This window comes from Pinus tabuliformis, chromosome 8 (assembly GCF_031772625.1).
Source record: "Pinus tabuliformis cultivar Carrire ecotype Pingquan chromosome 8, CPIR1, whole genome shotgun sequence".
Classification (NCBI taxonomy): domain Eukaryota; kingdom Viridiplantae; phylum Streptophyta; class Pinopsida; order Pinales; family Pinaceae; genus Pinus; species Pinus tabuliformis.
This window is the reverse complement of record NC_142294.1, coordinates 1,181,799,597-1,181,871,685: the sequence shown is the minus strand read 5'-3', so window position 1 is coordinate 1,181,871,685 and position 72,089 is coordinate 1,181,799,597. Positions and strand designations below refer to the sequence as shown.

The following is a 72,089-nucleotide window of genomic DNA, read 5'->3' as shown; positions in this document are numbered from 1 at the left end:
TTCAAAATCTCAGATCTACTTTCTTCAAGTATAAACTAATAAAATTAATGGTTTATGTTCAATGTATTTGGTTATCACCATGGAAATGGATATGAATTAAATATTAAGAGAACTTACCCCACAACAAACATAATTAAAATGAAGAGTGTGATTAGTGTAAGGTTGGTGGCCCTAAATTTTTTTAGGGCATCCTATCTCTTAAGGATATTTTAGCTCTTCTTCCCTATTTACTAGAAAATATCAAATGATATTAACTGCAATCACTCATTGTCTTGGATTCTCTTTGTTCTGACTTCTTGGGGTAAAAAAGCTCATGTAAAATGGGTTTAAGATATGTCCTTGGTAAGGTTATAGATGCTTGCTAGCAATAGTGGCTTCATCTATGACATATGGGATTCAAAATCATTATTTGAATAAGTTTATGAACACATAATTCATAAAAATGTGAGTCCATGATTTTAAGGGTCTTCTTAGTCTACTTCCCAAGTAGAAAACAACTAGAAAGCTTAAATATGAATCTACACCTAGTATGTTGGGATCCAAGCATCTAATTTTGGTTAAAAGGCACCCCTATCAAGGTTATGGACACTTGCTGGTAGCAGGGGAAGTGCATGTGCTATCAAAGTTACAATTACAAAACATCCCTGGTTAGTTAATCCATTTTGTCAACTTGTTGTTCATCGGTTCTCTAAAAGTGTATATGGATTTTATATGAAGTTTCTATTTACTGTTTTAATTTATAGACAAGTATCTTTGAAAAATTTAATATTAATTGTATTCAACCAAAACTAAAGCAAGCAACATTCATATTGTTGAGCATGCATTTTTCATATTACATCTAATGTTTATTCCCATTACTTAACTCATTTGAAAATAGAGATAACTAGTTCATCTAGCGAGTCACAAATTGTAGGCTACCTAACCAACTCCCCTCTCATTTTCAAATTGATATGGGCCCCTATTTTGATTTATTTGTTTTCTTTGAATTTTCATGATTGTCTTTCCACTAAAATTTTGTTAATGGTTTTAACTAAAGGTTTGATCTAGATTTTTATATGGATTTCCCCTCATTTCACATTGAGCATTTTTCTTCAAAGAAATGGAAAAAATATCTTAAGCCTTGTTGACTATGATTATTGATCTATTTTTTTCTTGTTCCATAAGGTTATGTATCCCTTTTGTTGAAATAATATTAACTTGACCAATGTGTTTTGAGTCACTTCATGGGGTCATAAATTTATTTAACCTAGTCAACATGTTCTCATTAAAGTATTTAATATGTTACCTATATATACTCTCATTTTTATTTTTGGCTTACATTCCATGCAAGCTATAATTGTTAATGGTTTCACATTCTACAAGTTAATGGATTATATGAAATTTTTGGGTCTCAAACTCTATCACAACAATGATTTGTTTGTTTTAGTAACGTTTATTTACCCGTGTGAAATGTGTCATTTTAAACTCGATGGTATTGACATTTGGATTTCATTAGTTTTATTGATATATGGGTATATTTATTTTGGAAAGGGTTACATTCTTACATTTGCAACATTATCATTTGCTAAGCTAAGTGCTACAAATCTTTGTTTCTTGTTGTACCAATAAATTGATGTTGACCCAACACTAGTGATAAATCTTGATGTGCTCTTCTTGTTCAATGGAGTCCCTAACCAATTTGCATCTGTGAAGCCTTGGAGCTTCACTCCACTATTCTCTTTGTACCATAAACCAAAATCTATTGCACCTCTAAGGTATCTCAGAACATGTTTTATTTATTTCCAATGAAACTTGGTATCTCCATAATTGATTGAATAAGATGAATAAATGCAAAAAAAATATTGGGCCTTGAATTCACCAAGGACATAGAGGATGCCACCAATTGTCTGTAGCTAGCAGCATCTACTGCCTCTCTTGTAGAAGCATCCTCTTTCTTCTAGATAGTAGCTACAGGAGTATCCATGTTCCTGTAATCCTGCATATGGAATCTATGAAGGATTTTAGAGGTGTACCTCCCTTGTCAAACAAATATTTCTCCATCTCCCTGCCACACCTCCAAACCTAGGAAGTACTACATCAAACCCATATCCTTCATCTTGAACTCTCTTGCAAGGTCCTTCTTACAAGACTAGATCAACCTCTTATCTTCTGTCAGTATCAAATCATCTACATATGGGACTAAGATGAGCAAACTGACATCTACCAAAATGTAGTAGATATTGGCATCTGCTTCACTCTTAGTGAAGTCCAATCCATTGAGATAGGAATCTATGCGAGTGTACCAAGAATGAGGTGCCTTCTAGAGACCATAAAGAGCTCTCCTGAGTCTACACATATGTTTTTCCCTATCAAATGTCTCAGATCCCTCAAGATGCTCTATGTAGATCTCTTCTTTGACCATTCCATTAGGGAAGGAAGTCTTAACATCCATTTGATGGATCTTCCACCCAAATCATCTTGCCAATGCAAGTATGATCTTGATAAATGAGTATCTCGCCACAGGAGAAAAATGTCTCTGCATAATCAACTCCCTCCACCTGTGAGAAGCCTTTGGCCACAAATTTGGCCTTGTACTTCTCAATGCTACCATAAGCTACATGTTTCACCTTATACACCCACCTCGAGCCTATAATATAGTTTTCCTCACATCTAAACACAACCTCTGAAGCATAATTATTCATCATGGAGCCATACTCCTCCACCATGGAATATGTAATGGGCCTCCTCTCATATCTACCCACTTTCATCGGCTTGCCTGCGGTAAACATGTGTTTAGGGGCTACTATGACATGAAGCAACCTCCTAGATGACCTTAAGGAAATGGAGCCATCATAACAAAACATTACTCACTTCCCTTAGGTTCTACAGGACCCCCAAGAACTAACCAACCATTCCAAGTGCCCAACCCCTGAGTTAACATTCTTTTTCAGTGAGCTAGACCCCTAGTCACTCCCATAAAAATGCGTCCAAGCAAATGTAACCCTCCAGTTGTTCACACAAGCCTGCTTCCAAATGAATGCAAACTTTTTCACTCATTTTTTGTCAGCAACCTCGAGATCTAAGCCACTTTTTCAGGGCTAGGATCCATACCTCTTCCTAGAACTTAATGAACCTCTCAGAAATGATAAATAACATAGAGACAATGCCTCTATTACAAAATGCACTCAAGGACCTTATCTAACCCGTTCTAACCATGAGAGTCATTTCATCAAACACATTGAAAACATGAAACCTATAGGTCACGAATGCATATCTAAATGTAGAGATATGAAACTTATCTAAGGTTTACCAAGAGGTACTAATGTGCTCTCACACTAGCTTCCATGATACCAATCAGGTCATGCATTCATTAACCTATCATTCATCAATTAAAAGACGATAAGAGCCATACTTAAATGTATCATAAGACTATGCTTATAACTATCATATAACTAGATAATCAACAATGTTAGAACAACCATTAAATCCAAATAATAACAAGAACATTTACTCATAAATACAAAAGAAACTTAGATATTATTAACCATATGTAAAAGCCAACCAAGTCAAGGACTTCCATGTACCACCTGACCATAAATTAGGCTAAACCAAATATTTCTTTCAGCTAATCACCCTTGTGCCATATTCAAAGCATGAATGTGTGATATGATGGGATAAACCAATCCATAAACAACCAAGGGAGTCTAGATGTTAAACTACCTCCACCCTCACACTATTGTGAACTCACCTAAACCAATCTCGAGATAACAAAACCAAACCGAGCATGGCTACCTTAAAACTCCTTCACCATCCTTTGAGGAATTTTCCTATCTCCACCCAACTATTGAGGGATTCCCAGATATAATTAACCATCTCCACCCCAAAACCTTAGGATTTTCATGAGACCACCTCACCCAAATCCTAAATCTTTCGGAAATCCAAATCTTAACCATAAATGAATCCCATCAGGCCATGGCTATCCACAAATCAAAAGGAAAGGCTAAAATAATTGTCGAAAGCTAGAAAAACCCATTCCAATGATAGCAACTAAACCAAATACACACATGCATATACCATGCATGTCAAAACTAGCTAGGAAATCATACATGCAACCTATTGCCTGTAAGTATTGCAACTAAGGCTACCTGATCCAACCTTTCCTTGCTTGATCTTTGCTTTCCTTGTCCTTCCTTTGCTTGCTTACTTTCCATCTCCTCTTGGTGCTCTTCTCCTCTCTGGAACCAATTCCAAAACTCAACTAACAAAAGGTTCATGAGAAAGCTGTGAACTAATCCTAATATACCTTTTTATTATTGGTGCTTCTAATTTCTTAAATTTTCCTCTATTTTCCTTCAATTTCCTCCTCACAGAAAACCTATGACCCTTCACCTTCCTTTTCTCATATTTTCCTTTATTTTCATAACTAAAATACTAATAATGTGTTTTTTCCTTTTCCAGTTTCCCCTTAACCATAATAACAACAAGTGATGCCCACTATCATACTTTTCCCAACATTCAACTTGGAATACATGTCCTATGATCTTGGTCTTATTTTTCCTTTATTAACTTTATTACATGAACTTTTAACTCGGGGCTATCACAGACCCTTCGCCCTTAGGGGAACATTTCCTGGGTGTTCAATGACACCTACAACTAGAAAAACAATTGAAAAACCAAAACATACTATCCATGGAACTTTATAACCCATGTTGTTGCAATATTTACAATGAACAACCTGCTCAAAAGTAAAAGCCATCATGACAAACATGAAAGCATGAAAACCATACCACTTATTGGATCTTTATAAGACAACTCATTCTGGTAATATCAACCATACATAAATATGTACATATACCAAAACTCCTTAGCCTCATCTAACAAACAATGAAGGATACATTGATCGCATTTGATCAACCATCTCCCATAGCTTCATCGGGAAAAAGGTGATTCCACTACACCTTAACTTGCTCAATTTCTTTGTTCATGGGAATGAGTTTTTTTTGATGCAATATGCATTAAGTTTGCAGATGGAATTCTCCTTCTGGATCCACCTACAATACAGACCAATTAATCACATTATCAACATCCTTTATATATATATATATATATATATAAGCAATGAAACATGGTAAACACCATGGACTTTCACCATAGAAGGAAGTGCTAGTCTGTAGGCCACTAATCCAATCCTCTCAAGGATCTCGAAAGGCCTAGAATAGTGATGTACCAACTTGGCACATGATCCAATCATTAATGAGCTCTTATTTGGCTTGATGTAGAAGTACACATGCTCTCCAAACTGAAACTCCTTAAATTATCTGTGCTGGTTTGCATAACTCTTGTGTTTGTCTTACATTTCCTTTAGGTTCTCCTTGATAACCTACATTTCCTATTCCATTTATCCCAACATGTCTAGTCCAATAAGTACCCTATTCACTGGATCACTCCAGCTGATGGGAGTATTACAACTTTGGCCATAGAATGCCTCAAACAGAATCATCCTTAGTGACACCTGATAATTATTGTTGTAAGAAAAATCAACTAGTGGAAGATACTCCTCCCACTTCCACTGCTAATGCATCACATGCATCCTCAGCACATCCTCTAGGATCCTATTGACCCACTCTATCTATCCATTTGTCTGTGGATGATAGGCTATGCTTAAGGCCAATTTTGTACCCAAACCTACAAATATCTCCTTTGAAAACATGGAAGTGAACTTAGCATCTTTGTCCTACACAATCTTCTTCAGAACACCATGCAGCCTCATTATCTCCCTGAAGAAGACATCTGCCACATCACTAGATGCATAAGTAGTTTTCACTCAAATGAGTTGACCCACCTTGTCCAATCTATCAACCACAACCATAATAGAATCATGTTGTCTAGATGTCCTAGACAAACCTGTAATGAAATCCATGAAAAAGACCTCACATTTTCACTCTAGAATTGGAATCGGTTGTAGAAATCCACCTAGATGCCTACACTTTGCTTTTACCTGTTGAAAATCTAAGCATCTAGCCACAAATTGTTCCAGTTCATTCTTTAAATTCACCCAATAGTAGAATTTTTTCACCATTGTCAATTTCTTCTGATATCCCGGGTGACCTTAGTGTGGATTGACATGAAACTCCCTAAAGATAAGCCTCTTGTGGTCATTCTTGTTCGACACATAGATCATGTCCCTAAATCTGATCAAACCATCCACTGTGAGATGATAGTCCACATATTTTTCACCTATACCCTACTGTTGTAACCTATGCCTAAGCTCCCTCTACCTGTCATCCTATTATCCTGCATATAATATCTAATCCTATAAATTTGTCCCAAAAGAACTCATAGCTATTATATGTTTCACCTACACTTTTCTGCTAAGAGCAGCCACAACACTATTTTCCTTCCCTTTAATGTACCTAATCTCGAAGTCAAACTCAGTGATCGTGGCCAACCATCTAACTTTCATGGTTCATCTTTATCAGTGATCGTGGCCACTGTGATCACTGATAAAGATGAACTTCTTTCCAAGAAGATTTTGTCTCCACATCTCCAATGCATGGATGCTTGTTTCCAATTCAAGATCATGTGTCACATAGTTATGCTCATGCTCATTGAGTTTCCTTGATTTTTAATATATCACCAATCCCTCCTACATAAGGACTCCACCAAGACCTCTCTTGCAAGAATATGTTCACACAAAAAATTATTTATATGGATCTACAATATTTAACAATAGAGCATTTGACAACAACTGCTTCAACTTCTCAAAACTTGCTACACATCCTTTTGTCCATTCAAATTTATTTTCTTTCCTCTGTAAGGATGTAATAGGATGTGTGATCCATGAGATGTTCCTGATGAACATCCTATACTAACCCACTAATCCCATGAATGATATGAATTCATCCACACTTCTAGGAGTTTCCCATTCCATGATAGCTTTTATCTTTTCCGAATCTACTACTATGACTTCCTTGGAAACCACATGCACCAAGTAATGTACCTTTGTCTAAAAGAAACTTCATTTGCTAATCTTGGCATACAACTGATTCTCTCTTAGAAATCTTAATACTGCTTCTACATGTTCAACATGTTGTTCCCCATTCTTAGAATATATCAATATATCATAAATGAATACAATAACAAAATTGTTGAGATAAGGAGGCAACACTATTCATGAAGCACATAAAAGTAGCTAGAGCATTAGTCAAACCAAAAGGAACTAAAATAAATTCATAATGCCCATACCTTATTCGGAAAGCAGTCTTGTAGATGTCCTCTTCTTTGATGCATCCCTGATGGTATTGTGATCTCAAATCAATCTTTGATAACACTGCTTCTCTCGTCAACTGGTCAAACAAATCATCAATCCTTGGTATTGGATACTTGTTCTTGATGGTTACCTTATTCAACTAGATGTAGTTAATACATAACCTAAGAGAACCATCCTTCTTCTTCACAAACAACGCTGGTACCCCCCAAGGATATACACTTGGCCTAATGTACCCCTTCTCAAGAATTTCCTTCAATTGCAACTTTAATTCCAATAACTCTAGAGTCGTCATCCTATAAGGTGCCTTTGATGATTTTGTTTCCCTTGGTACCAACTCAATAGAAAAGTCCACTTCCCTATGAGGAGGAAACTCTGGAATCTCTGCTAGAAACACATCCTAAAATTTCTATAATATTGGGTACCTCTTGAATATTTTTACATCTGGAACATCCTTACCCTTGTCACTGGGAATATGGACTGCAAATAGTACACATCCTTTTCTATGACTACACTTGGCTTGCATAACTGTAATCATCCTCACTGATGTAGGCTTCTTCTTTCCCTACAAGTTTCTCTTTTTCTCTTTATCATCCAGGCACTCAATAGCCTTTTCATAGAAATATACTTTGGTTCTGTGGAGGTACAACCAATCCACACCCAAAATCATAGTATATGATAGCAATATAAGAACATTTATATGGGTTGATGTAGGCATACCATCCAACTCAAATTCACAAGATCTTACCTAGTGATGAATTCTCTTCTTAGTATCTCTAGCCAACTACACCAATTGAGATTCTACATGCACTTATTTTCTCAAGCCACACTTATCCACTAGGTCAGGATTAACATAACTATAATTAGATCTAGGGTCAATCAAAATAGAAACAACTTAACAATAGAGCTTACCTTCCATGTCAATAATGGTTTCCTGGTGATTTACCTACTTGTTGTCCACAACTGCATAAATATGAGGAATTTTATGGCCCATGTCCCCAACTGTCTGTGCCACCCTAGCACTATAGATCTGAGGAATTCCACCCTAGTACAATGGACAATCATTCTTGCAATGATCTTTTCCACATGTCGAACACTATAATGGTCCTCTAGCATCACCTTTATTATGTTGCTCTCCAAGTTGTGACCCATGTCCCTTTTCAACTACATTCAACTTCTTGTAAGGAACAACATTTATTTCTCACCTACATCATGAGGTATTCTTTGGTTCAGTGGCCACTTCCCTTCAACTTTCTCATTCCCCTTCAAATCATGCTTAGGCTTAGTTTTACACTTTGACTGCTCATAACAATGCTTCAGTTTCCTGATGGGTTCCTCCAATGACCGTGCTCCATCAGACTCAATCTGGTCTCTATATGATACTGGAAACTCACTAATGAACCTTTGAATCAATCAAAATAAACAAATCAAAATCCTTTAAATTTAAAAAGAGGTACATGTAAATATTTTGGAGGGAAAAGAATTTTTTTTTTTTTTTTAATTGTATTTTTGCCTTATCTCCTTATAGGTTTACTCAAATTTAACGTGTAGACACTCATTTGATGTAGAATTAAATTTTTCATCCAACGAGTACCCATTATTTTTATTTTTTAACAGATCCACATTGATAAAAATTGCAGATACATTAAAAAACATGTTGAACATGTTTTTTTAATGTATTTGCAATTTTTATCAATGTGGGTCTTCTCAAATGTAGGCATAATGGGTACTCATTATATGAAGAATTTAATTCCTCGTTCAACAAGTCTCTACACTTTAAATTTGAGTAAAAACATAAGGAGATAATAAAAAATACAATAAAAAAGTAGTTCTCTTTTTTCCCCTCCAAATTCATAGCTATTATTTTATTATTTGAACTATTATTTTATTATTTTTCCTTAGCAGGCCACTTGTAGGCTAAAAGTTCCTCTTATATGACTTCCCATTTCCACTCTGGAATGTGTAGTGGATGGAGTAGGCCAGCAAGGTGTTGGTGTTCAGATTTAACTTGCTAACATTCTAAACATTTTGCTAAATACTTTACAATATATTTTCTCATTCCTGGCCATAAGTAATCATTTTTCTTGCAGATAACAAATTTTGATAACTAAGGTGGGAAACATAAGGACTTATCTTAAATTCATCCAGAATTAGTTGTCTAACTCAAAAATAGTTGGGGACATATACTCTCCCCTTAAAATTTAGAAGATGATCCTCATTAATACTATATTCAAATTGTTTTTTAGAGTTGTTAATCTGATGGGATTGCTCCCACAAAAACTTATATTCTATATCTTTTTGGGTAGCCTCTTTAATATGTTCGAAGAATTTAAATTCTATTTGGTGGTATTAAAGTTCATATACGCAATATAACCTCTGACTTAATGCATTTGCTACGCGGTTTTCCTACCCTTTTAGATGCTTAATATTGAATTTGACTTCACTAAGAAATGCATTCCATCTTACTTGATGGGCATTCAAATTTGGTTGCTTAAAATAACTCGTTACACTATTATGGTCCATCACCAGTAAAAATCTTTTGCCCAATAGATAGTTTCTCCATACTTTCATTGCATGGATTACAATAGTTAATTCCATTTCATAAGAAAAATATCTATGTTCACGTTCCTTGAGCTTCCAGGACTCGTATGCTATCAATTTTCCATCATGCATTACTAACCCTTCTTGACAGGATTCTGTGCAGAAAACAAATTCCTTGTTTGGGTTAGCGATTTTTAACATGGTGGGAGTGATTAATAACTGCTTCAGTTGCTTAAAACTTCGTTGGTAGTCAGTTTTCCACTTGAAATCCCTTCCTTTCTCCTACAGAGAAGTAACCGGGTAAGAAATTTGGGAAAACTCCTCAATAAAACAACCATAGTACCCTTCCAAACCCATGAAGGATCATGTATCTGCTACATTTTATGGTACATGACATTCCATAATGGTTCTAATCTTTTGAAGGTCAACGATTATACCTTCAGTTGAAATGACATGCCCCAAGTATTAGACTTCGTCCTTATAAAAATCACACTTGCTAAATTTAACGAACAATTGATGTTCCCGTAAAGCTTGCAACACTATACCGATATGTTCTTTATATTCCTCTGTACTTCAAGAATAAACCAAGATACCATCTAATAATATCAAAAAAAAATTATCTAGGAATTAGTGAAAAATAACATGCATTAAACTCATTAATGTTGCTAGTGTATTGGTCAATCCAAATGGCAAGACCACAAACTCGTAATGTCCTTAACAAGTTCTAAAAGTTGTCTTACAAATGTCCTCTTTTACTCTAATTTGATGGTAACTCGATCACAAATTGATCTTAGATAAGACCGTATCACCTTTGACATCATCAAATAAACAGTCAATTCGAGGCAATGGGTACTTTCTCTTGAAAGTTAATTTTTTAAGTTGTTTATAATTAATGAAAAGTCTCTAAGTTCCATCCTTTTTCGTTACAAACAACACTGGATCTCCCCACGGTGACATGCTTATGCGGATGTACCCTTATCGAGAAGTTCTTGTAACTACATCTTGAGCTATGTTAGCTCAGGTATATTCATACATTATGGGGATTTTGACATTGGGATTGCTCCAGGGACCAACCGTATTGTAAAGTCAATGTCCTGTTTTGGGGGCAGTCCAGGTATGTTCTTAGGAAAGACACCAGTAAAGTCTTAGATTACTGGTGTGTTTTCTATGGAAGCTGTCTTATACTTAGTATTAGAATATCCAACTTGAAAAACATATATTGCATACAACTTCCTAAAACATTTACCTAACTGAGAGGAAATAATGGAACATAATTTTATTGGCTTCTTGAGCCCCCTGTATTTCTTTACTGGAGCCATTTTAAACAAGGTAGCTAATATACTTTTCTTTGCAATTCACTAAATACCAATGCCCTCCTAACCAGTCCATTCCAATCAACATTCAATAATATCCTAGTGGAAATATATTCAAATTAACGTTAATCTATCATCTTCTTATTTCAATTGAACAATCCGGTACCTTAACAATCACTTTTCTCTTGCCTTTGGTAGCTAATTGTACCATATAGGGGTTTTAAATTTAAAAATTCATAAATGACATTTTTCCACTACCTTAAGGCTGACATAACTTAAACTTACTCCCGGGTATACTAAAATAGACATACTCTGGTTGAATAACTTACCTTCCAACTCTACCTTTATAGGTTGGTAATCCACTTAATGATCTTCCAAGGCAATATTGATTATGAGTATGCTCATCGCTACCTCACCGACCATAGAAGCTTCTTGAATATTAGCAGTCTGCTCTAGTCTTGCATGATGGGGGGAATTTTTATAGTAATGAGGTTCCCAACAACCCTAACACTGTAAAGGTGGTTTTTGTGATGCACAAGAATCTATCTTGCTTGATAACTCTGTTTGTTTGGCTTCATTTTTCCATTTATCTTTCTATTGGTTTTTCCCAAACTGTCTATTTGGTTGAATTTTTTGTGCATTCTTTAAACTTTTAGTATTTATGTTTCTAGTGTTTTGAAAGTTTTTTCTACCCTTTCTTATGTGACGAGCATTTACCACTATCCCCCTTTTGTCTGTTTTGCAGATGCCAAATTCGAGACTTACAAATTGCCTCATCCATTGTCTTGGGGTTATCAAATTCTAAGCTTTCCTTCATATATATAGATAGACTACTAACAAAGCATTGAACTTTGGCCTTTACCTCACGAATGTACAAGGAATATCTTAACAAGGATGTAAACTTGTTCATGAATTCATCCATTATAAGATGTCCCAACTTTAAATTGTGAAACTCCTTTACTTTGTTGTCATAAAACCATTCTGTCAAATATTTATTTTTAAAATGCTTCATGATTTTCCTTGTACCAAATTTTCTAAGGTCATTGAGGTATGTCTATATGTTATTTGAGTGTTTTAATGAAATATAATTAATGAATAGGGTTCGAGGTTCCATACTCATTCAAACCATATATATATATATATATATATATATATATATATATTATATATATATATATATATATATATATATATATATATATATATATATATATATATATATATATATATATATATATATATATATATATATATATATATATATATATATATCTATCTCTATATCTATCTATATATATATATATATATATATATATATATATACACACACACACATATATACTCTCTACAGTATGGTTGTTATTAATTGTTTGACACCTAAGCCTCTATGGGTTGGTGTGGAATGTGAACAACCACCAGAGTCCAAGAGACCTTAGAATATGGAACCCAACGATCACTCCAATTTACTATAAATGTATATCATGTCAATAATATGTGAAACTCAATGTTTATCATTCATATTTTGACTCTGCCATGTATGTGTCTAACATCGTATCAGAGGGCAAGGGCATTTTTAGATTCTGTTCGCTCTACATCCTTTCCATAATTTATCTATCATTTCTCTATTTATAAAAATATTCTAATGTTTCTCGGCTGCACCTAGGCACTTTAGAAGACCATTTCATTACTCTTTGTGAATGTGTATACATTGATTGTTAGTTGGAATCTTGAAAATTATACATTGAGACTGTTAGTGCTAACTGCTGAGTTAAAGAATATGGGTTGTAATTCAGCATTATTTCTCTCCATGCATTGGAGCCAGACCTATTAAGCAGTTGGGAGAGAGACTCACGTTTGTGGAGGACATGCTAAATAAAGCCACGATTGAGGAGCCACATTTAAAATACCATTTTATTTTCTAGATGGTCATGATTTGAATATACTTGTCCAATCTGCTATCACTGATTTCACAGTCAACTCCCCTCATATGCACCAAAAGTTTTAACCCATACCGCACTACCATCCCTCCCGCATCTGTTGATATGTTGTGTTCTATGTGTATTATCCTTCGACTGATATGCTTCCATAATGCTCTTCCTTTTGGAGGACAATGCGCAATTGGGAGAGGGACCTGTGTAGGTGAGAAGCGCTATCACGTAGAGGGCAGAGAGCATTGAATACCACACTTTGAATACCAAGCTTGCATATGGTAAGGTGTTGGAATAAGTCCAATGGTTAATTTTGTAGCTTTAAAGGTTTTTTAACCCTGATCAAAACCTTGCATGCTTGGATTTTGAGACATATAACACATGACGTACTCTCATGCTTTAGATTTTGGTTTTTATATTTGTAAATGGAATTTATAGAGCTCTATCATTGAGATTAAATTTCGATTATCTCAAGAACTGTGTAGGTATTTTTATATTATTGGGTATATGATGCACGAATATTATCTTCCCTATTTCAGCAAAGTTTGAGCTGCTTTTAGTTAATATTTGTAGGTTTTATCCCTATACAGAAATTACCTGCATCAAATTCTAAAACACAGAAAATAAATAATGTGAGAGCATAACACATAAAACACATATACAGAGAGATTTTCCCCTAGAACCCAAGACCGAGACTACTAGCTTGATTTTTCATTATTTTCCTTTAAATGTTTACAATGCATATTTATACATGCCAAAGCATCCAATACCATGGACCAAAAACCATCACGTCCAAAACCACAGACTAAAAACCATCGCGTCCAAAACCATGTGTGAAAATCCTACACAAAACCATAGGTAGGTCTGCCCAACCTAATATAGGGTCCAAAACCAAAATCTTCTGGGCCGCTACCCTGGACCCCATAGAGTGGGGTTACCTGCACCCCTCAAACCCCCTGTGACTCCCCTCACTACACAATCGGCGCAACGAAGGGGGGGCTCCACCCCTCTTGTAACCCCTCGGTTAACTACATGGGCTAGTTGTGGAAAGAATATAATACAACCCAACAATATTCTGGTTAAATTTTGTGCCATGTTGACATTCATCTAATTCCATAATTTTCTAAAAAGACATTTACCAAGCTATCTTGTATCATTAGTGGCGACATTGGCATCGATGAAGGTTCTAGAATAATTGCATACATAAAAATTGTGTATTGATTTGAGCATATTACTCCCTAACTGAGCAAAAATATTTCAACTTGCATACTTTTGGCGATCTTGGAAGTGTGGTAACACATAGCATAGGGTTAGGCATAGTTAGTCAGTCTTCGCTGCAATTGAAATTTTCTTCCAAAGCACGGCAGAGAAACATTGATAGATAAGAAGGAAGAAACATAGGAGGAAGGTGCTTGAACATAGAGTGTCACTTAAACTCTAGAGAAGTTCTATTTTATTGGAATTGGGATTTGGTGCACCTTCCCTTCACTACTAGCCATCGTCCTCTCGGCATGGAGAGACTCTAAAGAATCAATTATTGATGTCATTGTTCGTTTTCCATATGTAATCTCCTGTAGTCTCTGTTCACTATCCATGGTACATGTAGGTTGGTATATATATATATATATATATTATTCAAATGTTTTCTTGATGCTGGTTATTAGAGCTCCTTGATGAGTGACACATATTCTTATGGGTGATGATCTATACTTTTGGAGAATTTATTTTTTTTGTAAGATTTCATTTTGGGGGAAGCTTCCTTATGTTTGTATTTCAATAGCCATCACAACAATATTTCACCCACACATGGCTAGACTTGATGAATTTTTAGAGTTATTAAACACTCTATTGTTATCTACTGCTCATAACACAATCCAAATCAATAAGGACACTCTCTATGATATTCGAACCTATTTACAAAATGCAAAAAAACACTTGCTTGAATCTCAACTGCAGAATGAAGAATTACAACAGTGGAGTCATCATTCTAAACATGTTTTTGTTCATAACATTGAAACAAACTCACATAAATAGCAAGTCAATAATGTTACAGTTGATTCAGATCCAGTTCCCAATGAAGCAGCAAAGTTACATGCAGATGCAGAAGTTCAGTCTGCACTTCCCATGTTGATCATCAGACCTAGGGAAAAGATTGTCCATAACAAGTACAAAAATGGTGTTTGATATGACAAGGATGTTTCCTTTCATATTCCATATTACTCAAATCCCATCAAATTTTAGAGTGTTAGGTTTCTTCATGGAAGTTCACCTTCAGCTATTCTAGACTCTGCTCCTCTTCCACAACAACAACAACAGAATGTTAAATTCCAACACTGTGACTGAGTTGGCCATATGAAATATCACTGTTTCGATCTTCATCCATTTGGTCACTGTCATAAAACCACTCATTTTTCAAATAGATTCTTAAAAAACAAGCCTCCTACAAGAATAAAGATTAATCTTGGATGGATCACTTCTTGGCAATGGGCTTCAACAGTCACGAAGGTATTTCACTCATACAACAAGATTTGTTCTCGAATATTGAAAAGTATTGTAGTTGAGATCTCTTCATATTCTCACCTTGTATCTAACACGGGGGGAGGTGATGGTCATCCACAAGCTTCAAAGCCACATCAAGCAACCTGTGATACCAGATTCATAGTTGTAGCCAGAGACAAAAATGCCCCTGAGCATGCCTTGAGTTAATGATCGACCTTAAACCATCACAGGATGAGACATCCTTTTCAGGTTGAGGTTCCCCCTTTTTATGTGGGGTGAGACCTCCCTTTCAAGGTTGAAGGTTTCTGTCTTCAAAAAATGAGGATCACTTCTGTTAGGACTCCAAATTGACCACTTTTGACCTTGTATTTTTTCTTTAATATTACCCTCTTCAGCCCATAAGTTGAAAGCCTTGATTATACAATGACCTAATCATTCCAAGGTATGAAGTAACTCTCCTCATTACTATATGTTTAATCATTCATTACATATTCATGTTATCTTTATATAATCTTTGAAGAAGTTGACTAAGTTGCTAAGTAACCGTTGAACTGTTTAAAGTCTGCAGAAATTATAGTCTACAGTTGCTGCAACACCAGAAACAGCAACTACGCAGTTGCTGCAACACCAGAAACAACAACTATCTAAAGCAGGTAAAACGTTATTTTGCAACAGCTGGAACACTAGAAATAGCAAGCGGAAACAGCAACCATCTAAAGATCGGCAGAGCTCCATGCTAACACAGCACGATCAGCAACTGTCTAAAAAGGGTAAAGCATAGTTACAGTTTCTGAAACACCAGGAACAGCATAAGTTTACTAAATCAACAACAATGGTGAAGCGGCAAAGGATAGTACGAGGATTCCAAGAAGACGGTTGAGGTTCGTTTACCAACTATGTAACAGTAAGAGACCCAAGAAAGAATACAAAGTCACACTGTTGTAACGGCATGCTGTAACAGGGATGGATTTCTTATTTTGAACAAAAGGGTTAAACTGAATAAATTATGACGGTTTATTGTAATAGATGTCCCCTCTATAAAGTAGAGACATCTACATTAGAAAGGGGGGAACAAGTTGTAACAGGGAATATTGTAGAACAGAGCAGGTTGGAATCTTCATTGTAACTTGACATTTTGGCAGATGAATAAAGGATTGTTCTGAGCATTTGATTTAGCATCTGTGTTCTGGGGAATCTTGTGAGAGGGACAGGGTCCACCTTCTTCACAAGATTCACCCATTTCTTTTCTGTTAAGTGTGAGTGTGTTTGAATTCTTTAGCACTACCCTTGATAACTTCCTTTTGCTGATACTCTGTTTTGTTAATTCCTTGATATTGTAAAAGAGTGATTCACCGGTGATTAGGAATTGCGGTGTGTATTGACAATTTGGTTACAGGGGTAGGTGCTGAACATCCTTACCCTGAGGATAGGGTCCTGATCCTCTGCTAACAAAAGCAGCCATTATTTCTCTTTGCAGATTTGTTATCTTTGGTTAACTGCTTTCATTTCATTTCTGCAATACATTTTAACTGCTATAACGTAGAGTAAGGAGTTTGACAGAAAGTAGAATTGTGTATACTACAGCTTTTAATGCTTTTCGAAGTTAAGTACATACAGTACGCGGTCACCTTTGAAATAAAAGGACTTTCCCGGGTTGACAAATTAATGTGGTACTCGACTGTTTAATCAATAAACAATTCGAGTAGCCAACATTTTGGCGCCGTTGCCGGGGAAGGCGACTAGAGATTTTTAAAAGCATTAATGATTTCCTTTTAAGAATAACAGGTGCATGAGAGGATGCAGGAAACCTAATTTCACAGGTGGCAAGGGTGGAGGAGGAAGAAAGACCTTCATTGACGAAATTATTTCAAAGGCTGAGACATCACAAAGGACGAGTTCCCGGAGGCCTCAGATCCAGTATTCCTCCCAAACAGATCGACAGACAGAGGAAGTACTAGGACCTGAAAGGAAGCTGGAAGCACCAGAACACACTAAGGAACCAGTAGAAGAGCCTGAAGAAATAGAAGATACTGAAGATAGAGCAAGCAATTCAAGAAAAAGACCGATGGAGGATAACAGAGCGGAAGGAAGGGGAGAAAACTCACTCTCCACCCTGGAGTTCCCTATTGGGGAGCTCCCTAGAGGGGCAAACCCTATGAAGAACATTCCACTTTCAGCATTACCCAACTTTCATGGGTTATCCTCTGAGGACCCGGATGAATTCCTCTTTGAATTTGATATACCATGTAGGAGTTATGATTATGTGAGCCCTAATCAGAAACTAAAACTGTTTCCAGCAACACTGAAGGGGAATGCGTTAAGGCGGTTTATGAGCTTAGGAGCTCAGGCAATCACTACTTGGGATCAGATGAAACAAATTTTTCTAGCCAAATATCAGGATTACTGCCGAACAAGAGAAAGGAAGGAAGAATTGTTTAAAATGGTTCAGAAAGAGGACGAGAATCTGGAGGACTTCGTGGAAAGACTGTAGTATAATCTGCAGCGGTCTGACCACCCTACCATGAGTAAAGATATTATGAAGACAATACTGTTGAAAGGGGTACGAGATGATTGCTTGGACATGTTGAATATGCTTGGAAAAGGGGACATTTCCAAGGAACCATTTGATGAAATTATCAACCTTTGTATGAGATGTTCAAGAGGAGCAGCAAGCAGACCAAAAATCAGGGACAACGTATATTCAAGAGTCCAGAAGTCAGCAAGTGGAGGAGCAACACGGGCTGAAATAGGTAATTTGTTGGAAGAATTTAAAACTGAAATGTTAAGCTCTTTTGCTTCACAAATTGATGCTCTGCAGGTTAAAAAGAAGCAGGCAGAAGCAGAAGCTGCCCTGGCTATTTTCTGTTCTAAATGCAGAGAAAAGCACCCACTCAGGGAATGACCACTGGATAAGGTACCCGTTTGCACGATCTGTGAAAAGGACCATGAGACTCAGCAATGTCCTTCTCTGCCTGGAATTAAGGCAGCACTGCAGTCAACTGAAGAAGAGGCTGAGGCAGTGTACCTGATGACACAGAGGAAGCAATGGCCACAAAGACAAGGCATGAATTCTAACACAGCATTTAGTCATTGGAATAATCATTCTCCTTTTCAAACAAATTACCCACCCATGAATCAAAAGCAATACCCACCCTTTAATCCGATGCATTTTCTACCCATGCAACAACCAAGTCCTCCTTTTGCTGATCCTACCATGTGGAATCCTTGGGCCCCACAGCAATCGTACTTTAATCAATGGAATCCAAACTGGGCAGCCCAGCAGATTCCATTTCCTCGGCGTCAACAATCTCTTTCCTTACCATCCAATACTCCGTTGAATAACCAAACAATTAGACCTCAGCTGCCTATGCAACCTAACCCCAATCCAAATAACAATAAAGCTCTGCAAGTAGTTGATGTTCAAAATCAGCTTGTCTCCCCTATGCAATGTAACGATATCCATCTACATTCTGGGAGAATTGTTGAACCCATCATTGATGACATTACTGACTCTGATAAATAGGAAGTTGTAAAAGAAAAGTCATCTAACAATAATACTGAAACAGCTGAATCAGCATCTAACAAGACTGCTCAAATAGCAGACCCGCCATTCCCTAAACGTCTGGCTCTCACCAAAACACTTGAGCCACCTGGTTTTAACCTTTTAGGAGAACTGCAGAATTTATATGTCAAAATTCCATTATTGCAAGCACTGAGAGATGTTCCTATTTATGCTAGGACTGTTAGGGATATCTGTATAAAAAAACCTGGAAGAAAAGCTAAGGACCCCCTCACAGTCCATGTGATGGGAGAACTGACTGCTTTGATGACAGAAAAAGATCCTCCTGTGAAATATGGTGACCCTAGTCACCCTACAGTAACAGTTCAGGTTGGAAAAACCTTTGTCTCTAAAGTTCTAGTAGACTTGGGTGCTGCAATAAACATTATGAGACTTGAAACAGCACAATTGCTGCAGTTAAAAAACTTTATTACGGAAACTCCAACCATTCTAGAGCTGGATGATTGCTCTACAATTAAACCTGAAGGAGTCATTGAAGACCTGATAATTTCCGTAGAATCCTGGAATTACCCAGCTGATTTTGTGGTGTTACAAACTAAAACAAAGTTGGGGGGTCATCCACTGATTCTAGGAAGACCTTGGCTAGCTACGACAGATGCTTTCATCAGCTGTAGATCAGGATCAATGACCATCTCTAATGGGCAGGAAACCAAACAGCTTACCTTTATCCTCATGCTACACCCATGATTAATAATGATAACTCTGTATGGGTAGATTATGAGGATGAAGAAACCCAACCTATCTTGACTATCAGACAAGCTTTAACTTTCAAAGACTCTACCAAAGATGAATTAATCAGTAACTTCATTTCTGAACCTTCTTCGGTCAGCCCAGAAATGCATAATCACTTCACTGCAATCTTGGAATCTGAATCTCAGCAGAACCTAAAAACTGAAAATTTATCTCAGACAGAAACAGGCAGCTCCTCCAAAAGTACAACAATAGAAATTGAGCGTGGCAAAACATTAAATATAAATCCTAACTTAACAGATAATGAAAAATAACAATTAATAAAGTTACTCCGGGAGAATAAAGAAGCATTTGCATGGGATTATACAGACATGAAGGGGATTTCTCCTGAACTATGCACCCACCACATTTATATTAAAGAAGGATCCCGGCCAGTCTGTCAACCCCAACGGCAGATGAATCCCTATTTAAGGGAAATTGTGAAGGAAGAACTTCAAAAACTGTTGAATGCAGAATTTATATATCCTATATCTAATAGTGAGTGGGTTTCCCCACTTGTAATTGTACCTAAGAAAAATGGCAAATGGAGAGTATGTGTGGATTACAGAGATCTAAAAAAAGCCACCCAGAAAGACCATTTCCCTTTATCATTCATTGATCAGGTATTAGATAATTTGGCATGTAAGAAATTCTTTTCATTTTTGGATGGATTTAGTGGATACAATCAGATCAATATTGCACCCCAAGACCAGGACAAGACCACGTTTACTAGCCCATGGGGGACCTTTGCTTATAGGGTTCTTCCATTTGGGCTATGTAATGCCCCAACAACATTTCAAAGAGCTGTGATAGGGATTTTTTCAGATATGCTAAATGATTCCTTAGAAATATTCATGGATGAATTTACTTCTTATGGCACGACTTTTGAGGATGCACTGCAGAACCTTGAAAAAGTACTTAAGAGATGTATAGAAGCACACCTTGCCTTAAGCACAAAAAAATGCCATATGATGATGAATCAAGGTATTGTATTGGGTCACTTCATCTCATTCCTAGGAATTCAAGTTGATCCAGCTAAAATATAGGTAATTCAGACCCTCCCTATCCCCAAAACAGAAACTGATGTAAGAAGCTTTCTAGGACATGCTGGATATTATAGAAGATTTATCAAGAATTTTTCCAAAATAGCTTCTCCTCTGTTTGTGTTATTAACAAAAAATGCTAAATTTAAGTGGACTGATGATTGTGAAAAAGCATTTAATGAACTTAAACATCAGTTGTCTACAACTCCCATTTTGAGAGGACCTGATTGGGCACTTCCCTTTCATATATCCTCTGATGCCTCAGATACTGCAATTGGAGCTGTCTTGGGCCAAGAAGAAAACAGTCTTCCCTATGCTATTTATTTTATCAGTAAGAATATGACACCAGCTGAACTTAATTATACAGTCACTGAGAAGGAATTCCTAGCAGTCATTTATGCTATCAATAAGTTTCGACATTATATCACTGGCTACACTACTTTTGTGCATACTGACCACTCGACCATTAAATATCTAATGAATAAATCAGTTACAAATGCTCGAGTTACCAGATGGTTGTTATTATTACAAGAATTTGACATCACAATTCTAGATAGGCTAGGAAAAGAGAATGTAGTTGCTGATTTCCTTTCTCGGTTAAAAACTAATGAAAATATTCCAGTAGATGATATTTTTCCTGATGAATATTTATTTGCAGTATCTGCTCACTCACCTTGGTATGCAGACATTGCCAACTATTTAGTTGCAGGAAAATTACCATCGTACCTATCACACAGGGAAAAGAGAAAGATCATTCAGCAAAGCGCTAGGTACAGCTGGATAAGCGGGTGTCTTTTCCCACACAGGACTCGATCAGGAAATCCGGAGATGCATTGGTGAAGATGAAATTTATGATGTGTTAAAAGCTTGTCACGCTGGCCCTTGTGGAGGGCATTTTGCAGATAAAAGAATAGCACACAAGGTACTTAGAATGGGTTATTATTGGCCCTCACTCTTCAAAGATGCAAGGAAATATGTGAAGGCCTGTGATAGCTATCAAAGAATGGGCTAGCCTAATCACAGGGATGAAATGCCACTCAATCCCTAGGTAATTCTCGAACCTTTTGAAAGATGGGCATTAGATTTTATAGGTCCCATTAATCCCCCATCCAATCAAAAAGTGTACATACTAGTGTGCACAGATTATATGACTAAGTGGGTAGAAGCTAAGGCACTCCTTAAAGCTAATGAAGAATCAGTACTAACATTTTTATTTGAAGAGATCTTTGTTAGCTTTTGATTGCCTAGAGAACTAGTCACAGATGGAGGACCTCCTTTTAACTCTAATGGCTTCAAGGATACACTTCAGAAATATCATATTAAGCACAAAATGACTACACCTTATCACCCCCAGGAAAATGGGCAGGTAGAAAGCACCAATAAAGTCATAGAAGCCATCTTGACAAAAACAATAAAGGAAAATAGAAGGGACTGGTTTCAAAGGTTGCCTGAGGCACTATGGGCCTATAGAACTACTTGGAGGAATACTACGGGCTTCTCACCTTATGAATTAGTTTTTGGAAAAAATGTTGTTTTCCCTGTAGAGTTTGAAATTAAAACTTTAAGAACTGCTTTAGCTGTTAACCTTGACTTGACTGATGCACAGACAACCAGGTTGCAGCAGCTCTAGGAATTGGATGAGAAGAGACTGGATGCCATCCATCAAACAACCATGATACAGCAACAAAGAAGTAGGTGGCATGACAAAACCATCAAGCAAAAGCAGTTCCAGAAAGGTAACTGGGCTTTACTCTATGACTCCTGTTTTGAGAATTTCCAAGGTAAGTTAAGAACAAGGTGGTTAGGACCTTATGAAGTAGATGTTGTTTTTCCAAATGGGATAGTCAGACTCTTAACAATTGATGATAGCAGAACACCACTATTAGTGAATGGGTATCGACTTCGTTTGTATCAGCGGCCTGTTTCTAAAGAAGATTTTAAAGCTACTTGCATGACAGACATACATTATGCTTTCCTGGGGGAACTTGTTGTCCCTCAAGGCACTTAAATTTTTGTTCATTCATTTATTTTTAGATTAGATTTTATTTTCAACTAATAATCCCTACCAAGGGTTGCCATGTTACAATTGATTATTTTGCAGATCTTAGTTTCGGAGAATGGCTGAGAACAAAAACTTCAAAAGAATCACTTTGCAGTTTGGGAACGTTTTTGGACCATAAATCAGTCTTTCATCACTTTCTGTTGCTGCAACACCATTTCCTGTTGCTGCAACACCATTTCCCGTTGCTGCAACACCATTTCCCGTTGCTGCAACACCATTTCCTGTTGCTGCAACACCAGTTCCCGTTGCTGCAACACCATTTCCCATTGCTGCAATACCATTTCCCGTTGCTGCAACACCATTTCCCGTTGCTGCAACACCATTTCCCATTGCTGCAACACTAGTCCCGTTGCTGCAACACCATTTTCTGTTTCTGCAACACCATTTCCCGTTGCTGCAACACCATTTTCTGTTGTTGCAACACCATTTCCCGTTGTTGCAACACCATTTCCTGTTGCTGCAACACCATTTCCCGTTGCTGCAACACCATTTCCTGTTGCTGCAACACCAATCCCTGTTGCTGCAACACCACTTCCCAATGCCGTAATACCTTTTTCAGTGCTTAACACCAATCTTTCTCATTTATACTAAAAAAGCACCAATTTCTCCATTTCAGTTCCCAAGAAATGAATTATCATTTGCATAAAACATACCATTTCTTATCAAAAGAACTAGCCATGCACTATGATGATTACAATCCTCCACTATTACTTCCCGTCAGTAATAAAAACTGCCAGTATTCCCATACTTTTAGACCCACTTTAATCATTATTAATCCAGCAAAAGACAAGATAAGACTTTTCGACGCAGCAACTAAAAAGGTAAAATATAAAGGTACGCATGATTATGTATGGATATTAAATAATAGTTAATGTGGAGACGCTGATAGGACTACCGAATAATTGTACTTCCAATCATATCACTTAGCCATAGCCTTTGGGGGGGACTACCAAAGCACTGTCATAATTGTATAGCACGTCAATTGCCGCCGCCCTTAGCTCTCCTAGTAATGTGTAAAAGTCACCTCATCGTGTCATGTTACCATTTGCAACAGTTTACTCTGGACTGAACTCGGAAACTCAGCTTTGTATTGAGAATTCTCACTTAAACAACAGCTATGGGAGGAAATCTTATCACATACGAACCTGGCACAACAGCACTTCTTGAGCTCTATCCCGAGGCCTACCAAATCTTCCTGCAATCGGGATGGCTAGATTATTTTAGGAGACTCCAGAATTTTAATGCACAGCAAGTCCTTGAGTTTGCATGCAATTTAACAGAGGGGTTTTCCGTCATTCAGGGAGTACAAATTCCAGTCACAGAGGAAGTCATAGCCCAAGTTTCTGGGCTACCAGCTAATGGCACGCGCTAGTTCAGTAGGAAGCATCTGATCCTCAATGCGCAGCAAGATTTTCTTCAACCAGGTGAGCAGGTGGAACCCAAAGGCAGAGGCATAGCACTTCAATCACTGCCTCAACCATGACCGAAAGTTGCTGAGTTTGTGAAGCAATACCTGAATGCGAAGGCTGGTACCAGGTAATTTACCAGCACGATTTTGTCTTGTTGAATCACTTGAGGCATGGTCAGTTGATAAATATGCCATACTACCTATTGGGATGTCTTAAAAATATGTCACGTTACACTGTCAATGCAAAGCATCCGCTCCTTTCCTTGAAACACCACCGTCTAGCTCAATTATTGATAAATAGAGGCCTTGCCTTAAATAACCTCCCTCCCCTCATTAATCCCCTCCAGCAAAGGGAAGAAAGCCCTAAGCCAGAGCAGGAAATTCCTCAACAAGAAGAGGAAATTCCTCATCAAGAAGAGGAAGAAATTCCTCACCAAGAGTAGGAAATTCCTCATTAAGAAGAATGTTAAGTTTTGTAGATGTTCTATGCTAAGAGCAATTTCACTTTTCTCACAGCAATCATACAAGTAGATAAGCAAAATGCAGATAGAACATATAAGAAGATCTTACAGAAGACAAATCAGAAACAAGAAAAATGTATGTGTTCGTTTCGGCGGTCAACAGGATGCTTTAACCAGCAAAGTCTCCTTTGGTCAGCCAGCCCAGCATGTGTCACAACAACCCTCCAACCAGTAGATGAGTCAACCCAAGTCAGTTGAGAGAGGAAGATGTGAGTTGTGTTATATTTTAAATTCTCTCCAACTTTTCCTGTATATATATTCATCAATGAGGGTGTGTGACACATCTGTTGGGCATGTGAGCCTACATTACAAAACTGGCTGACCTTGCACATATAATTTATTAAGAATAATAAATTCAAAATATAAGTTCTGCTCATCGGATTAAGACTATTTTTATATGGATTTTACACCTCTCAGAAAGAGGAATCCAACAAAAATATTAGCCTCTTAATCTGAGCATCAGAACATGGAGTTTGGACCTAGTTGTCCAATTTTAACACTCCCTCTCAACTAGGGAGAACTCCATCTATTAGTGCAATTAACATCGTGAGTCATCCCGCCGAAACTTGCTTTGCTGGCTTCTTTATTTCAGAACAGAAGTGGGTCAGTCACAAAGACATCATTCCCCGACTGACATAATCAGTCCAGAGGTCCCAGACCTCACAAATCTTGATCCCAGATCAAGTGGTTGGACCAATGCCATCCTAGATAGAGAGTACGGCAATCTCTGATGCGTCCATCAGTCTTTGCTAATAGTCTCTAGCTTTTCCACACCTCATTGGCCAAATGAGAGGTACTTCCCATGAGCCCTGAACTCAATGGGTAGGATGCATATGGGGCACAGATTAAATGAGTGGCGAACCAGCTCAATAATCACAAGGGTGGGGCAGAAGCATTGTGAGTGCTTATAGCTCCGAGAAGCTATCCCCAAAGCCCCCCAGAGCTCCCAGAGCTCATCGTCCAACAGGACCCACATCATAGGGTCTTTCCACGACACCAAGATTCTCACGGAAGGTTAGGAACTTGACCTTCCCCAGGGGCTTAGTGAGAATATCCGCGACCTGCTCATCAGTTCCTATATGATCGAGCCTTACGGCGCCTCGCTGTACCATATCCCGGATAAAGTGGTACCTGATATCAATATGCTTGGATCGGTCGTGGAACACAGGATTCTCAGTCATACGAATCCCACTCTGATTATCACAGAGTATTACAGTGGTATCTAGCACATGTTGGAACAGCTCACTAAAGAGCTTCCTCAACCAAACTGCTTCACAACAGGCCATACTAGCAGCAATGTATTCGGCCTCTACGGTGCTCAAAGCCACCGACTTCTGCTTCCTGCTCATCCATGAGATCGAAGCAGAACCAAGATTGAAACAGCATCCAGATGTGCTCTTACGATCCACCACACTGCCAGCCCAATCGGCATCAGTATATCCCCGGAGTATCACACTCCCGGCAGTGTATCTCAGCCCATGGTTTATCGTGCCCCTAAGATATCTCAAAAGATTCTTGGCACCAACCCACTGAAAATGATGAGGCTCAACCATCTGTTGACTCAAAGTATTCACTGCAAAACATATGTCCGGACGGGTGTTCACTAAGAACATCAAAGCTCCTATGAGTTGACTATACTCAGTAGGATTTGCCAAGATAGGCCCTGCAGCGCTGCCACTCAACTTCTTAAAGTTGAGTTCCATTGGTGTCGACACGGACTTACAGTCCACCATCCCAAATCTTTTCAGAAGCTTCACAATATACTTTCCTTGAGAAAGGAAAATCTCTCCAGGTCTCTGTCAGGCCTCCAGGCCTAAGAAATAGTGCATCAGTCCTAGGTCTTTCATCTCGAACTCAGCAGCAAGCTCCCTCTTACATTGATGAATGAGAGGGTCATCACCTGTCAGGAAGAGGTCGTCCACATACAGCACTAGAATGAGAGGCTTTCCTTCCTCAACCTTAAAGTAAAGGTTTGGATCAGCATTGCTTCGAGTGAAGCCCAGCTTCATCAAGTAACTATCCATCCTCTCATACCAAGCTCTGGGTGCTTGCTTTAACCCATAGAGGGCTTTCTTCAACCTGCAGACATAAGTGTCTCGATCTTGAACTTCAAATCCCAGAGGTTGTTCTACATACACCTCTTCCTTTATTGCACCATGCAGAAAAGCGGTCTTGACATCCATCTGATGAAGACTCCATCCTTGCGTAGCAGCAAGGGCTATGATGGATCAGATGGTGGTATATCGAGCCACAGGTGCAAATATATCGTCATAGTCAATTCCTTCCTTTTGAGAGAAGCCACGGGCAACAAATCTTGCCTTAAACTTTTCAGCACTCCCATCAGATCCATGTTTAATCTTGTAGAGCCATTTAGCGGTGACAACAGATTTGTCCTTCGGTCTCGGGACCACATCCCAGACATCATTCTTCATAATAGCCTCATATTCTTCATGCATAGCATCCTTCCAGACTTGATGCTTGATGGCTTCCTCAAAAGATCCAGGTTCAGATTGTATAATAGTACTCATGGCAGCTAGATACCCTTGGTATCTACACGGCTTCTTGCTTTCTCGGAATGTTCCCCTTGGGGCAGCATGACCCTCAGCATCTTCGAGGGTGTCCCTGAGCCATGATGGCCTCTTTCCTAGAGAAGGGGAAGGGTCAATAGGGTCCATTGGCCCTTCAACATCAGGCATAGTCTCATCCTGGGGTTCTTCCAGATTTCCAGGTCTTTCTTCATGGTTTTCTTCAGATCTAGGAAGATCTACTACTTTCTTCAGGGAAGCATCTTTGTCAAAAGTGACATCATGGCTTATCTCTACTTCCCTTTGACCAGGTACATAGACTCTATATGCCTTAGAAGTCTCACTGTAGCCCACAAACATTCCTTTCTTCCCAGTAGCATCCAGCTTACTTCTCTTTTCTTTCGGCACATGAAAATAGACAGGACATCCAAAAATTCTAAAATGTGAGACATCAGGTTTCTTACCAGAGAAAACTTCTTCGGGAGTTTTGGAGTCCAAAGCGGAATGAGGGCATCGGTTTTGAATGTACACAGCAGTATTTGCAGCTTCTCCCCACAGAAACTTTGGAAGACCCTGGTCACATAGCATGGCATGGGCAGCTTCCACAATAGTCCTATTCTTGCGTTCAGCAACACCATTCTGCTCAGGAGTATATGCAGTGGTAGTCTCCCTCTTAATGCCAGCTTCTCTGCAAAAGTCTTTGAACTCATTTGATGTCCATCCAGGTGGCATCAATAGGAAGCTCATCAAACTGAGTCGAAACCTTGACTCAATATAATTTCCAGAACACTTTGATCTTCTTGCTGTACTAACTGACACTGCTTCAGCAGTTATCCTTCTCATCAATAATGAAGGCCTTCAAGTCTGTAGTAGGCCACGCAGTCCAAGACTGATAGAACAACCTATGCTGCTCGCTATGGCCTGCGGCCTAGCCCAACAGCAAGATAGGCCTATGATCCTCAAACAGTCAGCAACTAATAACATATGCTGATCTGATGACAGTGACTTATCAACCTTGAAACAGTCCTAAGGAACAGCCCTTATCAATGTGCTGTCACCATACTTCTTTTATTTATAGCAACCGAAACACTGTCCTTCCAGACCTCCTTATACTGAGAATGCGTATAGGGTTAACAGACTGCGGATTCAGGCCTTCTGAAGCTGCAGATTATGAGTCTCTTTCTTGCTGCATATAGGGTCAACAGACTGCAGATTCAGGCCTTCTGAAGCTGCGGATTATGAGTCTCTTTCTTGAGCACTGCTGAGATCACTATCTTGCTGCTCCTCTAACAAATGTGCCCATCATGCTGTATCTTTCATCATCATGCTGCTGCTATGTTACAACACCTTGTTGCTACATCATGCTGCTGTTATACTTCTGTTGCTTCATTATACAGCCATATGTATATCAGCCTTAGCTGCTTGCTATGGCTTGCAGCCTAGCAAAGCAGCTAGGCTATAGTTCCAGATTCCTAGACCCAAGGTAGTAGCTTAGCCCTCTGACTTCTAATCTGATGATAGTTGCTCCTAAACATATCTCATCCAAGTTACTGTCATATACAGTCATCACTTTTATGCACTAAGGTCACTGTCATATCTGAAATTTCTGTCATGGATAAACTGTATCACATATCACTGTAACATATTTTGTCCTATAACCATATGTCTCTGCCATACGAACATTCATAACTGTAATGTGAGCCTAGCCATATTGAATACAATTCGAGTCCACTGTAGTGTAGTGTGATGCGATGCCAGAGATAGAGAAAATTCGAGCCACATAAATTTCGTGCCAGAGAGAATATAGTGACCTTGCTGCTGAGATTAGAACCTTAGATATATATGAATCATGAGCTTCCAAAATTGCATGTCTCAGAGATCATTAGTGTGTCACTGTAATTCAAATGCGTGCCTCAGATTATGCTACTGTAATTCAAATGCGTGCCTCAGATTATATCACTGTAATTCAAACGCGTACGTTTGTAATTCAAACGAAGTCTCAGATTATATCAGGGTGCCACTGTAATTCTAGCGTGCCACTGTAATACAAATGCGTGCTTCAGATTATATCAGCGAGTACACTTGGAGCGAGTGGAGAGTGAACCGCTGGCTACGATTGTGCGTGAACAGGTCTCCATTGATGCGGCTTCATTATTCCTCATCTGCGGCTACCCTTCCTTTACTGTATAACATATATATGTATAGAATGGCAGAGGAATGCGTGAACAGGTCTCCATATATAACTGCGGTTAACTGCGGCTTCATATATGACTGCGGCTCTTCATAGCTCCATTGCTTTTGATTGCGTATGCATTCTTCATTGACTGTGAGGGATCTCGACGATGGTTTCATTACTGCGGCTGACTGTATCACTACGGCTATTATGTTATGCATGCGGCTCTACCTGCGGTTCTTCCGTGCTTGTTATCACTGCGGCTACATGCTCGGTCGGGGCCTGTGCGGAACTGTTCCAGACGTTCGGCGATAGTTATGTGGTCAGCCTTTGAAACCGGGCATCCGGCCAGTGATAGACCCGGTCGCTTTCCCCTGCCTTTCATATTTCGTGCAAGTAAATCCTCGCAACACGTTTACGAAATTCAGGCAAGCGCGATATAACGACTTCCTGCACCGACCCGTAGCAAAATGCTTCGTAGTCCCTTTACGTTACCTTCGCCTCTCAGGAATGAAATTGAAAACCCTGTCTTTGACCTAATAAGGCCTGTTACAGTATGAGAATGAGAATGCGGCAGTAGCGTGTTTGCGCTCCTATTACCTTCACGCTCTTCACCGCTTTTTTTTTTTTTTTTTTTTTTTTTTTCCCTCAGCCGTGCGATAATTCCTTCACGATTAGAAGATACTGGGCAATTAGCCTTGCCAAGAATCTAAACCATCAAAGAGAAGAACTCGAACCCATCTGAAATCTCAGAACCATCCATTTCCTGCGTATACATAACTCCAGCATATGATTGCATAGCGTATGACTTCATGACTGCGTTCTCCCTTAGGGCATCATACTAGGCCGGCGTAATATAGTGTGAATCTCCTTCTCCAAAACCCAAGACGTGGAGAGGAGATCACTTGAAGTGAGTTTGTCTTCAACTTGGCTCCGATCCCATGTTAAGTTTTGTAGATGTTCTATGCTAAGAGCAATTTCACTTTTCTCACAGCAATCATACAAGTAGATAAGCAAAATGCAGATAGAACATATAAGCAGATCTTACAGAAGACAAATCAGAAACAAGAAAAATGTATGTGTTCGTTTCGGCGGTCAACAGGATGCTTTAACCAGCAAAGTCTCCTTTGGTCAGCTAGCCCAGCATGTGTCACAACAACCCTCCAACCAGTAGATGAGTCAACCCAAGTCAGTTGAGAGAGGAAGATGTGAGTTGTGTTATATTTTAAATTCTCTCCAACTTTTCCTGTATATATATTCATCAATGAGGGTGTGTGACACATCTGTTGGGCATGTGAGCCTACATTACAAAACTGGCTGACCTTGCACATATAATTTATTAAGAATAATAAATTCAAAATATAAGTTCTGCTCATCGGATTAAGACTATTTTTATATGGATTTTACACCTCTCAGAAAGAGGAATCCAAAAAAAATATTAGCCTCTTAATCTGAGCATCAGAACATGGAGTTTGGACCTAGTTGTCCAATTTTAACAAAGAAGAAATTCCTCACCAAGAGGAAGAAATTCCTCACCAAGAGCAGGAAATTCCTCATCAAGAAGAGGAAATTCCTCACCAAGTTGAGGACATACCTCAACAGGATGAGGAAATTCCTCAGCAAACAGAGGATACTTCGGAGCAAATACCCCAAGAAATTCCCCAGTAAACTGAAAAAAGTCCCCCACAGGTTGCTGAAAATGTACAATCAACAGTAGAAACACCCATTCAGAGAACCCCATCCCCCAATAAAACCTACCCATCCACTCCCATACTTAGTATTTCTACTGACGACTCTGATGATAATATCCCTATTACCCTTCTTAAACGAAAGAAGCAGCAAAAAAATGAAACCCCACCGAAAAGAAGAAGAACTAGGGCTTCAGTCAAGGCAGCTGCCATTTCCGCCACTGCCCCTATTTTAAGGGAAACTAGCCGAAAAAGAAAAATACCTGAATTCCCTACTTCTTTACCAAAGAGAAGGGCTCGGTCATCTGTAGCAGCTAAATCCCCTAGCCCCACTTTCCCTAGCTCTCCACCCATCATGTTAAGAACCCGCATTCCTACCAGCCCTGAACACTCCCCTTCCTCACCCTCTGGGGCTGAGATGCAGAGTGTTCACAGTTTTGTGACATTATTTACCGAAGCAGCTGTTACACAAGAACCAGCTGCTGGAAAATCTAAAACGGACACCCAAGGTAATATTGGCCAAGTGGCTGCAACACAATAAATAGCCACTACCCCACCAGGTGACACACAAGAACTACCTGTTGGGGGTATAAATGATCAAATGAATGCTGAAAAACAACCTCTGCCTCCACTGGAACCTACAGTTGCACAAGCTCAGCCTACCATATCTGCCCTGCAGGAAGAAATTGAATTTCTGAAATCCCAAATTCAGGATTATCAGGAGGAAATAATAAGGGTCAAAGAAGCTTATCAAAATGAATACAACCTCCACATTTTAGCACGGGTAGCATCTGTAGCCGAGACGAGTAAAGAGAGTGAGTATATGTGCAGTGAGTGTGGTGAGCTCTACACTCAAGCAGGATACAAGATAATTACAGTACCAGTGACTGGAGTCATTCCAGAACCTTCTGCTGTTGTAGTCAAAATGGAAGAACCTGCTGTTACACAAGAACCAGCAGGCTCTTCAAAAATTGCAGAAGTAGAAACAGAACCACCACAACTCTCTGCTATTATAGTCAAGATAGAGCAACCTACTGCAACACAAGAACCAACAGGTTCTCTAAAAACTGTACAGGAGGAAACAGAGGAACCTGCTGTAACACAAGAACCAGCAAGTTCTCCAAAAACTATCCAACTGGAAATAGAGCAACCTGCTACAACACAAGAGCCAGCAGGTTCTCCAGAAATTGTAAAGGAAAAAGTAGAAGAACTTGCTGTAACACAAGAACCAACAGGCTCCCCAAAAATTACAGAACAAGAAGGAGAAGAACTTGCTGTTACACAGGAATCAGTAGCAAATGAAGAAGAAGACGCAGAATCACCTCGGCCTACCCAAACTGTTATGGAAAAAGAAGGAGAAGAACTGGCTATTCAAAGGAGTCGGCACCAAATGAAGAAGAGGACACAAAATCACCCCGGCCTACCCAAACTGCTATGGAAAAAGAAGGAGAAGAACTAGCTGTTACACGGGAGTCAGCAGCAAATGGAGAAGAAGACATAGAACCACCCCGACCTACTCAAACTATCACAGAACAGAAAATTCTTGTTGATGCCTATGCACAAACTGAATCCCCTTCTGTCAGCGATGCATGCATAGAAACCTCTAGTTTTCAGGAATTAAAGGGAATATGGAGGACAGAATATGAGCTGTCACAAGGGAAAGCATTCCAACAGCAAAAGGGAGTCTGGTTCAGTTATGCATATAAGAATTGGGAAGCACTTGAACAGTCTAGAGCCCAGTACAAAGAAATTAAGGAACTAAAAGCTAGACTGTCCCAGATTTTTGATTTGGTTCAGAGAATACTTGCTACAAGAAAACCTTCTTTCAACTATGCAGTATTTTTGAGGGAACGCCTAACATTCTTACAGATAAAGGCAGTCAGAGATGGTAGACCTTATCAGGTGATTACATCAGAACAATTTATTGAAACCTTTACAGAAGCACCCAAGAATGATCAGAATTTGTTGTGTGAGCTTTATCTCCATAACGAAGCTATGTCTGAAGATAGAAAAATGAATATACTCCCTCTTGTTGGCGACATACAACTCAGAGCTTTCATTTCCTTTCTAGCCAACCAACTCACTTGGCAAAATGCTTTCATCTCAGCACAACACAATGAACAGAACTGCCTCCTTTGGATTAGAGCTGAACCTCAAAATGCAGCTACTTTCATTGCACAGCATCAAAGAATTTTAAGAGAACCAGGAATGACTGATCACATTAGGCAACTACAAGCAGTGGTCTTGCGAGACTGCCAACACTATGTGAAAACAAAGGGAGCTTTGGCTATTAAAGCCAACAATCTATTCTGGGAATACTGTCCCAAGGAAAGACAGGAGTATTATCCCTACAATCCCCCCAATCTACAGGTAGCAATTTCAAGGGTACCTTACTATGTTAGATGTATGGAACAATGCGCTGAAAAATGGATTGGCTACAGATTTCACTTTCCTCTCTTATGGTTATTTGGTCAGCAATACAAGAGTCAGTTTAGATCAACCAAAAAGGAAGAGGTGGCAGCATGGAGGCAACTACAGAGTGTCTGCGGGTTCAGAAACAGGTTTGATAATACTTTCCATAGCTACTATATCAACAATTTACACTCTTCATCCCAGTACTCCGAATCAGATTCAGAGTAAACGTTGCATGAGGACATGCAACCCTTTCAGTTGGGGGGGATGTTAGGACTCCAAATTGACCACTTTTGACCTTGTATTTTTGCTTTAATATTACCCTCTTCAGCCCATAAGTTGAAAGCCTTGATTATATAATGACCTAATCATTCCAAGGTATGAAGTAACTCTCCTCATTACTATATGTTTAATCTTTCATTACATATTTATGTTATCTTTATATAATCTTTGAAGAAGTTGACTAAGTTGCTAAGTAACCGTTGAACTGTTTAAAGTCTGCAGAAATTATAGTTTGCAGTTGCTGCAACACCAGAAACAGCAACTACGCAGTTGCTGCAACACCAGAAACAGCAACTACGCAGTTGCTGCAACACCGCAGTTGCTGCAACACCAGAAACAGCAACTACGCAGTTGCTGCAACACCAGAAACAACAACTACGCAGTTGCTGCAACACCAGAAACAACAACTATCTAAAGCAGGTAAAACGTTATTTTGCAACAGCTGGAACACTAGAAATAGCAATCGGAAACAACAACCATCTGAAGATCGGCAGAGCTCCATGCTGACACAGCACAATTAGCAACTGTCCAAAAAGGGTAAAGCACAGTTACAGTTGCTGAAACACTAGGAACAACATGAGTTTACTAAATCAGCAACAATGGTGAAGCGGCAAAGGATAGTACGAGGATTCCAAGAAGACGGTTGAGGTTCGTTTACCAGCTGTGTAACAGTAAGAGACCCAAGAAAGAATGCACAATCACACTGTTGTAAAGGCATGCTGTAATAGGGATGGATTTCTTATTTTGAACAAAAGGGTTAAACTGAATAAATTATGACGGTTTATTGTAATAGATGTCTCCTCTATAAAGAGGAGACATCTACATTAGAAAGGGGGGAACAAGTTGTAACAGGGAATATTGTAGAACAGAGCAGGTTGGAATCTTCATTGTAACTTGACATTTTGGCAGATGAATAAAGGATTGTTCTGAGCATTTGATTTAGCATCTGTGTTTTGGGGAATCTTGTGAGAGGGACAGGGCCCACCTTCTTCACAAGATTCACCCATTTCTTTTCTGTTAAGTGTGAGTGTGTTTGAATTCTGTAGCACTACCCTTGATAACTTCCTTTTGCTGATACTCTGTTTTATTAATTGCTTGATATTGTAAAAGAGTGATTCACCAGTGATTAGGAATTGCAGTGTGTATTGGCAATTTGGTTACAGGGGCAGGTGCTGAACATCCTTACCCTGAGGATAGGGTCCTGATCCTCTGCTAACAAAAGCAACCATTATTTCTCTTTGTGGATTTGTTATCCTTGGTTAATTGCTTTCATTTCATTTCTGCAATACATTTTAACTGCTATAACGTAGAGTAAGGAGTTTGACAGAAAGTAGAATTGTGTATACTACAGCTTTTAATGCTTTTAGAAGTTAAGTACATACAGTATGCGGTCACCTTCGAAATAAAAGGACTTTCCCGGGTTGACAAATTAATGTGGTACTCGACTGTTTAATCAATAAACAATTCGAGTAGCCAACAACTTCCACTAGCAAAAGACCTTAGCTTCATGCATGATTTGGAAGAGTTCCAGGAATTGCACTAAGCATTCCAATGTTGGTGGTCATCCTTAAACCACCCCCCTTATACCAACATTTCAAAGAGAACATTTAGCTAAGTTAGTGCTTCCATGCATTTTTGCACATTTTGTATTACAACTATCTTCTTGGACTCATACATACCCGTTCATATTAAGGAGGGGAATGTTGGACACCTAATCCTCTATGGGTTGGTGTGGAATGTGAAGAACCACTGGAATCCAATGGTCACTCCAATGTACTATAAATGTATATCATGTCAAGAATATATGCAACTCAATGTTTATCATTCATATTCTGCCCATGCCATGTATGTGTTTAACATTAATATTATACATTAATGTTGTATCTAGGGCTAATGTCTTTATCCCATTCCATGGTGCAACGAGGGGGCACCAATTGCCCAACACTATAGATAAATCAATGAACTTTCTCAAAGTACCATTAGCTTACACTTATGAAACGAGAGTTGTTTTTTGGGTGAGCTCTATTGCAACCCTTGTAGGTTGGCTACCCTTCTCTCATTTGGTAATCGATTATGTCTGAGAGTTTTTCCTTTTATTCTATCAGCCCCTTCTCCCTAGCAGAATCCTGACATTCAACGGTAAAATTTGTGGGGTTTATACCCGAAAAATGGACATGGCTCTTACATCTTCCACTCAGGCTTGTCAGGGTTTGCAGGTAAAGGGTAATACACTATAGTTTAGACTATGAATATGTTAATTGAAACTTTACACAATCTGATTCTATGGTTCACCCTTCTTTTGTTCTCAGGGTAACAACAAATGGTCAAGCGACATGCTTTCTTCAAGTAAGATGGAATGATTCCCTTCCTTTTAAATGTTCTGTTATCATAGTACTTATTCAATAGCTTCTTATAGTAATGGTGTTACATGTAGTTTTCCTGCACAAGTAACGTGTCCAACATGCTAGCAGACTTATGGTGTTTATTTTCTAGGTTCTGCACATGGGGTTTTCTTGGAATAACATTCTAATGAAGTATTTCTCATACAAGTGCAACAATTGAACTTCTCTTCCTTACATAAAGTCTCTGCTGGAGTTATAGTGTATTTGTTCTGAAACCCCAAATCTCGAAACGATGGTCAAGTTTTAGGCTAAGGAAAAAGAAAGACACATGTTATTAGTTTTAGTGATGAACATCTCTCTTCTTAATACTGTGTTCTAGATTGTAACTTTGTGAGGCTCAAAATACATGAGAAGGATTTATATGTATTTTCTTCAGCATGTATAGTGATTGTAGTATTATTTCTACTTAAGTTTTCTTTGATATGCATACTTATATACCACATAAATGCAATTATTTTCCTTGTGTCGGTCCCTTGTAAATGGACAAAACTTTGTTCCTTAGGGTTTATTGCCAAATATAAAACTTGTTCTAGTTTACATCAGATTCTTTGCATGGTTTATAGTGTTTATGAAATTACTCATTGCTCTAGATATTAGATGATGTATTATAAAATTATTTCATTACTTTCGAATGTATAGGGGTTTGCAATGATTTAATCTATAACTAGTTTAGGCAGTTAGTATTGTTTTCCTGGTCTAGTTTTGGTTCAAGATTGTCCTCAGGTGGCTGTCTTAGTCTGGCCTTGCCCATGGAATAAGCTTATCAGGAACCCCTGACCAATGTTCCTTGTTCTTTGATACCACAGTTCTGGACTCTCTCTAAGTTTGATAGTCACTACTTAACTTTATTTACTGCAAAATTTCTTACCCCATATTCATTCTCATAGTTATATGGTTTTTAGCTTGTGGTTCATGATTACATAGGTACTAACTCATGTAGTATTTTATTTTCCCATCACATTCGTATTATTTTCTTTGAAAGAATTTCTATGTAGATATTATCACAAGGAGCAATACAATAATTTTCACACTTGTACTTACTTGACTCTATTCTCAGAGAGGCACAGTCATGCCTTAACTCATAAAGTCACAGTGTTTATGTACAATTCATAACTTCTAATCATAAAATGCATTTACATTTATATTTTCTTTTTGTTTCAAACAACATATTAATATTTTGATCATAAGCACATTTATATTCTTGTAGCCATACCGATTCCATTTTTATAGAGGGAAAACAATTCAATAATATAATTATACACAGAATCATTGATACTTCAACTAGAATTCTAGTACGAATACTTATCTACTAAATCAAGAAGATTAGGAATTCACATGGTAACCACACCATGAAACCTTGATAAAGATAGTTACATCATTTTCTCTCCCTCGAGCTTCTTTGTACCATAATAGTTCTTTATTAGTAACCCTATAGGGTTAGTTCTCAAGCAACAAAATCCCACGAGGTCCAACCTAGAACTTGCATTAGTGTTGAGGCTTCCATTGGCTCTTTGTCCAACTCAAGAATACCTCAGGGCAATGACCTACCTCACCGTCACAACATATTATTAGTTGTAGTGATGAACATCTCTCTTCGTAATACTGTCTTCTAGATTGTAACTTTGTTAGGTTCAAAATACCTGAGAAGGATTTATATGTATTTTCTTTAGCATGTATAGTGATTGTAGAATTATTTCTACTTAATTTTTGTCTGATATGTATACTTATATGCCACATAAATGTAATTATTTTCCTTGTGTCTATCTCTTGTAAATGGACATAATTGTGTTCCAGAGGGATTTATTTCCAGGTTTAAAACTTGTTTTGGTTTACATCAAATTCTTTGCATGGTTTACAGTGTTTATGAAATTACTCATTACTCTAGAAATGAGATGATTTATTATAAAATTCTTTTAGGACTTTCGAATGTATAGGGGTTTGCAATAACTTAATCTATAATTAGTTTAGGAAGTTAGCATTGTTTTCCTGGTCTGGTTCTAGTTCAAGACTATCCTTAGGTGGTTGTCTCAATCTGGCCTTGCCCAAGGAATAACCTTATTGGGAACTCCGGACCAATGTTCCTTATTCTTTGATACTACAATTGTGGACTCCCTCTGAGTCTGATAGTCACTACTTAACTTTAATTACTACAAAATTTGTTACCCCACATTCATTCTGATAGTTATATGGTTTTTAGCTAGTGGTTCATCATTACGTAGGTACTAACTCATGTAGTATTTTAGTTTCCCATTATATTCCATGTATATATTATCACAAGAAGAAATACGATAGTTTCCAAAATTGTACTTGCTTGACTCTATTCTCAGAGAGGCATAGTCATGCCTTAACTCACAGAATCATAGTGTTTATGCACAGTTCATAACTTCTAATCATAAAATGCATTTACATTATATTTTCTTTTTGTTTCACACAACATATTAATGTGTCGATCATAAGAACATTTATATTCTCGTAGCCATATCGATTCCATTTTTATAAAGGGAAAATAATTCAATAATATAATTATACACATAATTGTTGATACTTCAACTAGCATTCTAGTACGAATACTTATCTGCTAAATAGGGCAGACTAGGAATTCACATGGTAACCACACCACCAAACATTCAGAAAGATAGTTACATCATTTTCTCTCCCTTGAGCATCTTTGTACCATAATAGTTCTTTATTAGTAACCCTATAGGGTTAGTTCTTAGGCAACAAAACCCACTAGGTCCAACCTGGAACTTACATTAGTCATGAGGCTTCCATTGGCTCTTTGTCCAATTGTAACACATCCACCTATCAACATTAATTATATTATATATATATATATATATATATATATATATATATATATATATATAAAACTTAAACAACCCCAAAATTACATTTATATGTTAGATGAGGCATAGTAAATTATTAACTATCATGTATGACTTATATACAACCTTGCTAAATGCCATTACCAAATTTATTAAAATAAAATTGTTTGGACTTTAGCTGCTATGTATGATTCGTATGATGATTATTGCGGCAAGATATGGTTGTACGCGACATTGACTTTACAACCTTTACATCCATGTGTATTAAACAAATGGGTACACTATATTGGCCTATACACTAATTTTTTATAGGCCATAGCCTTGAATCCCGCTCAAGAAACGCATGTGTATTTAGTGCTTTTTTTGTCCGGGTCTTGGTGGCTGCGTGAAGGTGATCCATCTATCCTTATCTAACCTAACCCTCCAGATTAAGATCCTCCATTAATGATTAACCATGGCACACTGGATCGAACCATCCTCAGGTTATCAATCCTTCATTTCTCGACATTTTGGTTTCAATCTACCATTGTTTCACTCCAAAATTCTCTATGGGTTATGGCTCTACTCTATCATGTGGTGCTTGTCTTCACCTGCAATCTAGGTTCACTGGTCTATTCGCACTGTGTTCTGGCATCCGGGAATACCCTAATGAACGAAATTACTTCAACGCTCTGGAACTTGTTCTGCAGAGGCAGGGTCTATAATATTCCCTCCAAAGGTAAGCTTTCGAGTCCTATTTTCCACATAGTCGACTTTGTTTATCAAGGTTTAGCATGTTTATTACAGTTTCTATTCTCGTTTGCATGTTCTAATACAAATTATCTACATGGTGTAAGGTCTAGTTCTCGGGATGGAACATTCAGCTTGGCGCCGTGGCAAACCCTCGTTTTGACTTCATCGTCCACAACTAGTTCCGGGTATTACGATTCCCTGCAATTCTTTCTAGGGTAGGGTTTTTATGGTCAGGAAACTAAGTCTAAAATAGAATGATGAAAGTTTTAGATGGGTCTTTCAAGATCATTGGAGTTGTGGCTCCTTTGATAGTTTGTTTTTTGTTTCTTTCCCGAAGTTTTTCTTGAGGCCCCTTTAAAAAAAAGAGGCCTATGGCTTCGGCTGAATGTTGAAGGTTTTTAGCAAGGAGTTTGAGGCCGCCATTCCTGATATTATATTGATAGTTGGAAAATTTAAAATGTATGACTGGAGTTTTAATGAGATGAGGGTTTCATAGTTTAATTGTCAATTTTCGATTGTTTTCCCAGTTTTATTCAAACACAGAGTTAGGAATCTGAGGGTTATCCTTCCTCAATTTATTCAGAATTTTTGGTTTACACTTTGTTCGATACAGAGTTATCATGTGGCTCAAAAATTTATAACTTGTTTTGCATTGAATTAGTCCTAACTCGGTAAAATATCAGTTTATTTTAACTTAAAACAAAATTCTTTATTGGTTTCTTTAGAAGCTCGATATGCTATGATATTTGGTATCTCACTAAGACTGTAATCTTCTTTTTTATTGAAAATTTCCAGAAGTCGATGTTTCTATCTTGCATAATTTAATTCATGAGCTATGTTATACTCTTGATTGTCATTGTGGCTATTCAAAATTAAATTGTATATTTTTGCATCAATTAAGGTTTTAATGCATGTAAAGGTTTATGATATAGAATCGTGAACAATTTAGTATCTACTGATCTTTAAGTATACCTGTTTATTTTATCTATCATTGTTTTAAGTTATTTTGGTTAATAGATGACTTTAAATTCTTTTCCTAAATTAGATAAGACACAATATAGGGAATTTTACCCCATCTGATATTGTAATAGTCCTATTTACAGGAAATGCTTATCTTTTCCAAATTTGCTTATCCTTCTAATTTCTTTGCTAAATCTCCTGATATTTTTAATATAGTTTCTTTCTGTGAATGTAATAAGGGTTTTCCCATTATTTTCCTGTTATTCTCTTAAAGAATTATTTCAAAATAAAATACGAAAAATTCTAATGACATACTTCAAGAAGTAGGAAACATTGCCTATAATTATTATATAGTAATTTACAAATATATCTCTAAAAATTTAGCCAATCCCTAGCTAATGTTCTTAAATTCAGTGAATAACTTATACAAGAAATTCTTTACTTATTTGTTTACGCTATCTAGGACTGAGTCTGGTATAGTATTTTCAATTTAATTTTCCTCCCTACCATGAGATTACCTACTCTGATAAATCTCCCCCCCGTGCCACTCGTAATTCCAGGATTTCTCTCTCTCCTCAGAGGCTTTAGTGTTTACCAGCAATCTGGCCTTAACCAAACATAGCCATTATAGACTACCTGACCTTTCACCATAGCCCCCTTTTCTCCTTCTAATCTTATATCCTTATCCTCTTGATCATTTTAGTAAAAATACTCCAGGATTTAGTTTTGGAACAGATAACTATCTCCATAACTAATTACCTAGTAAAACATTACTTGCCCATAACTGCAAAATTTATTCTTCCATAGCTAAACTCCAAAATAGTTTATAATTCAAACAAATAGTAACAGTGTATTTGGTTGTAGTAAATAAAATAAATATTTACATTAATGGGGGATATTACAATGCGCCCCCCCCAAAATGGAACAATGTCCCAATGTTCTCTTCCTACAAATAGACCCAAAAAGTTTTCTCTCATGACCCTTTCATCTTCCCACGTGGCCTCTTCCATCCCATAGTGCTGCCATTGCACTTTAACCTGGGTGATAACTCATTTCTGCAACATTTCTTCTCTCCAATCTAGTATAACCAGAGGTTCGACCAAGAACTCGCCTTCGAGATCGACCTGAACATAGCAACAAAAAGTATTAAGTCATTAACTAGTTATTTAACACATTTGTAAAGAATATCTATATCTATATATATATATATATATATATATATATATATATATATATATATATATATATATATATAGATATATATATATATATCTTACCTGTATATCTTGCCATTGGATTAAGTGGTTAGCATCATACACATATTTCTTAAGTAGAGAAACATGAAAGACATTGTGTACACGAATATGACTAGGTAAGGCAAGTCGATAAGCCACCGATCCGATTCGAGCCAAGATTTGAAACAGTCTGCAATATTGGGGTGCTAGTTCAGCACACCCTGCCCATTGTAAGGTGATTTTCTTGGCTTACACTCGAATGTAGACATGATATCCTACTTGGAATTCTTGGAAACTCCTCTTCCGATCGACAAAGTTCTTATGTTGGTCTTGAGCCGCCTTTAAATTAATTCGTACCTTTTTCACCATTTCCTCCATTTCTTTGAACATGTCTGGCCTTGATAATAGCTTTTCCTCTAGTCCACTCCAACTTAAAGGTGTCATGGACTTGCATCCATATAAAACCTGAAAGGGACTCATCTAAATGGATGCATGGTACCCGTTGTTATATGGAAACTCAAATAAGTGTAAACAATCTTGCTATTTTGTGGACATACATTCGCAGCATGTCTTCAACAACTTGATCACTCTTTCAATATGCCCATCCATTTGGGGATGGTAAGATGTAATGAAGTGTAGTTGTGTGCTCAATCCTTCAAATAGGTCTTTCCATAAGGCTGATGTAAATTTTACATCTCGGTTAGAAATAATCATCTTAGGGATTCTATGCAATTTAAAAATGTTCTGCATAAAAATATTAGTAATTTGAACTACTCTATAAGTTGATTGAACATGTATGAGATGAGCATATTTGCTCAATTTTTCCACCACCATCATGATGGAGTAATTTTGCTTCCTCAAGTTAGGTAACCTTGTAATAAAGTCAATAGATATGGTTTCCCATTTCCATTCTGGGATAGGTAGAGGGTAAAGTAACCCTGCTGGATGTTGGTCCTCAGCTTTCACTTGCTGGCATTCCAAGCATTTTGCTAAATATTCTGCCACTTCCTTCTTCATACAAAGCTAGAAAATTTCCTTCCGTAGGGCAGAAATAATTTTTTGATATCCGGGATGGATTGCATAAGGGATATTATGGTATTCATCAAGAATGAGATTTTTAAGATGTTGATGGTTAGGCACATATATCATTTTCCTAAAAATCAACAAATTTTCTGCATTTATTTCATAACCCAATTGTTGTTCATGGTTGTTAGGAATTTTTGCTTGCTGCCATAAATGTTTATATGTTGAATCCTACATGGTTGATTCTTGAATCTGTTCAAAAATAGTAGTTCGTGATTCACTAAATGAAATTTCATATAAAAATTTTACCTTCCAGCTCAAAGCATTTGCCACCTAGTTTTCCTTTCCTTTTAAATGTTTAATTTCAAAATCGAATGCACTCAGGAAATCTACCCAACAAGATTTCCTGGCAGTTAAAATTGGCTATTTAAAATAATTAATCAGACTATGATGGTCAGTCATCAACAAAAATTTCTTATCTAATAGGTAATTCCGCCACATTTTTAAGGCATGAATGACAACAATTAGCTCCAAATCATATGCTGAGTACTTTTGTTCATACTGCTTAACCTTCCTAGATTGGTAGGCAACCACTCTGCCCTCTTGCATTAACAGCCCACCCACTCCTTCCTTACTGGCATCTATACAAACCTCATATTCTTTGTTGGGATCAACAATACTCAGAATAGGTTCTATGGTAATAAGTTGCTTGTGCTGATCAAAGCTCCTTTGGCAGTTGGGAGTCCATTTGAAAGCTTTGCTTTTATTTTGTAGAGAGGTGATAGGATATGCTACCCAGTAGAAACTCTCCACAAATCTCCAATAATAACCTAATAAGCCCATAAGTGATCTTATGTCCGATATATCCTTTGGTATTGGCCATTCCATAATGGTTCTTATATTTTCCGGATCTATGGCAATTCCGTCCTTGGTGATGACATGTCCCAAGTATTGGATTTGCTCCTTAAAGAAATCACATTTATTGTACTTGGCGTATAGTTGGTGTTCTCATAGTACTTGCAGAACAATATAGAGATGTTCCTTATGTTCTTCCACATTCTGAGAATATATTAGTATGTCATCAATAAAAATTAATACAAATTTATCTAGGAACTAATGAAATATGTTGTTCACGAGACACATGAAAGTTGCTAGGGTGTTAGTTAGTCCAAAGTGTAAGACCACGAACTCATAATGTCCATAACATGTCTTGAAAGAAGTTTTACAATATCTCCCTCTTTTATTCTGATCTGATGATACCTAGAGTGGAGATCAATATTTGATAATACGGTTGCACCTTTCACGTGGTCAAAGAGCTCATCTATCTGGGGAAGGGGGTATTTGTTTGTAATGGTCAGGTTGTTTAGCTAGTGGCAATCCATGCATATTCACAAGGTTCCATACTTCTTTTTAACAAATAAGACCAGAGCTCCCCAAGGAGACACACTGGGATGGATATACTTCTTATCAAGCAACTCTTTGAGTTACATATTTAATTCTGTTAGCTTGGGTATACTCATTCGGTATAGTGCCCGAGAAATTGGAGCAGCTCTCGAAATCAACTGAATAATAAAATCTATGTCTCGTTTATGGGGTAGGCCCGGTATTTCTTCAGGAAACACATTTGGAAAAATTTGTATCACGAGTATGTTTTCTAGTGATACAGGCTTATCTTTAGAGTCAGCATACCTTACCTGTATAGCATAAACTTTAAAACCTTTTATGAGGTATTTGGCTAACTGAGAGGCTGTTATTGGCCTTAATTGCAAAGGTTTATGAACACCTTGAATTTCCTATCTTTCTCCTACTTAATCTCGGTAGCTAATAGCTTTTATTTTACAATTTATTAAGGACCAGTGCTTTTCTTACCAGTCTGTACCTATCAAAATATCGTATGACCCTAGGGGTAACACATTTAAATTAGCTATGATAGGTTGACCATCTAATTTCAAGGGGCAGTTTTTTACTTTAGACAAAACTCTTCTTTTTTCCTTTGTGTCTAGCTATACTAACCATGGGTTGTTAAATTTAACAAGTTGTAATTTACATCATTCCACTACCCTAGGACTAATGTAGCTTAATGTAGCCTCGAGATCTATGAAAATAGAGCAAGTCTGGTAAGAAATAATACCTCCAAATTCAACCATAGTTGGTTGAAACTCTGCCTGATGATCTTCAAGAGCTATGTTGGTCTTAGGGATGCTTATTGCCACTTCTCCCATACTAGATGCCTCCTGAATTTGTGAGATCTGATCTACTCCCCTGCATTGAGGGTAATCTTTGACATAATGCGGGCCTTCGCATCCCCAACACTATACAAGTGGTCTATTAATTAATTCTATTTCATTTATGTCGATTTTTTCATTTGTCCTAGCTTCAATTGGTACCCTAAATCTGGTCTTATTCACATTTTGATTACCTTAACCTTTATATACTCCCTTGTTGTTGGTGATCTTATTTCCCTTATGGCTAGGAATGAATTTATTTCCCTTCTTGTTTGCCCACCTTTTACTCGTATCTCCCTTTGTTTTATTTTTCTAATAACAAATTTGTGCTTTCCAAATGACTTCATCCATGATTTTTGGATTATCAAATTCCAGTCGTTCTTTCATGAACAATGGAAGACTGCTAACAAATCATTGTAACTTAGATTTTTCTTCATGAATATAAGGAACATATCACAATAATGATGTAAATTTTATTATAAATTCATGCACGATCATTTTGCCTAGGCGGAAGTCATGGAACTCTTTTGCTTTTTCATCATAAAATCTCTCAGTCAAATATTTCTCTTTAAAGAATTTTTGGAATTTCTCCCATGTTATGTTTTGTTCATTGATCCCATGGATTGTTTTTCCTTCCTCCCACCACAATGTAGCTTTCCCTTGTAGCTGGAAAATGGCCAAATGGGCCTTCAAATTGTATTCCTACTCGTATAACTAGAAATACTTGTTCATATTGATTAACCATGCTTCCACAACCTCTTCTTGCTTCCCATCAAAGAGAGGAGCCTTGATTTTATGAAACTCCCCTTGGAGTTCAATCTTCTATTTCTTCTGCGTCTTTTGATCAGACACTTCTTCCTCTTGGTTTTCTTCTCCTCCTTCTGTTTCCATATTTTCAATTTGAAACTCTTGTCCCCCAGTCATGTGGTCATGCTCCGATCTGAGGGCTAGTGGCTACTGATTCTGTCTATATGAAAAGCTTTTTAGGATCTTTTCTTGTTCCTGCATCAATCTTTCGTTATCTTCCCAGAGTCGGGCCATCTTACCTTTCAGTTTTTGGACAATTGTCTAGAGGTCTACATTGGGACTTTGCATATCATCGCCTAGCTGCACCCAAACCTCATGATTTCATTCTTGAAATAATGTTGGCCCTATTCCCAATATGGAACCATGTCGTAGATTTCCAAGTCCCCTCATGCTGACTATCTGTTGTCTCCTACGTGCACATCACAATTTTGTTATTCCTTTTCTAGAGGCCTCAATTTTGGAACCTGAGTGCTCTGATACAATATGTAACACATCCATCTATCAAAATTATATATATATATATATATATATATATATATATATATATATATATATATATATATAGATAATAACTTGAACCACCCCAAAATTACATTTATATGTCAGACAAGGAATAATCAATTATTAACTATCATGTATGAATTATATACAACCTTACTAAATGGCATTAGCAAATTTATTAAAATACAATGGTTTGGATTTTAGATGCTATATATTATTTGTATGATGATGATTGCGATGGGATTTGGTTGTACACATCATTGACTTTAGAATATTTACATCCATGTGTATTAAACAAACGGACCATACACTACTAGCCTATGCACTAATTGTTTACAGGCCATAGCCTTGAATCTCGCTCAGTAAACGCATGTGTATTTAGTGATTTGGCTATACGGGTCTTGTTGGCTACCTGAAGGTGATCCATTTGTCCTTATCCAACCTAACCCTAGGGATCAGGCTCCTCCATCCATGACTCACCATGGCCCAATGGATCGAATGGTCCTTAGGTTATCGATCCTTCATTTCTCGGCAGTGTGGTTTCCATTTGCCATTGTTTCACTCCAGAATTATTGAGGGATTATGGCTCTACTCTATCTTGTGATGTTTGTCTTCGCCTGCAATCCAGGTTCACTGGTGTATTCACACTGCATTCTGGCATCTTGGAATACCCTGGTGAACCTGAAACCACTTCAACGCTTTGGAACTCTTTCTGCAGAGGTAGGTTCTACAATATTCCCTCAGATTGTATGCTTTTAGGTCCTATTTTCTGCATAGTTGACTTTGTTTATCAGGGTTTAGCATGTTTATTACAGTTTCTATTCTCTTTTGCATGTTCTAATACATATTCTCTGCATGGTGTAAAGTCTCATTACCGGGATGAAAGATTAAGTTTGGTGCTGTGGAAAACCCTCCTTTTGACTTCATCATCCGCAACTGGTTCCAAGTATTATGATTCTCTGCAATTATTTCTAGGGTAGGGTTTTTATGGTAGGCCACCAAGTCTAAAAGAGAGTGATGAAAGTTTTAGATGGGTCTTTTGACACCACTGGAGTCGTGGCTCCTCTGATAATTTGTGTTGTGTTTCTTTCCAGAAGTTTTTCTTCAGGCCCCTTTAAAAAAATGAGGCTTGTGACTTCTCCCGAATGTTGAAGGTTTTTAGCAAGGAGTTTCAGGCCGCCATTCCTGATATTACATTGATAGTTGAAACATTTAAAATGTATGACTGGAGTTTTAATGAGATGAGGGTTTCATAGCTTAATTGCTAAGTTTTGGTTGTTTTCCTAGTTTTATTGAAACACAAAGTTTGGAATCTGAGGGTTATCCTTCCTCAATTTCTTCATAATGTTTAGTTTACACTTCATTCGATACAAAGTTATAATGCGGCTTACAAATGTATAGTTTGTTTTGCATTGAATTAGTCCTAGCTCAGTAAAATCTCAATTTATTTTGACTTAAAAGAAAATTCTTTAGTGGTTTCTTTAGAAGCTCAATATGCTATGATATTTGTTATCTGTCTAAGATTTTAATCTTCTTTCTTATTGAAAATTTCTAGAATTTGATGCTTCTATCTTGCATAATTGAATTCGTGAGCACTTTTATACTCTTGATTATCGCAGTGGCTGTTCAAAATTAAATTGCATGTCTGTGCATCAACTAGGGTTTTAATGCATGTAAATATTTATGGTATACAATCGTGAACAATTTAGTATTTGTTGATATTTAAGTATATCTATTTATTTTATCTATCATTGTTTGAAGTTCTTTTGGTTGATATATGACTTTAAATGCTTTTCCTGAATTAAATAAGGTAAAATATAGGGAATTTTACCCTATATGATATTGTAATAGTCTCGTTTATAGAAAATGCTTATCTTTGCCAAATTTGCTTATCCTTCTAATTTCTTTGCCAAATCTCCTGGTATTCTTAATATAGTTTCTTCTTGTGAATGTAATAAGAGTTTTCCCCTCAGTTTCCTATTATTCTCTTGAAGAATTATTTCAAAATAAAATATGAAAAACTCTAATGACATACTTCAAGAAATAGGAAACATTGCCTATAATTATTATACAGTAATTTACAAATATATCTCTAAAAATTTAGCCATTCCCTAGCTAATGTTCTTAGATTTAGTGAATAACTTATACAAGCAATTCTTTACTTATCTGTTTACGTTATCTAGGACTGATTCTATATAATATTTGCACTTTAATTTTCCTCCCTGTCATGAGATTACCTACTATGGTAAATTCCCCCCATGCTACTCCTAATTTCAGGAGTTCCCTCTCTTCTCAGAGACTTTAATGTTTACCAACTATCTGGTCTTAACCAGACATAGCCGTTATAGACTGTCTGACCTTTTGGCACAGTCCCCCTTTTCTCCTTATGATCTCAGATCCCTATCCTCTTGATCATTTTAGTAAAATTACTCTAGGATTTGGTTTTGGAACAAATAACTATCTCCATAACTAATTACCTAGTAAAATAGTATTTACCCATAACTGAAAAATTTATTCTTCCATGACTAAATTCCAAAATAGTTTATAATTCAAACAAATAGTAATAGTCTGTTTTGTTGCAATAAATAAATAAATGTTTACATTAATGAGGGATATTATTAGATAGATGCTTTGTTCAAGTCATACCTAGAAGGATGGAAATTAAAAATATTCTCGAGCACAGGGGACCTTGAGAGATAGAATTTAAAAGGATTCTAAGAGGGTAGTGGGACCTTAGACGAGATGTGGTAAGAAAGAAGTTATTAGAGAAACTTTGGGGTTCCGAAGATTTTTACCAAAACAATATAATTTACCATGCAAAGTCTTAGAAATCAAACTACATCTCACTCGACACCTCACTGTATAGTGATATAGATTATGATGGGAAACCTTTTTTAATTGTAACTTGATTATAAAAGATATTTAAATTAAATTATATATATATATATATATATATATATATATATATATATATATATATATATATATATATATATATATATATTATATATATATATTAGCTATCTATCTACATGTGTGTGTGTATATATATATATATATATATATATATATATATATATATATATATATATATATATATATATATATATATATAGATAGATAGTAAAATGATTAAACATATGCATTCATAGCAGAGTATGTATGCTTTGAGGTGGGTCTTTTGTCCACCAAATTAGATAATAATAATAATATTAAAAATTTTAATTGTAACTTGATTATAAAAGATGTTATCTCTCTCTCTCTCTCTCTCTCTCTCTCTCTCTATATATATATATATATATATATATATATATATATATTAAAATGATTAAACATATTTATTCATAATTTTAAATTAATTAATAATTTGGTGTAATTATATATGGTAGAGTATGTATGTTTTCATAAATTTATTAGTCAAATCACTGCAGGGAGGTGGGCCTCTTGTCCCACAAAATTAGATAATAATAATAACAAAAAAAATTTAATTGTAACTTAACTAGAATTTGCATCAGATGTTGCAAAGGAAACATCATAAGTTTTTGTACCTGAAGGTGTTCCCCTTAAAAGTGCAATATATGAGACCTTGAGGGTCAATATTCTATTCAAACATATTCACGCCTCAAATAATTTCTTTTCATTGGCTTTTCCCTTAGAGGATACATTTATAGTAGGATTATTTTTTATATTCACTGGTCAAAATTGGTTGGTTGTAGGGCATGCTATCAAATGAAACTACTGTAATTGCTGAAATTGGTGACTCTTGGTTTAATTGCAAGAAAATTGTGAGGAAGTTGAACATCATTTCTCTGGAGTGGAAACAGGTTTGTAATTTAGGAGCCTCCTTGTTGAACATCATTTCTTTGGAGTGGAAATGCCTTTGTAATTTAGGAGCCTGATCATTGAACATCATTTCTCTGTAGTGATCTTGTATATTACTTAGACTTTGCACGTCAATTGCTAAGGTAAGAATTTTTAGCTCAATCACTCAATGTATCTACACCTGGCTTTGCTGCTTGTTTTCCCTCTTAATTGTGTTCATTGATATTACTTTGCTACTCTCAGGACTATAGTATAATCTTATCCCAACTCAACTCCTGAAATTGTGTTCATTGATGTTATATAATTACTTTTCTAGTCTCAGGACTATAGTACAAGCTTATCCAAACTCAACTCCCGAAAAAATTATTTAACTTGTCCTCCTCGATACTGATTTCCTCAATTAGTTCTCGGTTATACAAAGTTGAAGCATTTTCTCCCCTAGTTACAAAAGCTCCATTCAATTCCATTAAAATTAGCATGCTCAATGGCAAGTATTACAAAATCATCAAACAACTCTTTTGGAAATTATAAATTAAATGTTTGTTTAGAAAAAAACATTTCGCTAATATCTTAAGCCTTTGTTATTGAAAAAAACATTCATATAATGGAATTTGTAATGAGGGTCTTATTGATAAGGTAGCTCCATAAATTTTGATCTTATCACTATTCATGGAAGAATTTGCCACCAAAATCATTGGCTCACGAATACCAATTTTCTTGTGCAAAATAGATATGCATCATCAAATGCACAAGATGAATTCCATCTAAAGTGAGAAAACAAACTCTAAATTTGTCCATTATTTAATCATAATTTGTGTCTAGGAAAAATAGTTCGATAAATAAATAAAAATTAGTTCAATAAAAAAATAAAAATCCATCCTAGAACTGTTGAATTTTTACATTACCTTAAATATATCTCATTACACTAACATCTTAAGCCTTTGAAATGGAAATAAAACATTGCACTAACATCTTAAGCATTTGTAATGGAAAAAGACATTCATGTATAATGAAACTTGGAATTAGTGTCTTATTAGAGGTAGCCAAAATCTTCCAACCACTTAAACGAGATTTAGGTAAAACCTAGAAAGCAAAAAAAAAAAAAATTATGCTTTATACCATTTACTAAGATAAAAAAATGCTAACGCCTTATGCTAGAGATATGGAAAAGATCCATAATGTTCATCTTGGAAGTTTGATTTTCTATCAAGGTTCAGAAAGTTTGATTTTTTATCAAGGTTCTCATATTGTTTTAACTCGAAAACTTAAATTGAATGAAAATAAATAATTATAGTATACATTTATTTTAATAGATTTATTAAATAATGCAAGGGATCCCATTTTTTTTAATATAAAAGAACTAATACATGAAATTAAAAGATAAAAGAACTACTCTTTAAAATATTTAAATTTAGATTAAGACATAAGATAATCTTATAGCATTGATTAATTTCCATGATCATCAAAGCATTACTTAAAAAAATATTAAATTTCTTGAGGCCAAAAAACATTCATATATAATGGAATTTGGAATGAGTGTCTTATTGATAAGGTAGCTAAAACAAAAAATGGTAACACCTTATGCTTGAGATATGGAAAAGTAAGCCTTTGTAATGGAGAAAAGCATTCATATATAATGGAATTTGGAATGAGTGTCTTATTGATAAGGTAGTTAAAATCTTCCAACCACTTAAAAGAGATTTAAGTAGCCAAAATTTTCCAACCACTTGAAAGAGATTTAGGTAAAACCCAAAAAGTTAAAGAAAAAAAAACTTATGCTTTATACTATTTACTAAGATAAAAAAATGGCAACACCTTATGCTTGAGATATGGAATCTTCCAACCACTTAAACAAGATTTCGGTAAAACCCAGAAAGTAAAAAAAAAAACTAAAAAAAATTATACCTTACATCATTTACTAAGATCAAAAAATGGTAACACCTTACGCTTGATGGCAAGCCAAATTTTAAACAACTAGAACAATGGAGTCTTTATGGATTGCACCATAGAGAACTTTTAAGATAAGAAAGGGCTAGAACAATATGTCTGAAAAAAAATGATAAAGGGGAACCTAAGCCATTAGTTTTACTGAAAAGCATCTTTTTGCAATAGAAAACTTTGTCGTCTCAAAAAAATAAGGTCTGCGAGATTGTTGCCTACCTTCTACCACTTGACTCACTGCCCTAATCTAACTTGTGAACTGGAGACCTGCCTTCTTTGAACTTGCTGCTTTCCTAAGTTATTCTCTTGTTGCCTGTGCTGTGGAGATGATGAACATGCCACGGAGATAGTAAATAACGGTTTATCAAAAGGCATGGTTGTTGGTAATAGTAAAAGTAAGTAGGTAGTTGATTAAAGGTAAATAGTCAGCACTAACCTAGCTAACAACTAACAAATCCGACCAATCGTAGCCATTTTTCATTGAGCACCTCAAACCTTCTGCCAGTTTTCAAATCCTTCGCTAGTTATGCCTACTTGTATGATCTAGTAGATCTAATGGAATGCCTCCTGATCAGAGATAATGTTGAACACCTTGGAATCGATAGACATTTTGAAAAGGAAATCAAGGAAGCTCTAGATTATGTTTACAGGTGACAATAGAAAATTATATTTTACTAACCTAAGAATCCATATTTCCTCTAAAAAATCCTTGAGCGTAAAATTGGAAAAATCTATCTCATACATACATTGGAATGATCGAGGAATTAGGTAGGGAAGCCTAAACTCCATAGCAGATCTTGAGACCACCACTTTGGGATTTCGGTTGCTTCGGTTACATCATTACAATGTATCTCTAGGTAGGTATCAATTTTACTTAATTTTCTATCTAAAGAGATGCTTCAAGATAATAGCAAAAAGTGTGCCTTAGATTTTTCGACACATCATTAACTGTTCCATGCTCTAACATTTGAACATTGTTTTATTAATAGTCATTTTCGAGAACTTCAAAGATGTCGATGGGCAATTCCTTTGCTCGACCGATCACTTCAACAAAGATGTAGCAAACATGTTGAGCCTTTATAGAGCTTCCCCGCTGGTATTTCCAGGAGAAAACATTTTGGATGAAGCTAAAAGCTTCACTATTCAATATTTGAGAGAAGCTCTTGAGAAAAGTGAGACTTTCAACTCATGGAACCACAGGGAAAACCTAAGTGAAGAGGTAACTTCACACAACATACATATACTTGTCGCTTGTTTTCTTGATACAAAGGATTGGGTGAATTCCTAATCATTATGAGATTTAATATTTTTTTTCCTTTTCCACTGGCAGATTAAATACGCACTGAAGACTTCATGGCATGCCAGTGTCCCCAGAGTGGAAGCAAAGAGATACTGTCAGGTGTATCACCCAGATTATGTACGCTTAGCAAAAAGCGTTTACAAGTAATTTTGAGCATCATATAATAATTGCATAACTTGAACTTTCTTTTCTTCCTCATAAATATAATACTATATATTATGGGATGGAGAGGGTGCTGCATATTCTAATTTCAGACTGCCCTACGTGAACAACGAAAATATTTTGGAGTTGGCAAAGTTGGACTTCAACATTGTCCAGTCCATCCACCAAGAAGAGATGAAGAATGTCACCAGGTAACTAATAGTTCTAATAAAGAAAATTATAACCGTTCCACCTACAAAATTAAAACCATCTCGATCATTAGATGTCCTAATCATGTCTGACTTTGCATGCACATCACATCACAACTGGTTTAGAGATTCAGGTTTGCCTTTCTTAATCTTTACTTGGGAGAGGCTGCTAGAATTCTACTTCTTAATAGTGGTGGGTAAATGCAAATTCCTCTTCACGAAAGTTTCTTGCTTGTAGACTGTTCTGGATGATATGTATGACACATATGGAACCCTTGATGAATTGAAGCTATTCACTGAGGCTGTTAGAAGGTAGGGACATGTCATCACGATTGGATCACATTGCATTGCAGATCACTTTGTTTCTATTACATGATGTTGCAGCTAATTAAACATAAGTTATACAAATTAAGGGACCAATTTATACAAATTATGATGATTATTATGATTAAGTCATGTTGGCCCAACCTTTTCAGGTGGGACCTCTCTTATACATAAAACCTTCCAGACTATATGAAACTATGTTACAAAATCTATTATGACATAGTTCACGAAGTTTCTTGGGAGGCAGAGAAGGAACAGGGGCGTGAATTGGTTAGCTTTTTCAGAAAGGGAGTAAGTAGAATTGAATTGTTTTGTTAATACATGCATACAAGGCTTTTAAGACAAAAGGATTTCTGTATTAATTGATTAACATGGGGTTTGATACTGATTTTTATATTAATATCTGGATCCATTGATATGGAACAATGGGAGGATTATCTTCTGGGTTATTACGAAGAAGCTGAGTGGTTAGTTGCTGAGTATGTGCCTAGCTTGGATGAGTACAACAAGAATGGGATCACTTCCATCGGTCAACGTATACTTCTGCTGAGTGGAGTGTTGATAATGGACGGGCAACTATTGTCGCAAGAGGCATTGGAGAAAGTGGATTATAGAGGGAGACGTGTTCTTACAGAGCTGAATAAACTCATTTCTCACCTGGAAGATGACACAAAGACATATAAAGCAAAAAAGGATCATGGAGAATTAGCTTCAAGCATTGAATATTACATGAAAGACCACCCTAGATGTAAAGAAGAGGAGGCTCTGAATCACATGTATGGGATTGTGGAGGCGACAGTGAAGGAGCTAACAAGGGAGTTTCTGAAGGCAAACGATCATGTGCCATTGGCGTGCAAGAAGATGGTTTTTGATGAGACGAGGGTGACGATGGTGATATTCAAGGACGAAGATGGCTTCGGCATTTCCAAGTGGGAAGTGAAGGATCACATCAAAAAGTGTCTAATCGAACCGCTCCTACTCTAACGAACTTATAGGACCATGACAGAATCGATGTAAAGCCTGTGGAGAGAAAACAAATAATTTCATTATGAATGGGGAATTTTCAGTTCCTTCTTTTCTAAATCCATTGCTAGGAGAGTGCTTTATGGGATGTGAAAGGCATTTTGTTCAATAGTGACTACCTGAAAATTGAAATACCTGGAAACACTGAAAAATAACCACAAATGAGCTGTGAGAAACATATGTATTTCTAGCTTTTTAGGCTTTAGTAGAGATTAACATGAATCATTACGATATACCTCAACATAGTGACACCTCATGCTGCTATTAGAATATCCAGCCAAGCTCGCTAGTGATTTCTTTTACAATAATGTCACAACCATCCAAAAATGTAGGACAACCCAATAGACTATAAAGCCCATCCTTGTTGTATGTTTTCGCATTATCATATGCCCACCTAAAACCTGGTTCATAAGACAGTTATTTCTAGCTTCGTCAAAGCGTGAAATGAATTGAAAATAATTCGTTTAAATGAAAGAAAATATCTTTAAAATATTACTAGATTTCGTCTTTAACCAGGGAGATGTAGTTGCGTAGGATTCCATTGTTTGGCATTCCCTTTGATCAAAACTTGCAGTCGCTTTTCATACATGTGGAAGAAATAAGAAGGGTGGTTGTTTCCTGCAAAAGAAAGAGAGAAGAGATCGTCTGCAGGCTCTTGAATCTCAACACTGCGAGTGGCTTTTTCCACCAATGTCTTTTCTCGATCAAGTATCTGCATACTAAAGCAAGGTGGCTCGAACCCTTGCTCAGTTCAAATGGACAGTAACCTTTCGTTAACCTTTCATTTTGAGAGGCATCACCCAGTCTTTGGATTCAATGAAGTTATGAGATTAATGAGCGAGTCAATTGAGAGGAAACAAGTTAGTTATGAGATTAATGGAGAAAATTATTTCAATTGTCTAACACTAATCAAAGAGAGTTCATTTCAAAGAAAACCACCCTACAACATAATTATAATTTTTTCTTCGAATATATATATTTAATGATTAAATATAAAAAATACAAAAAAAATACCATCAAATTTAACCCCCCAACTACAACTGATAGAAATAAACTTTCCATAATTTATGGTGATACCGCACCTCATTGGACAGTGACCGTGGACCATAATGGAAACTAGTGTTTTTTCATCAAAATTTTGCACCAAATTATGTCCAATTACACAAGTGTGGGGCCGGGAAAGCATTTCATGAACATAAGGGCCAAAACATTTCCTGGTTTATGATATAATATTAATGGAACATAAGGTTCATTATTAAAGTCATGGTATGTTCAGGAATTATTAGGGTATCTGGAGCTTTAAAAGCAATCATCTGGATCTAGCTATTGTAACTATATTGTCTCCCTCCGCTTAGATATTGATAGCCGCACTACCAATGCAATACCTATGGAGGAATCATCTTCTTTATCTATCGTAGCTGAGTATCCTAGTCTATTGAGGATCTACAAACATGGGATGGTTGAACGCTTTCTCGATGAGGGCACAGTACCCCTTTCTTCGCAGCTCGGGAATGAATTGAAGGGATGAGTGGCATCCAAGGACGTGGTCATCAATCCTGAAATAGGTGTCTTCATTCGGCTCTTCCTTCCTCCATTCAAAGTGAGTGATGGAAAATAGAAAGTTATGGTACTTGTGTACATTCACGGAGGGGCTTTTTGTATCGGATCAGCTGCCTCACTACTTTATCAAAACTATGTCAGTGAAGTCACTACAGAGGCCAAGGTGATATGCCTGTCGGTGGAATACAGAAAAGGGCCCGAGCACCGCCTCCCTGCTTCCTATCATGATTGTTTTGGTGTTCTTTCATGGCTTGGCCATCAAGCAGTAGTGGTAGATGGGGTCTCCGTGGATCCATGGCTCGCTTCATGCTCAAATTTTAGGAAGGTGTTCATGGTAGGTGACAGTGCCGGAGGAAACATAATGCATCAGTTGGGAATCCTTGCGAGTGGAAGGAAATGGGATGGCCTGTGTTTCCAAGGGGCCATTCTGGTTCACCCTAGCTTTCATGGGAAAGAACTAGTTGGCTTCTATAAGATCCCGGTCAATTTTTAATATCTCCATTATCACAAGTTCTAGAAGATCTTCATAATAACCGTGTTGGGTCAAGTAATTCAGAGTCCATAATAATTACCATATGTGGAAATGCTTATTTAATTAAATTATTACAGCGATGTGTATGATTGAGACATATTGTACTTATCTAATTAAAAGATTAGGTACATGCTTTGTTCAAGTCATACGTGGAAGGATGGAAATTAAAAAGATTCTCGAGTGCAGGGGACCTTGAAGGATGGCATTTAAAAAGTTTATGAGAGGGTAGTGGCACCTTAGACGAGACGTGATATGAAATAAATTGTTAGAGAAACTTTGGGGTTCCGAAGACTTTTACCAAAACAATATAATTTACCACGCATATGGACAAAGTCTTAGCAATCAGACTACATCTCACTAGACACCTCACTATATAGTGATACATAGATTAGGAAATATTTTCTAAAACAATATAATTAAAAAGATTGCTACTATTAAAAGGATTGTTATAATAAGTTTTGTAATATAAGTTAATATAGGTTTTCTATGGTGTATTATATATTTGAGTGGGTTTAATAGTTAAAAGCATGTGTTTTTTTTAAAAGTCATAGGTTCAAAATTAGGGGATAGACTATGTATGTTTTCCTAAATTTATTAGTCAAATCACTACAAAGAAATAGATTCCTTGTCCCACAAAATTAGATGATAATAATAATATTAAAATTTTTAATTATACCTTGATTATAAAAGATGTTTATATATATATATATATATATATATAATATATATATATATATATAAATATATATATATATATATATATATATATATATATATAGATAATGATTAAATATATTCATTTATATTGTTAAATTAATTAATAATTTGGTGGAATTATATATGGTTACTATTTACGTAATTTCAAAGTTTTTTCAAATTATACTAAATTTTTAATTAGCTTGGTCCAACATATTAATTTTAATATATTTTGAAGGGAAACAATTGATTTTTGGTTTTGACATATAATTTGATGAGTTGTATTTAAGAAAGACCTTATACATAATAACACAGGATTGAAGGCACTTTTAAATAAGAGTTTGAGAGAACATTTCAAGAAATAATAATATGCAAGCATGGATTTTGAAGAATTTCATAATCTTCTCACATGCTAACACCTAAAAGGCACAAACATAGTTGTTTTTAGATTTAAGTGTGAATATATTAAGAGCATCATATCCTTAGTAACTACTTGTTGATTCCTAATTGTATTCAGATTTAAGTGTAAATTTATTGAGAGCATCATAGAATTAGTAACCACACATTTGAGATTCCCATATTCAACCACAAAATATATTTGTTTTCTAATGAAACTAATAAATAGACCCATTTTATCTATCACAAATGTGTTAACACTAAATAAACTACATAAAACTCTCAAAATTAAACCAAAAAACAATTGTTTCACCTACACAAAGAAGAAAATTTACTTAGTGTTTTATATAATACCAATAACTAATGAGTAGAGACATGTAACCTTTTAAAATTTAAGATTCAATGTTTATGTGTTATGCTTAAATATATACAATATAGAATCACATAGTGTGAGTAAAAACAAAAAAACACTTTTTATAGTACACTATGAATAGTCTATACTTATTTTTAAATCTCATCTCAAAATTTTAGTATTCGGGATGTTAAATAGTGAAATACTTATATTTGACTCTAAGTAATCAAAACACCTAATTTATCTTATTTTTTTATATTAAAATTAGTATTTATTTGTTTATATCAAAATCACTAATTTTAAGTCATTCATTAAATCGAAGTTTGAAAACTCAATACTTGCCGTACAAATTTTAAAATGATTATTATTTGATGATTAAATAAGAAAATTACAAGTAAATACCATCAAATTTAACCCCTAACTGCAATCGATAGAAATAAACTTTCTATAATTTATGGTGATATCATAGCTCATTGGACAATGACTGGCGAACTATAATGGAAACTAGTGTTCTCTCATCAGAAGTTTGCACCAAATTACGTTCAATTACACAAGTGTGGGGCTCGGTAAACATTTCATGAAAGTAAGGTCCAAAACATTTCTATATTAATGGAACATTAAGGTTCATTATTAAAGTCATTGTATGTTTGGGAATTATCAGGGCATCTGGAGCTTTAAATGTAAGCATCGAGATCTAGGGTTTGTAAATATATTCTTATCTACATTCCCCCCCTCCCAGCTTAGCTATTCATAGTAGCACTATCAACGGCATACCTATGGAGGAATCATCTTCTTTTTTATCTATCATAGCTGAGGCTCTCAGTCTGCTGAGGATATACGAAGATGAGACGTTTGAATGCCTGCTCGACGAGGTTACTATTCCCCCTTCTTCACATCTCGATAGTGAATCAAAGGGAGGAGTGGCATCAAAGGATGTGGTCATCAATCCTGAAACAGGTGCCTTCATTTGGCTCTTCCTTCCTCCGTTCAAAGTGAGTGATGGAAAACAAAATTTTCTTGTACTTGTGTACATTCGTGGAGGGGCTTTCTGTATCAGATCGGCTGTCTTGGCGCTTTATCACAACTATGTCAGTAAAGCCGCTATAGAGGCCAAGGTGATATGCCTATTGGTGGAGTACAAGAAAGCGCCCGAGCATCGCCTCCTGCTACCTATCACGATTTTTTTGGCATTCTTTCATGGCTTGACCGTCAAGAAATAGTGCTAGATGGGGTTTTCGTGGATCCATGGCTCGCTTCATGCGCAAATTTTAGGAAGGTGTTCATGGTAGGTGACAGTGTCAGAGGAAACATCGTGCATCAATTGGGAATCCTTGTGAGTGGAAGGAAATGGGATGGCCTGTGTTTCCAAGGGTCCAATCTAGTTCACCTTGGCTTTCATGGGAAAGAACTAATTGGCCACAAAGTTAGGCCACAAGCGGATGCGGAGGGTTTTAAGGAGTTGTCAAATGCACTATGGAGCATCGTTCTCCCCCTAGGGGAGGATAAATACCACCCTTTTGGCAACCCAGTTGGCACCCATTCTCCTAATCTGTCGACTCTGGTGTATGAATGAATGGTTTTATTTGTGGCAGAGAAGGATCTGCTGACAAATCGTGTTGTTCTATACTACAAAGGTTTAAAGAAGGCAGGCAAAGATGTTGATCTAGTTATGACGGAAGGTGAAGGCCGCGTGTTCCATCTCTTAAATCCCAAATCTGAGAATTCGTATCTCATGTTGAAACGCATTTCGGACTTCGTGCATTCCTTTTCCTCCCCCTCGTCCTCTGATGACCATAAGAACCCTACCCAGAGTCTTTCTTTGTCACTTTGAAGGAAAATATCTATGATTGTTTAGCATATATAGTTTCGTTACGGAAACAAAAATGCTATAGGGTAATAACTACACTATGGTTATCAATAAGGGCTTTTAGGGAAAAAACCATATTTTTGCTAATGTTTCTTTTTTGGAGGCTTTGCCTTCCTAATCACAATAGCACAGTCTTGCCTAATAAACTCCTTAACATTATTAGGAAGGTCTCTAATTCCATGTTCAATGTTACAAATAATGTCCTCAAATGGAATCTTTTTAGGAGCAAGGGCGAAATTGAGCCCTTTATTCAAGAAGCGAAAAAAATGGATCCAAAATTACACTAGAAAGGTTAATAACATTTTTAAAAATGCTCTATATAGAATTATTATTTTTATTAAAAAGAGTATTATTATAAGAGTTACAAACTTTTCTTCTAGTATTGTTCTCATTCAAATTCTTTTTATTAGTGAAATTACTTTTATGAATATTATTTTCAATATTATAATGTTCATTTATGATATCATTTCTTTTAAAATAAAACTTATTATTTTCATTATCAAGAATATTTTTAATAAGTGAATTTTGAATCATTTTACTATTATCACCATAATGAATGTCTTTAATTTTTAAATTAATGTCATCATCAAAACTTCTTTTTCTCCCTATTTATGTTTTGAATACCAGTAACATCAATGTTGATATGTGAATTATTTACGTTGAAATTAGAGTTAGTAATGGAGGAATGAGAAACAACTTTAAGGGATGGTTGAGTAGGAATGGAAGATACAGACGAGGAAGGATGGGTGAATGGGAGTGAAGACAGTCAAATAGGAGAGGCGGAGACATCAATGGAAGTGTTGACTCGAAAATGGGAAGAGGAGGAAACGATGAGGGGCTTGTAGGAAATATCTAAGCTCTTATTTTGATAACAACCAGGTTTCAATAAGATAGGGGAAGCGGTGAAATTAGCAGATAAAGTCATCAAGAAATCACCATCAACAGATTGAGAGATTCCATCCTCATGAAGCATAGAAGAACCGTGAACAAATTCACTACTGATAAATGATATCTCTTCCTTGTTGACAGATTCTCGAGGGCGAATTCCTGATCTCTGCCAGAAGAATAAGAATTAAAGGATTCACATCCTTGATGCTGATTACAATTAGAACTCCTAGCAGATGACCTAATGAAAAGAAATATTCTCATAGTCCAAAAGCCTATCTCTAATGAAAATCAAAATTTTAAACTAGTTTTGTTTGGCATCCATTTACTGATGTCAATTTCAACACATATTTTTTCATAAGTGTAGATGAAAAACATCCCATGAGAATTATTGGATGCAATGAAATTACCAATGGAGTTTCCAATATCATCAAAAATTGAGTGTTGCCACAAGTGAGTAGGTGGATTAAGAAGATAGGTCGATATTGGTAGCTTGCAAATGACTACTATAGAAGGGTCAAAATATGGAAGCCAAGGGGTTAAGAACAATCAAACATTGCCCCATATCAGAAGCCCATTAGATAAAACTTTATGGTAGTCTTCTAATTCTACAAATGCCACAATGAAGAAGCCTTTGGAGAATAAAATAACTTTTAAACTCTTGGTCCATGAAGAATGGATCCATTGGTAAAGATCGAAGTGGGACCATATACCATTAAAGTGACATATGAGGGTTGACTATGCATAGAGCTAATGGAAGGGCCAAGGGGAGGATGAATTTCCCACAACACCCCCTCATAAGTGAAGGGCCATAAAATCAGTGGCATATTTACACACATTATAGATTGAAAGAAGGAAAGGATCATCTAGATGCTTACATTTGAAAAGTAGGCATTACATGACGTAAGGCGTACCCACCTAGAGCTCTAGGGAAAGCTTGAGGTCCTATAACAAATCAATGGAGTAGGATCCAAAGAGTAGTGAATTCCCAAAGAGAAGTTTGACGACTTTTGGTAAATAAATTTGTGAAACTAGGGGCTGAGGGCCTGAGGTTGTAATAAAGTAGGATAGAGGGATTATAACGCCATTGCCATGACAACCCCCAAGACCCTTATATTCTTGGAAAAATGGTTCGATGAGATTAGCCTCTACACCACGAACTCGGAGTCTAATGACATATAAGTTCTTCCCATCGTTACTCTCATCATCCCTTAAACAAAAATCCCTCTTGATAAGGCTATGAGACCAATGCAGAGATCAATACTAATCTACCATCCCATAATGAGGATGAGATCACATATGTTTGTGCTTCAGGTAAGGATAATGCTAGTATTTTCATCTAGGAATCTCCACCATTACTATCCAATGGTTAAGACTCTCTATTGTCACATGCCTATTGGTTTGAGTTGGGATGCATATATTTTCCAAACCATTTTCATCTTCCTAGTTGCCATTAGGATTCAACTCCAATGCTTTTCATTTATGTGATGTGGATCAATGTCTTTTCACTTATCAATTTAAAGAGTAATTATAATAATATTATTTTTCTAATTGAAAAATAAGTTTTACATATACATTATAGAAAAAGAGAAGAAAATGAAGGATATATAGAAATAATACATATCCGCTTGTAAAGAGAAACTAAAACAATTATAAAATAATAAGGATTTGAATTTAACATTTTAGTTTGGAATCCCTAATCAACAATACTCATTGTTTAGGATTTACATATGTATCTCATCATGCCATCATTTTGAATAATCTTTTGGAGAACTAACACCATTATCAAAACACATTTGCAACAGAGTTTCCAAAGTTATTGGCTACCCAACTAATTGCCCTCTCATTTCCAAAATGATATGGGCCCCTCTTTTTATTTATATTTTTGCTTTTGATTTTTGTAATTAGTTTTCTATGAAATTTTTATAATGGTTTCAAGTACATATTTTGATATGGATTGTGATATGGCTTTCATCTCATTTCATATTTAGCATTTTTATTCAAAGCAATGGAGAACTTATCTTAAGCATTACTCACTATGATTATTTATCATCTTTTTTGTTACAATAACAAGTTAACCTATGTGTTTTGAGTCAGTTCATGGAGTCATAAATTTATTTAACCTAGTCAAATGTTCTCATTAAAGTCTTCAATATGTTACCTATATATACTCTCATTTTGATTTTTGGCTTACATTCTGTGCAAGCAATAATTTTTTTTCTTTTGCATTATATAAGTCAATGGATTATATGAAATTATGGGTCTCAAACCCTATCCTAATAATGGTTTGTTTGTTTTAGCAAAGTTTTATTTACAAGTGTATGAAATGTGTCATTCTAAACCTGATTGCATTGACATTTGAATTCAGTGAGTTTTATAGATATATATGGGTATATTTGTTTTGGAAAATGTTATATTCTTTCATTTGAAACATTTTCATTTCATGACCTTGTCATATCATTCATCATTACCAAACCCTTTGATCAATATTTTTACATGTTGTTATGGTTTGATTTTCATTGTATTTAATATCAAACCTCTAGTTCTATGTGAGATTTAATACTGGTATTGAAGAATTCTGATTTTTTATGTGGTGAAATATGGTTGACAAATTTGATGAGATTTTCTTCGATTTTAACATCTATCATTTCTAGTGACATGGAACCATACATTTGACCTTTAAACTCTCACTTTTCAAAATTGTTCACCTCATTGACCATTAACATAATTTGAATAGTCCCAGCAATAACTCCTCTAGTGGTGAGTATTTTTGATTAGTACCTTTGTACCATGTGTGCCAATCAGCTAATACATCACGTAGGTTTTTTTTCCACCTCCAATGCATTTTATTCCTATGTATGGGCTTTACATGTCATTCCATAGGATGTTAGGGTTTTCAAAACTTAATCTTGCTCATTCCACCTCCTGTTCACACCCAACCCAAACTAAAATTGCAACAAAACTATAGCCATGCCACCCATGAATAGAACTGAGCCAATTAAAGCATATATCATTAAGACATATGATGAATATTTGGAATTGTTTCAATAGTTTGGATGGTGTAAATTTATTTATCTCTTTCATGGTTTTAGTGAGGTAGTAGTTAGAGCTTTTACCTCTATGTTTGATCCTAAGCGGGCGAAAGTTAGTGGCCTAGAGATTCTTGTGGATGTTAGTTTCATTGCCAAAGTAACTGACATTTCCACCATGGAGTGAAAATGGTCAAAAAAACTACCCTATGCATGAGATACCTTGGAAGAAGTTTCTAGCCAGCAAGGATTGCACATACAATGTTAAATATTTGCAAGTTTCTTTCCTAAAACCTAAGTGAAAAGATTTGGTCTTTTTCCTACGTCATTATATAACATGTGAAGGTTGTTATGGAATAGTGTTTATTTATCATATGTGTCTCCTCATGTTGTTTTTGGGGTATAAACTTAATCTTCTATATTATTTGTATAAAATCCTAGAAAAATGGGCAAAGCTTATGACTCAACATAAGAACCTTGAGAGGTGCTTATTCCACAACGACCTTATTTGTATTTTGTTTGAAAGAATCATCTAATAAAAAAGAAAAATGCATGGGATATGTCCCTCCTTTGAAATAGCTATCAGGAATGCCAAAGTGTTGAGCACCTAGGTCTTATAGCTAGGGTTCCATCTAGTCCTCCATCGTCTGAATCAACTCTGTTTGATCCTAATATTGAGGATTATCTCAATGAGTCTTTCCATGTAGAGAAAGTGGATTATTTTGACAATAATGGGGTTGTAAATCCTTAAATTACATCTCTTGATGTCACCAAGAGAATGGCTAAGAATGTTGAATTCCATCATGTGGAATTGAAACTAGAATTTAGGGAAAAAAAGGAGTTAAAACCCTTTGACGATAGCCTTCGATTTAAACCTACAAAATGAGAAGAGGTTAGGAATTCTATGTATAATTCTCAATGTAGGTTAAACAAACTAAAAGAAAGATATCAAGGGCTCGACAAAATAGGCGAAAGAGTATCCATAAAAAGGAGGATTTCATCGATCCTAAAGTGCTATCCAAACCTTCACCGAAGAAGAATAAACCTTAGACTAAAGATAACTCAGGTTTTGTGGAAAATGATGAATATGTGTGTGATGGCACGAATCCTTTAGAAAAGACTCCTTAGAGCAATCCTAGATTTGATCCATCCTTACTCGACATGTACTAGCACCATCAATTCCTCGTTATAGTGCCTCACCTAGAGCATCATATTAACCAATTGTTATACGGAAACAACCAACTAAATCCCTAAACCAATCAAGAAAAAAATATCTATAGAAAATGAAGTCAAAATATAGCTAGGAGATACTCATATAATCATTAAGTCTTCAAATTTCAAGGTTGTCATCTCTCTAGATTTGAATCATACTTGATAAATACTTTATATTATCTATATTTTAGGGGATTTCTAAGATATGTTTTTGTTTTGATTTCAATAACTAAATTTAAAATGGACACTACAAAATATTGATTTTGTAACATCCTTTATTTTATTATCATTGTAAGTCGTTAATTCTATTTGCTTTATTTTCTCATAGGTTATTCTTATGATGATATTACTTTCAATGGAGCAATTAATGTGAATTCCTTTTAGCAATGTGACGATCACTTGTTAGTCCTTCTATGTTTATTTCTTTCAAGTACTTTGGATATGACCATAGGTCAAAAACAATATATTGAAATTTTGTAAAAAAATAAAATAATTTGTAGATTTATCTTGAATTCTAGTTAGGATCTCGGGGCTATATAAAAACATTTGAATTTGACTGGTAATTAGGAGAGAAAAATGAAGAGAAATGTTGGAAAGTATACAATGATTTTGAAAACATTTTAAGTCTTTCTATAAGTCTGTTGATTTGGTTTGAGTCAATCAAGCATTGCTTAGACTAGCCTTATTTTCCATACTTATTTTTCGATTCTCTTCTTGATTCTTAGTAATTTGACTTTTGAGAATTTTGAAGATAGCATACTTTCATTTCGGCGACTTTGATATAGAAATAAATAGTAATTTTCATTGCATTTCTTTTCATTCATAGTAATTCAATTTATGTTTGTTTGTATTTGATTATTACCATCCTTTAGTGACTTGTGTCCTAACGGTGATAAGAGTTATAAACATTCCTCTTATTTGTGTTTCTTTGAATTGTCTACAAGAATTTAGATTACTGAGAGATGTTATTTCCTTTATATGAATTGAACTAATAACTATGTTGTAGTAGTTTCTAGTCTATTATATTATTTCATTTTTTGTTTATTAAGCTATTTCATAAACGAATAATTGGAAGAAAATTCTACTCGTAGAAATAGTTACAGTCATTTCTCTGGTATACCTTAGCCAAGAAATAGTAGTTAGAATGCATTAGTTAGTTCTCCGCATATATCAATTATTCTTGATGTGAATTATTAAATCGAACATTGTTTGATCTGCATTGGCTTAAAAGTTAAGAAGCATACATTCATAGTTATTTGTCTTTTATTTATTGACATCAAAGGATTATTGTTAATTTTAATTTATAATTGCTTATATAAATTAAAACTAGATAGTGTTTCATAATATTTTTGCTACATATAGTTTATTCTTTGAACCAATTACATTAAGTTCTAGTCTTTTATATGTTGTATTATAATTCTTGTACCATTTGTATAGAATTTATTGTATTTTAACTCCTAATGCTAATATGATTTGTGTATCATATTTTGTTAATTATTAGTTAATAGTTTTAGGTATATTAATAATAGTTTAGGTTAGTGTGTATATCACATTAGCTAACCTTTTAGGTTTCCCCCTGGTTCTCTTCTTTGCTAGAGGAAGGATCCAAAGGCTAATGAAGCCTTAAAACCCATTGGAAGTGACCATCCCAAACATCTCAGGCTATTCAAAGAGCCTCGATACAGGTCACATCCCATTTGTTGACTAAGGTATCAAAACCCACGTCAACAAAATGAAACTATATGGAAGGCACACTGGACTCTAAATGGCTAAGGGAAGCCAAAAGATACAAATTGTTAGGTCTTCTATTGTCATGAGAAGTGACTTAAGAATTTTTACATTATTAATTAATACTTCAATACACATAAAATAGTTGTCACTAAAAAAAATACGTTTAAGAACTCGACAAAAAATACACATTTTGCATATAGATATCATTAAAAAAATACGTATTTTGGGACTTTCTCGCTAAAAATGACATGTTAAATAAATTAATTTTATGAAAAATTTGAATAAAACAGGTTGGAAAAATAACAAATTTTATGAATTTTATATCCAAAAATAATAAAATTTGATTTTTTTTTTAACGTAAAGGCCGACTCACATACAATTAACAAAAAAAAAATGTTAAGAAATCAATTAAAACATACAATTAAAAAAGATAATAAAATAAAATAAAAACAATAAATTAAAATAAAAATTAAAACATAAATTATAAAAAAAACAAAAAATACAGTAAAAAAATGCAAAAAAACATTGAAAACAAAAAAAAAAAGAAACTTTAAAAATTAAATATTAAAAAAAAATAAAACATTAAAAACAATAAAAAAACATTAATTAAAAAAAAACATAGAAAAAAATTAAAGGAAAATTTATATTAAAAAATAAATAAATGAAAAATAAAAAGAATCAATGATGACCCTTTGACACTCCTTTGGCTAAAGGCCAAAGGTCTGTCAGTGGGGTATTGAACTTGCTAATCTGACCCTTCAATACCCCGCTGGCGGAGGGTCGATTCTCCGCTAGCCAGGGGCTGAACGCTGTTGATTTTTTTTTTTATAACTTTTTGCAATGTTTTCTTTTTAATTTTAATTCATTTAACATTTTTTTATATTGTTTATTTTCATTTTATTTTAACCATTTATTTTTTTATTTTTTGTAATGTTTAAAAAAAATATTTCTTTTTATTTTTTCTTTTTATCTTAACGTTTTTTTATGTTTTTTTTTAATTAAAAAAATGTTTCAATGTTTTATTTTTAATTTTAAAATTTCTTTTGTCAATTTATTTTTAATGTTATTTTCGCTAAATTCGTTTTAATGTCTTTTTAATATACTTTTAGAATTTAACTATCCATTTTATGTTTATTTATTTGTTTTTTAGTGTTAATTTTTTTCTTAATTTTTTTTTTTGTTGAATTAAGCGTTGAACCTTCTATTCAATTAATATTACAACCATATTACACATTGTACAAAAGAGAAGAGGGCCACAAATAGCCTAGGATACCAAGCCTAAGGCCCTCTCACTAGGCTCGAGGCCCGCAAAAACATGACAATGCGACCACAAAAGATAATTGAAAGCCTTAACCATTTCATCTATCTTAAGAGATGTAACAGTCATTAACAATATCGGGCAATTAACAAGAACTCCCTTTCATTCTTGAATCAGACCCAATGAGCCTATAGAGACCATTCTATAAAAATTTCGGGTCCAATTTGGCTGATAACCCTCGCGCATGTAATCTTCCGGAAATCCACCAGATGCATGCAAATGCAACCCAACTGCGTAACTTGCTCTTTGTTTAACATTTCTTTCAGACCCAAAGCCTGATAAAGCTACTGTTAAAGTCGATTTCGGGTTCGAATGGATTGATAACCATCATGCTATTTGCAACACAGATTTGATGCAATTGCTGCTATTTCTCCTACCTTCTCATACTTTAACCAGTCTCCCTGCATAGCCAATGATAGGGATTTTTGTAACATGATTCAAAATCATGTAACTACTTGTGTTGTTAATAGACACCCGCCTGAGAACTTTGGGATTATAGGATTCTGGGCACCTGTTCCGGCCTAAGGAACTGCCATTCGCTTCGTTTATATCCTTGGACTGTTGTTTCATGTGGACTAACATCCCACTATTTCCAGAAGACTACAACCTACTAGTATCCCCTGCTTTGATAAAGCTCCTGATCCACACTCATCTGTCTCAGACACTCTTCCCTCAATCTTCCCTAGGGGATCTCTCTCTATTTATATTGCTTGTTGCTTTTAGCATAGAGTATGCCCTCATTAGCTAAAATGTCCGCTAATTTGTTGGTTGTTCGGTGCACATGAGTGCAACTCAAGGTTCGCATGTTCTACAAGTGGGATTGAATCCTTTGATAGACTTGCAGAAGCCTCCAATGTCTTGAAACCTTTTCTGTAGCATAGGCATAGCAAATTCTCTTGATCGAATTGATAATCAATTCGGAATCGGCTTCAATTATAATGTTATGAAGATTTGAGTCCCTAAGGATTTCTAAGCATTGCTCCATGGCCACAACCTCTGCCATATTGTTTGTGGCTTTTCCCAGATTACCATGAAAGATTATTTTTATACAACCCTTTTCATCCCTTATCACTCCCCCATAACGAGCCATGCTCGGGTTTCATTTATTTTATCTATATATATATATATATATATATATATATATTTTTTTTTTTTTTTTTTTTTTTTTTTTCTTTTATGAATTAATTTTTATTTTTACCTCTTTAGTGTGTGATTATATATATATTATCTTTGATTTTTTTTTGGTACATTTTTTATTTTTTATTAATGTCTTAATGTATTTTTTATTTACTTGTTATTAATTTTTTAAACTTCTTTTTTTCTTTAAATCTTTTTCAATCTTTCATTTTTTTAATTTTTTTTTGTAAAAAATATATTGTAAAAAATAATGCTAACTATAAGTGGACAAATCAAGAAAAATAGGATTTTGGTACTATATAACCAGTCATCTCTAGGGCTCCTACTCTTATGAACCTATATTTCTCTAGAGATTTCATACTCTATACCTTTACTTCTGGTTCCTATCCTTACATAGAAAACAAAGCCAGATGGTGAAATTCATATTGCATTTATGAGCATTGCCTTTAGGGGAGCTGAGCTAAATTAACCAACAGTAGATAAACAATTGTTTTATCTCTTTAAGATAGTAAAGCATTTCAATTCATATCTACCAAAATCTAAAACCAAGGTAATCCTTCCATATCCAACAGTAAGAAAATTACTAGTCCAAAAGGAATTAGGAAAAAAAATGCCCACTCGATGATAGCCCTCCAAGAGTATGACTTGGAGATCAAACTTGAAGATAGTGAAAGGTCAAGGTCTTTGTAAACTAGCCATTGAGTATATTAATCTTCCCAACTAGGATCCTTGGTCTCATAATGAAATATATTTGATCAAAAATGAATTTTATGTGTGCTAGATGATCCTAATTCTCAATATTATGATATTAGGATTTATTTGTTGAATGGTTCAACACCACCCTATCTGAGAGCTAAAAGGAGAAGATTGTTAAGGCTCAAATCCACTCCCTATTATCTTACCAATAATGTTTTATTTTGTAAAAAAATTGATGGGATATTGCTTTGTTGCCTAAAATAAGGTGATTCTCAGAATGTACTCCATGAATTCCATTTTGGTCTCGCTGGCGTTCATTTTGGCAGAGACATCACTACTCACAAGGTATTGGGGGTTGGATATTAATGACCTACCTTATTTAGAGATGCCCATGCCCTAGTTCGAAGTTGTGAGACCTGCCAAAAGACTTTTGGTAGGATTAAAAAAGCATCCTTTCCCCTTCAACCTATTACTGTTAAAGCTTTGTTTCAACAATGGGGCTTAGATTTTGTTGGTACCATGAATCCTCCTTCATCTCAACAACATAAATATATCATAACAACTTCCGATTAATTTATGACATTAGTGGAGGCATCCCCTCTACAAGTGGTTAATGCATAGCAAGTAATAGCATTTTTAGATTCTAATATTTCCACTTGTTTTGGAGTTTAGGATTCATTAGTGTTTGATACTGTGTCATATTTTTCCTCTCACGAGTTAGATGCTTATAACTTATATAAAGGGATTAAAATTAAGTACATAGAAAAATACTACCCTAAAGGGAATGGTATTATTGATTCCCTAAACAAAAACTTGATAAAAATCCTTACAATAAAGATTTCAGAGAATCACAAAAACTGACATATTGCCCGATTTAATACATTATGGGCTGATTGAGTAACCCCCAAAGATGGAATAAGGAATTATCACCTTTTCCTTATCTATGGAAGAGAAGCAATTACCCACTAATATTTCCTTCTCTTCTCTACAACTATCTCAATAAGTATAGGAAGTGAAATCCTCTACGATGAAAACATGATCATTTCCTTGGTTAAATTAGATGAAGAAAAAGAATGTTTTAAACACAAATTGCATCAACATCAACAAATTATGAAATGTTGCTTTCATGGAATATCTTATTCTGATAGAGATATTGAGGTAGGTGACCTAGTGCTTAAATGGGACAAGGCACACAAGGACAAAGTGGAGAATTCCAAGTTTTATAGGTTATGGCTAGGGCCATTCATACTTACAAAAA

The 72,089-nt window shown here is 35.8% G+C and overlaps 1 protein-coding gene and 2 pseudogenes across 1 annotated transcript; all 3 read left to right on the top strand.

The window, feature by feature from the left end:
* The first annotated feature begins 31,674 nt into the window (after positions 1-31,674).
* LOC149239559 (alpha-bisabolene synthase-like) lies at positions 31,675-55,381 on the top strand (annotated as a pseudogene).
* A 1,663-nt stretch (positions 55,382-57,044) lies between these two features.
* Positions 57,045-57,473, top strand: LOC149239558 (putative carboxylesterase 17 pseudogene; annotated as a pseudogene).
* Positions 57,474-59,732: 2,259 nt separating this feature from the next.
* LOC149239557 (putative carboxylesterase 12) lies at positions 59,733-60,176 on the top strand. Its single transcript, XM_089369898.1, has one exon. The coding sequence runs from the start codon at positions 59,733-59,735 to the stop codon at positions 60,174-60,176; it is 444 nt and encodes a 147-aa protein (XP_089226024.1).
* Positions 60,177-72,089: the final 11,913 nt, after the last annotated feature.

Coding starts and splice junctions, on each gene's coding strand:
- LOC149239557 (XM_089369898.1), top strand. CDS start 59,733: ATGGAGGAATCATCTTCTTTTTTATCTATCATAGCTGAGGCTCTCAGT.